Source organism: Nycticebus coucang, chromosome 10, assembly GCF_027406575.1.
Source record: "Nycticebus coucang isolate mNycCou1 chromosome 10, mNycCou1.pri, whole genome shotgun sequence".
NCBI classification, from domain to species: Eukaryota; Metazoa; Chordata; class Mammalia; order Primates; family Lorisidae; genus Nycticebus; species Nycticebus coucang.
Window position 1 is genome coordinate 93,111,756 of NC_069789.1, and position 72,089 is coordinate 93,183,844.

General features: G+C 43.0%; 2 protein-coding genes across 2 annotated transcripts in view; both read right to left on the bottom strand.

The window, feature by feature from the left end:
• Positions 1–7,531: 7,531 nt before the first annotated feature.
• TBX19 (T-box transcription factor 19) lies at positions 7,532–42,363 on the bottom strand. Its single transcript, XM_053605988.1, has 8 exons — positions 42,167–42,363; positions 26,685–26,949; positions 25,117–25,251; positions 22,376–22,437; positions 20,205–20,266; positions 15,431–15,619; positions 11,063–11,198; positions 7,532–9,071 (listed from the first exon to the last, which is right to left on the bottom strand). Exons 1-8 carry the CDS (start codon positions 42,361–42,363, stop codon positions 8,780–8,782), a joined length of 1,338 nt encoding a protein of 445 aa, XP_053461963.1. The 3' UTR covers positions 7,532–8,779.
• Positions 42,364–62,921: 20,558 nt separating this feature from the next.
• Positions 62,922–72,089, bottom strand: part of SFT2D2 (SFT2 domain containing 2) — a 16,935-nt gene continuing 7,767 nt past the window's right edge. The window contains exons 4-8 of the mRNA XM_053605986.1: positions 70,430–70,511; positions 68,347–68,382; positions 68,201–68,259; positions 65,800–65,829; positions 62,922–63,261 (exon numbers count right to left, since the gene is read on the bottom strand). Of these exons, the coding sequence (XP_053461961.1) occupies positions 63,222–63,261; positions 65,800–65,829; positions 68,201–68,259; positions 68,347–68,382; positions 70,430–70,511 (247 nt within the window). The 3' untranslated portion in view covers positions 62,922–63,221. The remainder of the gene's footprint in view (positions 63,262–65,799; positions 65,830–68,200; positions 68,260–68,346; positions 68,383–70,429; positions 70,512–72,089) is intronic.

Genomic DNA, 72,089 nt, shown 5'->3' on the forward strand with positions numbered 1-72,089 from the left:
GAGGTATTTCTCTGCCTGAGGTATTTTCTCTACTGGGGTAAGGGGGGAAGAAGGAGTATTACTTATGGTTTTAATTTCTGGCTAAATGAGAGTACTGGCAGTTGAGATTGAAAGAAGGAGGTAATAGGGTTGGATCAAAAAGTATGAAGTAGTATAGACCAGGTGTATTGGCTATTCAGATGTAGCAGGTAAAAGAGATTATCTTAAAACTTGCAGGGGGCGGCACCTGTGGCTCAAAGGAGTAGGGCACCGGCCCCATATGCCAGAGGTGGCAGGTTCAAACCCAGCCTCAGCCAACAAAAAAACTGCAAAAAAAAAAAAAACTTGCAAGTTTCTGGCTTTGGTACCTTGGTACATGGTGATGTCATTCATCTAAATGGGGAATGTAGAAAGAGAAGTGGTCATTAAGTTGAATTTTAGATGTGTTGACATTGTGGCATCCATAAAACACAGAGTGGAAATGTCCTGTAGGCAGAGTATAGTATATATGGGTTCAGAACCAAGATAAGAGGTCTATTCCAGAGACATGTAGAAAGTAGTGAACCTTAATTTTGAGAGGTGATGGATCCCACTGGAAATCTAATAAAAGTTATAGATGCTTTACCCTTTGTCTCTCCACCACCCCCAAATTACCCTATATATGCATAAAATTCGGTCCACAACAAAATCCTTGCTTATGGCATTGCTAATGCCCCAGGTTTCTGTGTAACTCAGAGGATATTCAAGAAAGTGTCCCCCAAGCCTTTATTCTATTTGCAGCATAACTGCTCAGGATTCATAGGTACTAACCCACATGCCAAGGGCTCAGGGCATTGGAAGAATGCTGTGCTTTCTCTACCTCCCTTCCTCTCCCTGTGTAAACCCATCAGTGGGTTTCCTACCTCTTAAATAAAAGTGTAATTATCCTGGACAATGTCACTACCATGATATCAGGGTCTCCTCTGGAAGACCTGGGGTCTGAACTGGAGAATAAACCCTATGCTTCAGAGTGCTATAAGCCTGCATGATTCACCAACTCTGATTCTTAATTTGCTATGTGAAATCTGAAGCAGCCATTACCATGGTAACTTATGAATGATATCTATAAAATAGCCAGTGAAGGTTAAGTTTCAGGGTTCAGAGGCATGGCCTATAACTACCATAGGCTTTATTTATTTATTTATTTATTTATTTATTTAAGACAGAGTCTCATTCTGTAGCCCTGGATAGAGTGCCAGGCAGCATAGCTCACAGCAACCTCAAACTCTTGGACTTAAGCAATCCTCTTGCTTCAGCCTTCCAATTCACTAGGACTGCAATGCACCCATTACCCATGGTTAGTTTTTCTATTTTTAGTAGAGACAGGGTCTCCCTCTTGCTCAGGCTGGTCTCAAACCCATGAGCTCAAGCAATCCACTTGCCTCAGCCTCCCAGAGTGCTAGGATTACCAATGTGGGCCTACCATAGCCTTTAGCTTTATTAAAAAAGGGGAAAACAAATAATAAAAAGTGACCAAAAGCAAGCAGGGCACACAAACATGATCAAATTAACCCCTCAGTTTCATTTTTGTCCTCAAGTATAACCAAAACAATCATTCACCCTGTGACAGCAAAATAAATCAATTCTCAAGGTTCTCAGTTCCAAAATCGTAGTGTAGAGACAAGCTGGCTTCTCTTCCTTTCCCCGGGGTGGTGGGGGGGAACATATAGCATTGAGATCTTCACCAGCAACCACCCAGAGCTCAGGTATGAGAAAGAGCTGGTTCCCAGGGACACAGAGAAATGGGAAAACCCTACACAGACAGTAGGAAGGAGATCCAGACTCCCATATCCATGACACCCTTCCCTTCAGGAAACTGCAGTCCAGTAAGGTGAGGCAACCTGCCCAATGCAGGGACACAGCCTGGAGTTCAGACTTCCTCCTCTGTTCTCCGTGCTCTCAATGTTCTCTCCTTAATAGTCTCAGGCTGACATTCCCCTGAAAGAAAATGTTATTTTTCTTCAAGATCCCCACTACAGAGTACACTTACTTACTATAGCATTAACTTAAAACTCTTCTGCACAAATACAAACACCTCCCTGTCAATGTCGAAGACCTCTCAAGCTTCAGCAACAAAGGTGGCCAACTCTGTTACCCCAACCCAATTTCAGACACTCAGTAGGTCCTTACCCAGTGACTTAAAAATTAGGAACTAACCCCCTGCCCATTTAACACTTGTGTCCTCACTCTTTATTCTCGTCTGCCACTACGCACTGTAGGTGGATGGGAAAACATGGGTGGTGAGAAAAAGTGAGCGCTATGAAATGTCTTCCAGGCCTGTGGATTTTCTCCTTCCTCTGCCTCACCACCTTCATTCTATGCGTTCTTCTTCTTTGTCAGCCGCCAAACGTCAGCCAGATTTTATGCAATCATCACCAATCTCCTCACCTCCCCCACAAACACATTCACTAGAAAAGAAACAATCATCATCATCTCCTCAGCTCACTGAAGCTTACCTGTCTGATGTCCTTCTCTTAGCAACTCACTTCATTGCTAGCCATATAAGCATGATAATTCGTATAGTCCGAAATATGATAGGCAATAATAAATTGACTAGATACTCTTCACAGATAATTACATAATAAAAGATTTTTTTTTGCCTTATCTCAAATGAAACACAAATTGGCAAAAATAAAAAATAGTTGGAGTAGGTCAAGGACCTGGAGATGGAGACGTGGGGGCTCCATCATCACCAGCTTTCAAATCCTATCACCTGGGCTGTGACCTACTCCTTCCATGGGTGATGTTAAATTGATGTTTTCTCATCAGTAAAAGGAGCAGACTTCAATAAATTCCTCCTGACATCTTTGTAAGAAAACAATTCTTCACCTACTACAAGCGCTCAGAGACTGCATTTATGATGCTGTCGCATGACAGGGAGACAGTGAGGACCTATGAGATCGTGGCAGCACTTCCTCTGGTGGTCACCCAGAGAGGACACGGTAAGCCTCAGAAGGGCAACTCACGCCTCAGTCTCTTGGATTATCAGGGAACTTAAGTATCTATTGAGGGTATCCTCACCTAATGGATGAAAAGATGATCTTCCTGCATTGCGGGGCAAGCTGGAAACCCAACAGGATGGCACAGATGTGATGATCAGACACAGAGTTCCCACTGTTTTATTCCACTTAAATGAAGGTCAAGAACAGGTTCAATTAATACATAGTGATAATGGTCAGAGTCCTGTTGATCTTCAGGCCAGGTATTTCCAGGAAAAGACTACAGAGGCACCTCCCAGGTGCTGGAAATGTTCTCCATCTTGACCTTGTTGGGATTTCACAGGTATGTATGTATGTGTAAACATTCACCCAGCTATACACTTAAAATTTGTGTTCTTACTGAATATCACATCTCAATTCAAATAAAAATATTTTAATTAGGATGTCAATAAATCGAAGATGATTAAACTATGTCTTGAAAATTAAGTTTTCTAGATATATGGACCCCTCTATGTTTAGTTTTCACTAGTAAGCTCTCACTAGAGAAAAGGCATCACAGCACCTCTATGGGACCATTGCAGTCCTCTGTTTGAACCTCAGAAATCAAGAAGCTGCAAAAGCTAGGTTCCCCTCTTCATAGAACATTCTCCCTCTGTTGACTACTGAGAACAATGTGGGTTTGACTTTGTTCAGGGTAACAGTGGTTTTCGTTACCATTAACGACTGGGTGTGGTGCTGTGATCCAAGATCCTGACCACAGTCTGGCAACCTAGTTGTCTGTAGCACTGCTGAACAGAGACGCTGAACGCGGAGACAATTTGAGCACACACACCCTGAGATCAAGCCACATGTAGAAATGTTCTCTACTGGTCAACCAGAAAGAGAGCAGGATTTGTCCAGCTAGCAGTGTGACTTGTGTTCAATACAGCATTTAGGTCTGCAGAAACCGTATGTTGGATCCCCCGAGGGGAAAACATTCATGTAAAGAGATTGTCACCATTCCTGTTCTGGACAAGACACGTAATGTAGGCAAACGAAGCATTCTACTTGCCACCAGTTTTAACCACTTGCCTTAATAGGTATTTTAAATTTCATTCCGTTTCAAATAAATCTCTAGTGCCAGCTCCATTTCCTCCATTTTTAGGTGCTTCTAGTGCATTTTTTTCAGACCTAAAATAGTAAAACTTGCAGTTAACGAGCCTGTGTGCCTTTGCCTTTGTAAGCTTTTGGATCTCCCCGAAAGTATTAGGATTCTTTGGTGCAAGTGGTAGGAGCTCCTGAATCAAACAACTCTGCTCAGAGGGGCAGGGTCAAGTACAGCCCCCAAAATAGACATGCAGATGGGTGAAGACGGAAGGCAGTTCCCCCTAGAGTTTGGGGTCCTATTCCCAGAGGATTGAGTGCTAAGCAGAAAAAAATCTTAGATGTCACCCCAGTAATGATGATGGAATTGTTTTGGTGTCTTCAGACAAACAGGCTCTCCTGTTGTTTTCTTTGGTACCACATGCCCTCCCTAACCTCTGTTCCAGCGTGCCCATGCTCTGTTTGCCAACCAAGCCAGGAGCCAACAAGTGGCTGAGTAAGGTGGGATTGGAGGGAGGAAATAAAAAGTAACTAGTTGAAAGAAGCGCCATTCGAATGCCCCAGTTCTCATTCCCAAATCCGACCGACCCACTGTTCCATAAAACAGAACTCATATTCTTCACAAATGTGATATTTTAACCTTCTGATATTCAAATTTATTCACTCAAATTTATTCTAGTCTTAGGGGAAACTGGCAAATACCTACCACGCTTGAAGTATCTTTTCCTGGATTTTTCTTAATAACTTAGGTGATGAAAATATCACCATCTTCATATGACCTCGTCCTGGCCCTTTTCTCCCAGTTCTGGGGGACAGAGACTCAAAAGTCCCCTGAAAGCATCTGGCTTCAGTATGGTGGGCAGAGAGATTTGTGATAGGCTGTGGATTCAGTATGGTGGGCAGAGGGATTTGTGATAGGCTGTGGATTCAGTATGGTGGGCAGAGGGATCTGTGATAGGCTGTGGATTCCCTATGGTGGGCAGAGAGATCTGTGATAGGCTGTGGATTCCGTATGGTGGGCAGAGAGATCTGTGATAGGCTGTGGATTCAGTATGGTGGGCAGAGGGATCTGCGATAGGCTGTGGATTCCGTATGGTGGGCAGAGAGATCTGCGATAGGCTGTGGATTCAGTATGGTGGGCAGAGGGATCTGTGATAGGCTGTGGATTCCGTATGGTGGGCAGAGGGATCTGCGATAGGCTGTGGATTCAGTATGGTGGGCAGAGGGATCTGCGATAGGCTGTGGATTCCGTATGGTGGGCAGAGAGATCTGCGATAGGCTGTGGATTCAGTATGGTGGGCAGAGGGATCTGTGATAGGCTGTGGATTCCGTATGGTGGGCAGAGGGATCTGCGATAGGCTGTGGATTCAGTATGGTGGGCAGAGGGATTTGTGATAGGCTGTGGATTCAGTATGGTGGGCAGAGAGATTTGTGATAGGCTGTGGATTCAGTATGGTGGGCAGAGGGATTTGCGATAGGCTGGCTCACCTGGGGGGAGAGAGAGCTGGTAAAGTCACACAGACCCACCCCGCCCAATGGGGGAGAGACATTTTCAAACAGACCAGGCTTTAGGGAGACATAGACTCTGTACCATGTGTCTAAAAGAATTGTTTAACTAATTCTATTCAAGTAGGATATCTGTTTCTCAAAATTTTATATGATAGGCCAGAAAACCTGAAGTAGCACCTTTTTTTTTTTTTTTGTCTTATGAATTAGGTAAAGAAGATGTATGAGCAAGGAAATGGTATATGAAACTACAAAGTTGTGTCTAACACATTACACAATCTGTCATTTCTTAAACTCACTTAAGTAATTAGTGTTGCCTCTTCCCATCAGAAATTAGCCCTAAGACTATTTGGAGAACAGATCAAAAAAGGAAATGTCTTTGGCTGGATAGCTAACAGCAAATAAAGATCATATATGCAGCAACAACACAACAAACAGAGATCACATTGTGTGTTTCAGGCTCATCGCAGATTCCAAGCTGAGCATCCTTCAAGATTAATGAAACATAATGGATCCAAAGTCAGCTAGTGCTCACATTATTGCTCTGCAGTAGACCAGATTCATCCCAACAGCATAAATGAAAAAAGAATGAAGGTCATTGGCTTTTCCCTGTTTTGTACCTCTAAGCCACGGTCTTAGCCTGCCCCAGGCTGGGGGTAGGGGACATGCAGGAAGGCTGACACTAAAGATGGGTTTCCATAGACCTAACTGCACTCACTAAGCACTTAGAGCCCAGGTAACTTCGGTAGTGAGTGGTGAAGAGGCCTTTAGACCTGCTAGGGCCATTGGAGGCCACAGTAGCCTCAAGTTCTAACAGAATATGAAATGGCGACTTTTTATAATTTACCAAAATACCATCTTGCAGAGATGCTAATATATTAATATCTTAATGGCCTCTAATGATACTGCAAATGGACGGGGGAACCAGGAACAATCCTGCCTTGGGGTCTGCTGGCCAGACAGCTTTTCAAATATATGGGGACATTGTGCCTTGGCCACTCACACACCAATTAGCAGCCCAGAGGTCTGTCCAAGCAACCCCTAGTGGGATAACATGGCTTCCCAGACAGCATGTAGCAGGAGTGGCATTATTTCCAGTTGTTGCCAGAAATCCAAAAAATGGAACAGAACAGAAATAGTGGGCAGTGATAACCGCAAACATGTTAAGAGGACATTTTGCCATAGAAAGAGCCAATGACTCAATAGCTCCATGTGTGGCCCGCTCAGACTAAGCTCTGTGGTTGGGTGGATTTGCATGGGCTGAGCTGATGGAACAGTGGGGGGGAGGGACAAGGGAGGGACAGCTGCATCACTGCGAGGCTCCAAGTAGAACTTTAGACTCCCTCAGGGCGGGCGCTGAGGGGGGCATCCCAGTCAGTGCAGTGTGGGGAACTGCCCATCACCCAGGTCTGTCCGCCTCACTCCTGTGGTTATTAGCTCCTCCAACAGTGGGTAGGAAAGAAAAAGGGAAACTAATGAAGTAGTGATTTTGCTCATAGTTTACAGTGATGACTTCGCCTGGGGCAGAGGTGGAAACTCACTTGAAATGAGGTTCCCAGGGCAGTTTCTCTATTCGAAGCAAATAATTTCCAAACCTTGCTGCTTGACCATCACTTGCCATACTTGTTTGAATGCAGATTCCTGGACTCCAGCCCCAAAGATTCTGATCCAACAGGTATGGGGGTATGCCCAGAAATCTGTATTTCTGTCAGGTGTTTTGGTGATCCCAGGGCAGGGGACCCAAGGACCCATGTGGGGGAATGACAGCTCTAGCACCTGGTCTCTGTGGGTCATCATCAATCACTGAGAATCGGTTGAGCCCCAGATGAGGAGCCAGGGCAACACCGGTGTGTTCCTGGCTCCCACCTGACACGCTCTATGTCCTGGGGACGTGTCTCTGAGTTCTGCCCCCTAGCCCCTCCAACCCATTCTTGTAGCACACACATACTGCACACCAGTTCAACTCAGTCAATGTTTATTAGACACTGATGACAGGCAAGGCACAGTACCAGGAGCTGTGGGGTACAGAGGAAAGAAGGCTAGGCTCCACCCTCAGGCAGCTTACAGTCTAGTGGGAGAGAGACACACTCACAGGTAATAAAAATACAAGGCAGAAGTGGGGCCCTGTGGTGGAGGTGAACACAGAGCCAGAGAGGGAGCAGGGAAAAGCCAGGTAGACCTCGGCCAACCAGATGCTTACTGCAGGCAACAGCATCTCAGCCTGGCCCCGGGAGGTGGGGAAGGTTCACACAGTGGAACTAGAGAGAGAAGGACACTTCAGGTGAGGTTAGGCTGGGGACGTGCAATGAGTGTTCAGAGAACAGAGGGGGCCGACTTGACCAAAACCTGGGATGCCAAAAGAGTAACAGAAAGAGCTAAAGCAGAGGAAGGGGGTTGAGGCCAGATGGTGGAGGAGATGTGACTTCATTCTATAGGCACTGGTGATCCATTGAAGGTTTCTGAGCAAGGGAGTGACCCGACCTTATTTCCTCAATTATGTGAGTTGATACATATTATAATATGTAATTACCTTGATCCTTTTGGTTAACCTTACCTTATGAACTCACATCCTCCCTTGATCTCAGAGCAGAAACCAACCTGGGCCCTGTGGCCACATACACAGTTGACCTTTGAACAACCCAGATTTGCACTGTGAGCGTCCACTTACATGTGGGTTTTTCTCAGCCAAACACAGATTGAAAACACAGTCTTTGTGGTACAGAAGCCATGTATATGGAAGGCTGACTTTTCATATGCCACATACAGGGCCAGCTGTGGGACTTGTGTAGCTGGTTTGGGTGCCTCCAGGAGTCTTTCCTGGAACCAAATCCCTGTGCATACCTTGGGACAACTTGACTTGGGAGCAGTGCCCTTAACTAGGAAAACTCTGAGCTCACCTAACAGCTTTCTACTCCCTCGGCAGAAAAGGAAGTGAGGCTTTCCAGAACTATTTGAGAGTAAGGGGCAGGGCAAAAGGAATGCACTCAGTGAGCTTCTGCATCTAAGCACGGCAAGGATAAGCTGCAAAAGGAAACGGTGGAGAGACGCAAGTGATGTGATTAGCATCATCCAAACTAAACCATCTCCAGTGGGACTTGGGGTACAACCCACCCTCCTCCCTCCAGCACCCTGGGAAGGAGGACCCTGCAGGCTGACCCACGGACATCAGGAGATGGGGTTTCTAAGTGCTACACAAAGAAGGGTCTCGGCTACGGAGGATACCAGGATTCCGCCTAACTGCCCAAGGAAGGAGAATGGCGCCCACCCCCACCTGGTCCACCCCAGCCCGAGAAGGGATGCGAGGCCACTGCTGTCCAGGTGGACACGGCGATGCTAGTCAGCGAGGGCTCCCCGAGAACCTCCACGCCAGCCGAAGTGGGGGTTTGGGAAGAGAGCACAGAGGGGGTCGAGGTCACAGCTGGGCTTCCAAGGAGGAACGCTCCCGGGGTACTGGCGTGCACCTCGGCACCTGGCCCGACCGGGCCCCCGCCACCGTTGCTGATGGTCACCAGGCACGGATAGGGGCTGCAGAGACAGAGAGAGAGGAGGGGAATGTTGGGTGGCACCTGACAAGCGCCTAGATGGTGCTGAGAAGGGCGCAGGTTGGACGAGGGTGCCTGGCCACTGCTTGATTTCTATCTCTGCACAAACCAGCTCCACTTCTGCAGAAGAGCCAACAGAAGCGGGGAGATACCTTGAAATGAGGATAAAAGTAGGTGTGCTGAGACGTGGATGCTGGTGCTGACCCCGCTGCTAGCAACGGACACAGTGGCATTTCTCCGGTGTCCCTTGTAGACAATGGGCAAGGCAGGGATTTGCACCTTGTGATCCGCTCATGCACTCCCTTGCTGGCTCAGGGAAACCATGTGGCACCATCAGCAGCCTCTCGTGCAGTCAGAAGACCTGGGTTTGAGTCCCAGCTCTACCACTTACTAGTTCTGTGACATTGGCCAAATTGTGTAATATCTCTGGGTGTCATTTTTCTCATTTCAAGATTTAGAGTGATAATTGCACGTATCTTACAGAGATTGTTATGAGGATTAAATGAGATGAGTAAACAGTGCCTAGCAGATAGCACTCCGTAAATGGTTATAACGAAGTCCTCTGTCCCTGGGCTCCTGTCAGCTCCAGTCCTTGGCAGAAAGCCTAGGGACTCGGACCACTTTCACTGCCCTCTCTATTCTACAGCACTGGTTCACAAACTTGGCTGCACACTGCAACCACTTAATGAATTTTAAAAACGAATACTGGTGCCTGGGTCCCACCCACAGAAATTCTGATTTAACTGGTCTGGTGTGCAGTCTGGGTTTCAGGATTTTTGAAAGCTTCCCAGGAGACCGTAATCTTTAGCAAAGCTTTTGTATTCATGCAGAACTCCATGCATAGGATTGCTGAGATTTTTATTCTTTGTTTCATACTAAGTCTTCAAAATTCTGTGTGTGCATTATATTCATAGCATGTCTCAGTTTGGACCAGCCGCATTTCCAGTGGCTCCTGCATTGGCTAGCTCAGCACTAGACCCTGGCAGGCCATGAGGACATCAGCAACACCTGGGAGCTTGTTAGAAACGCAGACTCGCAGGACCCACCCAGACCTACTAATCAGATTCTGCATTTTAACAACATCCCCGGGTGATTCCAACACATTAAAGTGTGAGATCCACTGCTGAAGACTAAAGGTCATCTCAATCTCCTCACTTCCTTTGGACCCACAAATCTCAAGTCATCTGAAATTTCCCCAACTCCCATATTTTAATTTCGAGTCCCTTTCGGACCTTCTCAAAATTCTGCTCATCCACACTGAATGGAATAGCTGCCATTTACAAAGCATGTTACTGCATTTTCTTATCTTAATGCTCTCTGTAACTCTATGGAGCAGCTCCTACTAGTTCCATGTTACAGACAGGAAATCTAAAACACAGTAAGGTGAAAAAAATTGCCCAAAGTCAGTACAGGAGGTAGAACTGACAGACTCAAAGCCATGTCTGTCAGACTGCAAGGTGCCTTCTCTTTCCCTCCCCTCCACCACAGAGATTTTCAGAAATCAGAACTAAATGCAGATATCTGGTGGGGAGATTATACCATCGGTCCTATGTGCTACACTTAGCTCTCTCCCCAGGCCTGTGGGCCAGGCTCCTGCTGTCCTCCTTATAGGACAGGAGACTTATGAGAACATGGAAAACCAAAGGTCTGAGTTCTCACCAAATATTTACACGTTTCCTCTTCGATTCCCCAATGGTCAGTATCCATTTGCTACCACCGCAGTTTAAAGTATTTTTTGATGTCTTTTCCCTCTAAAAATATAAAATGCCAAGCTACCAAAGAAAGAGTACATGACTGAACAGGCCGGTGCTCTGCCACCACCTCTGCCATTCTGTTGTCACCTTCACTTCCTAGGGGCTTGTAAGTTGGGACAAAGGATCAGACCAACTAACCCTAGGAAAAGGAATGAACTTCAGTTCCCAGTGCTGAAGTAACACCCAAGACCAATGAATAAGTTGCTGGTGTTGATCTTACCTAGGCCCTGGATTGACCGGTCCATTGGTATGGGGCACAGACAGGATGCTGCCATGGGGGGTGGAGGACAAGGAAGTCCAGCTGTCAGGTCCCGAGAAAACTTGCAGATTATTGCTTGAGCTTTCTATCAAATTCACTTAGGGGAAATAACAACAGTGGAGTTGATGGCACAGGTACATAAACATGGTGACTAATGACATCACCCTAGGGGGAAATACAACCATGGCTTGTACTACAGGGACCCATAGTTTATTAGTATTTTCTCAGGGAAACAAAAAAAGAGGAAAGCACTTAGGTTTATCGAATGGCAACCATATGTCAGATATCATGCATAGTTCAGTCTTCACAATTTCTCACCTTTATTTTATAGAGTAGGCTCAGAGAGACAGGATGATCTGCCCTTTGTGACATAGAGGCCACCTTCCCTCCCCTTTAAGAAAAGACCTTAGCAGCCTCCCCTCAAGATAAGCCTAAGGGAACCAGCGTGCCAGAGGAGATTTCTGAGGTCCAGGACCTTATTCTTCTCAGCAGTTCCAAGTAGATTTAAAGGGCCCAATAATAGTGTCGTCTCACAGAAAGAAAAAGACTGGATGGGCGGTGCCTGTGGCTCAAAGGAGTAGGGCACCAGCCCCATAAACTGGAAGTGACGGGTTCAAACCCAGCCCCGGCCAAAAAATAAATAAATAAATAAATAAATAATGTTTCTCCTAAAAAAAGACTGGATGATCTCACTTGTGTGTGGAATCTAAGAATGAAAGTTGAATACACAGAAGCTTACAGTGATAAAGAGGTGAGTGAAATGAGATATTAGTCAAAGCATACAAAGTTGCAATTACGTAGGCTGAGTAAGTCTGGAGTATGAATCCAGAGCATGAAGGCTATCGTCAATAATATTGTACAGGATACTAGAAATTTGCAAAGAGAGTTGATTTCAGGTGCTCTCACCATTTTAAAACATAAGGTAACTATGTGAGAAGATGGCCACGTTAATTTGCCTGGCTGTAGTGATCATTAGACTATGCATGTGTCATGTTGTATATCTTAAACATATAGACTTTTTCTGGGGGAGGGAGAATAATGTCTTCTATTTCTTTAAATCTTATTTGCATAAATAATATACACACACCACATTTTGCCATGTATTATGCACTCCCATGTATAATGCACTCCCACCTTTTCGGCCCAAACTTTCAGGAAAAAAAGTCTTTCATTTTAAGTTTTTAAAGGAGAGCAGAAGTGGCCGTGCAGTGGTGCCTCCTTCTCTCACAAGAGGCTCAAGGCATAGAGCTGGGCTGCTGCACAGAAGCCAGGAGTGAGCCTGGGTGGCAGGTCAGAGGGTGTCTGAACAACCTGAGCAGCCAGCCTCACCCAGCTGACCCCTCCTGGCCCACCCTGGTCCCCAAATCCTCTCATTTTCTATTCCTACCAGTGTCCATTGGTGGGAACATGGCCAAGGCCACTTCATTAAGAACCCCAGCGGGCTTATTTTCTGGGAACCTGGGAGTAGGCCAGAGTGGCCTCCAGTGAGCATGGAGATCAGGGAAGGGGACAGTGGTGGAATTGGGGAGCCCATGCAGAGAGGACCAGGAGCCCCCCGCAGGCCCCAGAGAACCTTCTGGCTGCCAATAGGCTGAGCATCCTCAGAAGCTCCTGCCCTGCTGGCCACATGTGTAGCTATCTTGGCCATAGCCCTCGATGTGGCAGGGACGAAAGGGCTCCTGGGAGAAAGGGAAGGGGCAGAATTCACAGAGTGAGCAGCTTCAGGAGGGTGGTGGGATCTGCTTATTTGCCAGGGGAGTGTTAGTCCTCCCCAGATGTCTCTCCCCCAGTGGAGAGCCAGCCACTTTCTTGAGGGGCATTTTCCTGAAAGTTTGGGCCAAAAATGTGGGCATGCATCATACACAGGAGCATTTCTACAGGGAAAAATATGGTAGATACAGGTTTAGTGCTACCCACATAAAATGCACAACCTTATTTTCCCCTAAAAATGTTGGGCACAAAAGTATACATTATACCCAGTAAAATGGGGAATATAAGAGAGGAAAAGAGAAAGAGAGAAAGGAAGAGGAGGAAGATTCCAATGTGTGTCCCTCTTCCAATAGTTCGAATGTGTCCCCCAAAGCTCATGTGTTTGAAACTTAGTCCCGAGTGTAACAATGTGGAGACACGGGACCTTCAGGAGATTATTAGGCCATGAGGTCTCTGCCGTCATAAGTAAATCAATGGCAGTATTGTGGGAGTGGGCTCCTTATAGAAGGTTCAGGCCTTCTCCCCCTCGTCTCTTGACCATGGGAGGCCTCCTGCCATATTGTGATGCAACAAGAAGCCCCTTCCCAGATGCTGGCACCCTGAGCTTACACCTGCCTCCAGAACGATAAGGAAATAAGTCTTTGTTGTTTATAAATTACGGAGTCTCAGATATTTTGTGATAGCAGCATGCTGAAGGCTACAGTGGAGCGAGACGCCCGGTCAGGCTGCTCCTTGTCATTATCTGGCACTTCAGCCTCTTCAGCCTTAGGCTTGCACTTCCTCCTACCCCCTCCCCCACACTCTGCTCCCAATCTGCTTCTGTACAACCGGCTCTCCTACCCTTCAGCGTCTACCCGCGCTCCCGGGACCACTGCCTATGTGGCATGGCATGTCCTCTGCCCGATCCCCTCTGTCCTTTGCTGTTACTCTGCAAGGCTCAGTTTAAATGTCAGCCCCTCTGGGCAGCTGCCCCAGCAGGCATCACAGCTGTTCTTTTTCCTTCATTCCCATGGCACCTTGGCTAGTATGTTCTATAAACTGCTTTTCAAACTTTACTGAGCATGTGAATCTCCTGGGCATCTTGTTAAAATCCAGACTCTGATTCAGGAGTACAGCCTGAGAGGCTCTGTTTCTAACAAGTTTCCAGGTGATGCCACAGGTCCATGGACCGCATTAGAGCTCACCACCTTGTATTGTGAATAATCATTTATGTATTTGGGTAGGTCTGTGCTCCTTCGGGGAAGAAGCTGTGCAGCACAAGTACTCAGACCACACGATCTGAGCGCTGATCACAGGAAAGAACCAGGAAAGCAAGGGAGACACTGCCCAGTTCTGATATAATGAGGCTACGTCTTCTCCCCTCCTGGCAGCAGCTGTTGAGGTTGCCGGGAGCAGCAGGCTAAGGAACACAGTGACAGTAGCTGGGGACCAGAAAAGCCCTCTACACATGCAGTGCTCAGGCTGTCCTTCAGGAAAGCAGGCAGGAACCTAACTACTCTTCACCATCTCCCATGCCATGAATTTACTTGTTTTAGTGTCAATCTCTTCATATGGATATAGATCTCTGTAAAGGTAGAGAATTTGTCCATTGTGTTTATCTGCCTGAAACAAAACATGGCATGCAGTTGATCCTCAATAAATATTTGTTGCAGGAAGTGCCTTTGGCTCAGTGAATAGGATGCCAACCTCATATATGGAGGGTGGCAGGTTTGAACCCGGCCCCGGCCAAACTGCAACAACAACAACAGCTGTTGTCCCAGCTACTTGGAAGGCTGAGGCAAGAAAATCGCTTAAGCCCAAGAGTTGGAGGTTGCTGTGAGCTGTGATGCTACAGCATTCTACCGAGGGCGACAAAGTAAGACTCTGTCTCTAAAATAAATAAATAAATATCTGTTGCATGGATAATTTAATGAAAAATTAACCTTTGTTTTCACTTCTCCTTTCTCCTAAGAAGACATAGCCTTATTATATCAGAACTGAGCAAGGTCTAGGATGCTTCCACAAGGCCAAGGTAGACAAGGCAGTAGTCAGTGAGAAAAAGGACACACAGATAATAGCACCAACTTAAAAAAAAAAAAAAATCAGATGGCAAAAATTTTTAAGGTTGGGTTTGCATGCCTCCAGCTCAGTCAAACTAAGGCCTAACCATACAATAATCAGCTTCCCAGAAACCTTTCTCATACTTCCCCAACACTGGGCCAAGTGTTCCCAGTACTGAGCTAGGAATGCAGTGGTAGAAAAGGCCCACAGAAGGCAATGGACTAAGTGATGTAGACCCTCTCAACTTGACTTGGTCTTTAGAGATCAGCCTGAAAGTGCTCAGTACATCAGCACCCAGCCTTTCACACCCATTGGAAACCAGAAGACTAAGTGTTTCATGACATAATTACAAAACACCATACAAAATCCTAAGACTGTTATAGCCAGATCATCAAATATCAATATACAAAATGATAATAAACATAAAAATAATAGTATACAATAATAGTATCTATGTATATTAAATGGAAGGGGTTCCATCTTCAGATACTTCTTTAACTAGCTGTTTATTCACTTCTCCTCCCTACCCTACCCCACCACAGCCCATACCCCAAGAGTTTAATTAGCAGAATCACACACCTGAGGGAGAATGGTTCCTGTGCATGTAAGCAGAAGGGTAGGGAGCCTGCCGGTGTCCTCGGAGGCCTGAGTAGTGCTCGCAGCTGTGGTGCGGGTGGGGAGCAGGCAGAGGCAGAGGGGCAGCATACTGGTAGTTGGCATTTCCTGCTGGACACACTCCATCTGGATTGGAAAAGATCCAGCCTCCCACTGGAACAGAAAAGAGGAAGACGCAAACTCAGTATGTGAACTTCACAGCAAAATTCAGGTGACCAGCTACTTTGCACACTACATTTTTTGCAAGCGACACTGATGCCTACCTGTGTGGGAGACCCTCAGCCCTGCTGCTGCTGCCCTCCCCATAATCAAATAACTCAGCTTTCTCTGGAGATGCATGACTGGTCCTATCAAAGGATCCTATCAAAGATTGGGAAGCCTTACGGAACACTGGAATACAGATATACTAAATACAATCTGAATGCAGAAGTTAACGCAATGCAAAGAAGTTGCTTCTGACTTAATCTGATTAAAATAAAAGTCAGTGTTGGAGGCATTAAATGTTTATGTAGCTCAATGATCTGTAGCTACTAGAGAATGTTCAATGTGGTTACACAGTGAGAATGAAGGCCTCTCTATTTCTGCCTAGTAGGAAGGTGTCTTCGATTCTTACTCCCAACAAGAAAGAACATGATGCCTCCCATCACTCCCCATGAATAGAATTCTGATAGCACACACAGAGAGAGAAGGAGCAGACCTAGCACACCCTGAGACCAAGCATTTTGCAGAATATTTCAGAAGTGTAGGCCAAACATGGTGGCTCATGCCTGTAATCCTAGCACTCTGGGAAACTGAGGCAGGTGGATCACTTGTGCTCAAGAGTTTGAGACCAGCCTGAGCCAGAGCAAGAGCCTGTCTCTAAAAACAAAAAATAGCCAGGCATTGTGGCAGGAGCCTATAGTCCCAGGTACTTGGGAGGCTAGGTAAGAGGATCACTTGAGCCCAAGAGTTTGAGGTTGCTGTGACCTCTGATGCCAAGGCACTCTACCCAAGGTGACAAAGTAAGACTCAGTCTCAAAAAAAAAAAGAAGTGTACAAAATATTTCATATAAATCAGTGATGTGGTATGTATGAACCTCCTACTGACCAGATCTTAGCTGAGAGAAGCACAGGTGGGGATTCAGACAGGACTAAAGCTGTTGCTGAAGCCAGAAAAGTGGCCTGATGAACACTTATGGAAAAAATAGAAAAGAACACTAAAAAATGGAAAAATAGTCTGTGCTCATGGATTGAAAAAAATCAATATTGTTAAAACGTCCATACTCTTCAAAGCAATCTACGAATTTAATGCAATTCCCATCAAAATACCAGTGACATTCTTACAGAAATAAAATATATAGAGAACTACAAAAGCCCCTGAATAGCCAAAGCCATCCTGAGCAAAAAGAAAAAAAAAAAACTAGAGGAATCACATTACCCAACTTTGAATTATACTACAGAGCTGCAGTAACCAAAATAGCACAGTACTGACATAAAAGCAGATACATGGACCAATGGAACAGAATAAAGAACCCAGAAATAAATTCACACACTTATTATTAATTTATCTTCAACAAAGGTGTCAAGAACATAACAGTGGGAAAAGGACAGTCTCGTCAATAAATGACACTGGAAAAAATGATATCCAGTAACAGAAGAACTAAATTAAACCCTTATCTCTCGCTCTATACAAAAATCAAATCAAAATGATTAAAAACTTAAATCTGAGACACAAAACTACTAAAAGAAAACATTAGGGAAATGCTTCAGGACATTGGTCTGGGCAAGGACTTCTTGAGTAATACCTGCAAAGCACAGGCAACCACAGCAAAATTGGACTCTCAGAACCACATCAAGCTGAAAAGCTTCCAGACAATAAAGGAAACAATCAACAAAGAGATGAAGCAGCCCACAGAGTAAGAGAAAATATTTGGAAATTAATCTGTGGATATGGGATTAATAACTAGAATATATAACAAGCTCCAGCATCTAAAGAGGAAAAAATCAAATACTCCAATTTAAAATGAGCAAAAGATTTGAATAGACATTTCTCAAAAAAAGACATACAAATAACCAATAAGAACTATAGTGAGATATTATTGTACTCCAGTTAAAATGGCTTTTATCATAAAGACAGGCAATAATGAATGCTGGTAAGGATGTGAAGAAAAGGAAACCCTAGTACACTCTTGGGTGGGAATGGAAATTTGTGAAATCGCTATGGAGAACAGTATGGAGGTGCCTCAAAAAACTAAAAATAGAACAACCATATGACTCAGTAATCCCACTACTCGGTATGTACCCAAAAGAAAAAAATTCCATATATTGAAAAGATATCTTTCTCAGAACTTATCCCTGTTCTTAAAAATAAAAAAGATATCCACATCCCATGTTTATTGCAACACTATTCACAATAGCCAAGATTTGGAATCAACCTAAGTGTTCATCAATGGATGAAGGAATAAAGAAATTGTGGGGCGGCGCCTGTGGCTCAGTGAGTAGGGCGCCGGCCCCATATACCGAGGGTGGTGGGTTCAAACCCGGCCCCGGCCAAACTGCAACCAAAAAAATAGCCGGGCGTTGTGGCGGGCGCCTGTAGTCCCAGCTACTTGGGAGGCTGAGGCAAGAGAATCGCTTAAGCCCAGGAGTTGGAGGTTGCTGTGAGCTGTGTGCTGCCACGGCACTCTACCGAGGGCCATAAAGTGAGACTCTGTCTCTACAAAAAAAAAAAAAAAAAAAAAAAAGAAATTGTGGTACGTATACACAATGGAACATTACACAGCCATGAAAAAGAATGCAATCCTGCCATTTGCAACAACATGGATGGAACTGGAGAACATTATGTTTATGTTAATTAAGTGAAATAAGCCAAGCACAGAAAGACAAATCTTGCAAGTTCTCATTCTTATATGGGAGCTAAATATTAAAAACAATTAATCTCATAGAGACAAAGAGTAGAATGATCATTACCAGAGGGAGGGAAGCACAGTGGAAAAGGGGAATAAAATGGGAATGGTTAAATGTAGTTAGATAATTAGATAAAATAAATATTTGATAGCACAAGAAAGTGACTACAATCAATAATAAATTAGGGTATGTTTTAAAATAACTAAAAGAGGCTGGAGCTACCACTGCCAATGACATGTTCAAGGTCATTCAGAGGTCTATGGGCCAACCAGCCTGAGCCTGCTCACTTTCAAAGTCTATGCAGCACAGAGAAAGAACTCACCTCCCCCAAATTCAGTGAAGATTAATGACCTTTCACTCTACTCAGTTCCTGAGGGTCAATCCAAATATATGGAGAACCCATAGACCCAACATGAGGAAAGCATCTCACAGCAGCAACATTGCTGCGACCCACATACAAGTCGGTGTCAGAAAACATATCCCCAAACCAAGCCCAAGACACAAAGTCTGGTTCAATGGGGGTTAGACAGCTATGAATATCTCCAAAATGTACCTCCTGCACTCTTTCCAAGACTTGGCGTTATCAGTTTTTCTGGCCTTGTTGGACTCCTTTTGGCTACAGGTTCAAAAGTAAAGAAGCTGGTGTATCCACCTGGTTTCATGGGATTAGCTGCCTCTATCCAGCTTCTACAAACCATTGCATTGGTCCAGGTCAGTGGAGAGAAATCATATGACTGGGGTTTAAGAGGATACATAGTCATAGAAGATTTGTGGAAGGGTAACTTTCAAAAGATATAGGTAAACGCTGGAAACTCCATAGAGTAAATCAGTATTTCTACAGAAAAATGAAAGAGAAGTCAGTATTGAATGTGTTAAACTGGCTTTCTTCATCAGGAAAAACTATACGAGGCCTCTGTTGTCTTGGATGATATCATCCTACAAGCAAACGAATCTGAAATCCTGTCACCTAGAGATGATGTTCAAGCCTTAGAATTCTTCATTCTCATGTTGGTATTTACATACATAATTAAAATCCAAGTTGAAAGATAAATAGATAAATAAAAATAACTAAAAGAGAGAATGAAAATCATCCTAACACAAAGAAATGACTGATTCCTGAGGTGGTGTCCCAACTGTCCTGACTTGATCAATTCACATTGCGTGCCTGTATCAAAACATCACATGTACCCGATAAAGATATACAACTTTCTGTATAATTATCCACAATACCTTTTTAAAATGAGAATCTAAGAAATTCATAATTCCCATTCTTATCTCCTGCCTCAAATTTGTGTAAGCCCCTTAAGCCTATGACCAGAATTCTGGGAATTCTGGAAGGGACCTAAAGTTGTCTTGAGCAGAAGAAATAACCTGCTAGGTCTTTTTTTTTTTTTTTTTTTTTTTGACAGAGTCTATGTTGCCCTGGGTAGAGTGCTGTAACATCACAGCTCACAGCAACCTCACAGCTTTACCTCAAGGGGTAAAGCATTAGAGATGAGCAGAGTCCTGTGCGCTGAATCTAACTTTCAACCTTTGAGGTTAGGCTTAAGTGGTTCTCTTGCCTCAAGCTCCCAAGTAACTGTAACTACAGGTGCCCACCACAATGCCCGGGCATTTTTTTGTTGTAGTTGTCATTGTTTGGCAGGCCCAGGCTAGATTTGAACCCACCAGCTCCAATGTATGTGGCTGGTACCCTAGCCGCTGAGCTATAGGCACTGAGCCAACCTGCTAGGTCTTAATCTGGAATAGTCTTACTCAGGTAAGAGGAGTGGAGGGAGAAGGGAGATGGTTGACTGTATGGCCCCAGACACCTCCTACCTCCCACCTCCCGCCTCCTGCTCACCCGACTCACAGTGAGAATAGGCCACATGCTGGCTCTCGGAGACAGCTTCCGGAACGTCTTTTAGGTAACTTCTGAAAGGGTAATGGAAGGGCACCATGGCCATCTAGCATATTACACAAGTGCAGCAGAAAGAACACCCAAAATTCACTTTGGAAAGCAATTAATTTCTTGGAATAAGGAAACCAAATGCCTTTTTTCTCAAAGCTTCAGTTCTTCCCCCATTCTCCTGCCTCCAGGGCATGGTCTCTACCTGTGTGACTGCTCTCTAAGCTGCAATTTTACGGTTTGCCCCTCTTTTCCATATTACAGCTGTCCCCATTTATTTAGATCTGACCAATCTGGGCTTCCTGCTGCCGCCTGACAAGATTCAAGCAAGTCCTCTAAAATGTACACAGGACTTCGGGGCACACATTCTGGCAGATGGATATGTGAGATCCACCAACAACCCTATGAGGGAAATATTACTATAATTTTATAATTTCAAAGACTAGAAAAGTGGATCTCAAAGAGGTAAACTGATTTATGTAAGAGCAAACACCCAGGAAACAACAGAGGGGGGACCTGGGACCTCTCACTCACAGTCCTAAATTCTTTTTATTATACCATGCTACTATTACTTTGAAATATGTTATCTCACATATCAGGCTGTTCTTTAGGCCTTTTGTTAACAGAAAAAGTTGTGAATGCATCTTATAGAGCATCAGAATTCATTTGAATGTTGAACAGGACAGGTGACACATCATTATAAACATCTATCCCATCATCCAGAACCCTATCAGAGCCTTCAGGGTGACATTGAAAAGATTTAAAATTCAGAAAACCATTGTTATACTCTAGGCTTTGTCTATAGAAAAGCAAATGATAAGCACTATTTTCTTTTATTTTGTCCTGGAATAGAAAAGAAAGATGCAGAGACTGGGCCGAAGTGACCCCACCCCTAGAAATCTCTGGCTACTTTTCTCCCCTGAGAAATGTGAACCCCCCAACCATTCCTCACCTTTCATAGGTTAAATGTAGTTTTCTTGGTTTGTGTTTGTTTTTTAGAGACAGAGTCTCACTTTGTCACCCTGGGTAGAGTGCTGTGGTGTCACAGCTCAGAGCAATCTCCAGCTCTTGAGCTTAGGCAATTCTCTTGCCTCAGCCTCCTGAGTAGCTGGGACTACAGGCGCCCGCCACAACACCTGGCTATTTTTTTGTTGCAGTTTGGCCAGGGCCGAGTTCGAACCCACCACCCTCGGTATATGGGGCTGGTGCCCTACTCACTGAGCCACAGGCGTCGCCCGGTTAAATGTAGTTTTAAGAAAAAGAAAGCTTATTAAAATGAAACAAGTGAGAGATTGGTATGACTTCAGAATTTCAACTGGTACAACAGCTGTTGTAAAATCATGAAAAACAATGTCACTGACAACAACAAACATATATATGGTGCTTGTATCTGCCAACATCCATGCTGTTCCTTTATAGAGGCGACCCCATTTGCTCCAAAACAAATTAAAAAAAAAAAAAAGCTTATTAAAACTACACTACTCGGAATTAATTAGAAGAGCAGAATCAATTATTATAAATCTAAGTCAGTTAATTATTTTTTAATTTAGATTGTGCTACTTTCAAGAATCTAGAGCAAAACAGGACTGACAAAACATTACTAATGAAAGGTTCTCCTGGACCCCTATTATAAGAAACAGATAAATATGATTTGGCTGAATCTTGTTGATTTTGTTGAAAACATTGCTAGTGAAAGGTTCTCCTGGACCCCTATTATAAGAAATAGATAATTATGATTTGCTTGAATCTTGTTGATGTTTTTGAATTAAATGGAGTTTTTAGAGGGCAATTATAGACTCACTTGCAGCTGTAAAAAATAACACAGATTCCTTGTACCCTTTTCCCAGTTCTCCCCAATAAGAACAACTTGCAAAACTATAGTATAATATCACAACCAGCATATGTACATGAATACAGCCAAGACACAGAGCATTTCCACCACCACAAGGGCCCTTTCATAGCTTCACCCACTTGTCTCCCGCTCCCTGCCCTCTTTTGTTGAATATTGTAATGAACACTGAAAGTAAAATCTTATCAAAGGGTAATATGCTACTAGTCTAGTTCCTTTCAAGATGATCATCAATTTCACATTTGCAAAAGCAGTTCATAAGACTTACAGGAATTTCTCGACTCACCTTTCCTTGGCGTCCAAGAAGGCTTTGGCAAAAGGGTTGTACTTGATTTTGAGAGCTGTTATCTTGCATTTACAAAGACAAAGAAGTGTTAGTGAAAGCAGGACACATGTGGGCAGACAGAACCCTTTGTCTTCACCTGTGAATTTCTATAAAATCAGGATAATTTCCCCTTTTGTTTCTTTCCTCTCCATGTTTCTTTACATCCTCCTACACTAAATCACTGCTGCACCGTCTCTGACAAAAAACATATTATTGTGGCATGTGGTGAAATACTAAGTACCATGTAAAGTGAGAAAAGAAGGGGCAAAGCTTTAGAGATGAGCAGAATCCTGTGCACTAAATCTAATTAAGGTGGCGCCCGTGGCTTCTGAGTGTTTACCAACTTGGCAGCCAAATGACAAGTTGGGCCACCAACTAAGAGAGCCAGCAGCAGGCCAGTGGGTAGGGGCCTTACCTGGAGGCCAAGAGGGGACTAGAACACATTCTGGTCTTTAGTCCTCTGCACCTCCTGAGTCACAAAGACCCTGCCCACCCCTCCTATCCCCAGATTCCAGCCCAGGGTGAAAGGCCAGGGAGGAGGCCTATCTGAGTGACAGCCTATCTATGTGATCCTAGAACGCCGGGCCACCAGCTGAGGGACATTGATCAGATAGCATTCTGTTCCCACTGGCATGTGGCAGGGGCTCTGTCAAGAGGTCAAATTACTTATAGAAAAGACATTCCATTTTCTGTGTACACCTGTGATGAGAGCTAACTCTGCCACTTAATTTCACCTGTAGGCACTAAAACAGTAGTTTCCAATCCTGGCTAAGTGCTAGACTCTCAGGAGACTTTTTTTTTTTTTTTTTTTTTTTTTTTGCAGAGACAGAGTCTGACTTTATCGCCCTTGGTAGAGTGTCATGGCATCACAGCTCACAGCAACCTCCAGCTCCTGGGCTTAGGTGATTCTCTTGCCTCAGCCTCTCCAGTAGCTGGGACTACAGGCGCCCGCCACAACACCTATTTTTTGTTGCAGTTTGGCCAGGGCCGGGTTTGAAACTACTACCCTCAGTATATGGGGTCGGAGCCCTACTCTCTCAGCCACAGGCACCACCCAGAATCTCAGGAGACTTCTAAAACAACAGACTCTCCAGGCGTCCTCAAACTGTTTAAACAGGGGCCAATTCACTGTCTCTCAGACCGTTGGAGGGCCGGACTATAGTTTAAAAAAAAAACACTATGAACAAATTCCTATGCATACTGCACATACCTTATTTTGAAGTAAAAAAACAAAACGGGAACAAACACTGCCTCATGTGGCCCACAGGCCGCAGTTTGAGAACCCCTGCTCTCGGCACTGTACTTGGAGAACCTGACTCATTTGGCTGAGTGGCAGCCCCAAATCTGTTTTCTTAAATCTTCTGAGTAAAGAAACACAGATTAAAGCCACAACAAGTTATCCTTCTTTTAATCTATGAGATTGTCACAGATGGAAAAGGCTGATAATAACCAGTAACAATGGTGTGAGAGATGCCCTTTAGAGGAAGGCAATTTGCCAGTGTCTATCAAAATTCTAAGCATACACTTCCCTTGATGATAGATGGCACCAGGAAACTCATTGCTGCATTATTTATAATAGAAAATAAAACAACTGGAAACAACCTAATCAGTGGTTCTCAACCTTCCTAATGCCACGATGTATTTTCATTGTTAAAAAGGGGTCACTACCCACAGGTTGACAACCACTGACCTAAATGGACACTGGTGGGTGGCTGAGTATGTGAAACTTGTATATCCATACAAGTGAATATTCTGCAGCATTACAGAAAAGGAAATATGCCTGGATCTATTTGCATAGAAAGATAGCCATCTTAAACTGTTAAATGAGAGAAAAATTAATTTGCAGATTAATAAAATTTATTAATATACACAACATGAGCCATTTATGTGAAGAAATCTACATTTGCATCTATATTTATTTATGCACCGAAAATGTGTGGAAAAAAACACACTCTGAGCTATTACTTGTAGTGTCTGTGCAAAGCGAGATTCCAAAGGCAAAACAAAAATAATATGTCAACCTTTTGATTTTCCTTTTTATTTCTGTAGTATTGGTTTACTATGTGTTTTTTAAATGAATACATATTACCTTTGAATTTGTTTTTTCAAGTTTAATCTAAAAGAATCCAGACATCTCCAGGTGCTTCTGATGAACAGCAGGCCAGGGCACCCCTGGAGCACACGGTGAACCCAGAGCAGTTCAGAGAGGCCGGACTCTCACCACATGGCTCTGATAGCCAGGGTGGCTCAAGTTACTGTACAGGAAAAGACCCACCTGTGCTCGGATAGTAAACATGCACATGCAGAACAGACAGCATAATAAAACCCCCAGACCCAAATGGGACTGCACATCTGAATCACTTCTACAGCAGGGGAGGACAGTCCCCAAAGCCTGCACCCCATCCTGCCTGTTCCAGAAGCCCAGCTCTGTGCAGGCCAATGGCATATCAGGGCCCCAAAAGAAAGACTTTTGAGTTTTCAGCCTAACTCGGCAGTTTTATAACAGCGCACTAGTGTGCCCTCTTGACACCCACAAAGAACATGCTTTTGGAAACAGTCAAGAGAAAGGAGGTGGAGAACAGCTACTCCATTGTTGAGCTTCATCTCTGCGAGAGCATCTGAGTCCTGGAAAATCTTTCATCAAGAGGACTCCCTCCCCATCCGGCCACACTCTCCAGGGTGACACAGGCACACACTCTTACCTCCTCATTCTGATAGGCAGTCACGGCTATGAACTGGGTTTCAGGGAAGGAGCAGTTCATGACCATTCGGTGGGCACCACCAACACGCACAATGTGAACCTGGGGTTCATATTTATGCAGAGAATTCAACATTATCTGTTGAGGTGGGAGAGGAAGAAAAAGGAGACAAGCAAAAGCCTGGTGTTTTGCAGGTGGTAGACAAGCTGGCAACTTTGGTCTCAAGCTCAGCACTCACTGGGCTAGAGACACACATTTCGAATCCTAGGTCACCTGCGATTCCACTGCACCTCTGAGAAATTAATGGCAGGCATGTGGGGGGGCGGGGGCCATAGTCAGACTCTCCCAGAAGGCACAGCACTGGAGCCTACACAGAGGCCAAGAGAAGGTGGGGAGGTTGCCAGAAAGAAATTGCTCTTAAGAGTGCTCGATTTCGTGCCAAAATCCTGGCTTCCTTTTTCCCTTCTCCCCTGTTCTCAGCACAATAATGTAAATTTCAATCCATTAAAAATACATTGGGGGTTTTCTCATATGAAGGTCCCAATGACTCGAAATACTAACAGTGACTATGTTTTTACATGTGACTAAAGAGTGATGAAATCTGACATCTGATGCTTCGAATCCAGTACACGCCACTCTTTATGATTCAAGTGACAGGTTTATGAAAAATCTCCTCATGAAATCCTGTAGGCAATGACAATTTACTTTTCAGTTTCTGGCTTCAATAAAGAACTAGAGCTGAGTGTGTGGTGGGGAGGTACAGGGATATTTCCTCCACCCCCTCAAACTTGAAGGCCTGCTCCCGCCCTGCCCACTGAGCACAGAGAGAGCAGACAGGGAGCACCAGGAGAGGGCCAGGAGGCTGGAAAGACCTCGCACATAGACTGGGGAGGAGAAACTCAGGCTGGCCCTCCCGCCCCGCTACATCTCTAATCCCCAGATACAGTCTGCATTTTATAAAGTAACTAACAACGTGATACAGCAGACTGGAATTCACAACCCTGCCATAGACAATGAGAGGAAAGCTCCCCACAAGTCTTGTTTACTTTAATTGTAGGCCTTAAATAAAACCTTCCTTATTTAAGGTTTGCATTATTTTTTTCCTGAAAAACCAAAGCTAACTCAATAGTCTATTGATAATTATCATAATGCCCAAGTGGAGGGAGTAATTATTTCATTTAGGAGCAGCTTTTTATTAAAGTATTTGTCTATTGCCAAAATGCCACTTACACCAAAAAAGGGGAGAGGGATAACAAAACCCCGGTACCCACAAACATCTCCCTCCCCGGCCTGGGTAAAAAGCCCTGCAGTAAGAAACTATGAAAAGGGCCCTGATGATTAAGGAAACTACTGCACTCTCTCAGTCTCTCATCATCAGGAAGTCCATTAAAAACTGAAAGCACCAATTAAGAGCTATTTATTCCTGTTTACATTTGGACTCCAGGGAATAATTGGCTTCTGTAGAAGAAGAGGCTGGTGAGGACACCTCTAATTGCCTAAATGCACCCTTGATATTTTTTGATTGGTATTGTGTGGAGGCCAGTGTGCGTGTCCGGGCAACCGGCTCCTACCTGCCCACCTCCGTTGAGCTTGTTGGTCAACTTCACTTTGCTGAAGGAGATGGGAGCCTTCATCCAGTGGGCCCCAAAGTTGGGCGAGTCGGGGTGGATGTAGACACAGCTGTGGCTGGAGACCTCTGGCTTGCCCGCGGGCACCCATTCACCATTGACATACTTCCAGCGGTGACTGTCAGTTGGGACAAAGTCCAGCAGGAGGGAGTACATGGCATTGGGGTCCAGCCCTGTGACACTAATCTTTAGGACAGGGAACATCCGTCTAAAAGAAAAGGCAGAAAGTTAGCTGGGGAAGGGAAGTGAGAGGACCTCCCACCCTGCCCACAGGTTTCCCACTGCTAAGGAGACCTTCCATGGGATGCCCTGTGAGGGAGGCCAGATAAACAGGCCCCCAAGTCCACCAGAACCTCTTTTTATAAACACATCTGATATTGGGGTTTTGTTACCGGACAAAGAGGGTCTGGCTGCCTGTCACTGCCAGCCAATATGCAGAGACAGGACTAGGGCCACCAAACTTTGTCAGAAGGCTGGGATTCTGGACAACAGTGAGAGTAGACTCTCCAAGACTGTTCTGTTCTTCTATCTCCAAAATAACAATTTTATACATAAAGGTTCAAACCAAAGACCACACCAACCCCTATTCTAAATAATAACCAGCATAACTTAGTGACCTATTACAACATTCCAATTCAAAAGTTAACCTCCTAAATCAATCCACCTAAACTACTCAAGGAAGGTATCTTAGGGTGGGAGATAAATTTACAAACAGTAAGAATGGGACTCTTGGGCGGTGGCTCAAAGGAGTAGGGCACTGGCCCCATATGCCAGAGGTGGTGGGTTCAAACCCAGCCCTGGTCAAAAACTACGAAAAAAAAAAAAAAGAAGGAAATCTTGGGCGGTGCCTATGACTCAGTGAGTAGGGCGCCAGCCCCATATACCAAGGGCCTGGCCAAACTGCAACAAAAAAATAGACAGGCGTTGTGGCAGGCGCCTGTAGTCCCAGCTACTCAGGAGTCTGAGGTAAGAGAATCACCTAAGCCCAAGAGCTGGAGGTTGCTGTGAGCTGTGATGCCATGGCACTTTACTGAGGGTGAGGTCAGGCAGTACCTAAACCAAGCAGACCAGCTGTGTCATGTCTGCCCTAGCTGGACAGACTCCATCTTATTCTCACTACATGTTTTACTTTTTTTTTTTTATTGTTGGGGATTCATTGAGGGTACAATAAGCCAGGTTACATCGATTGCAATTGTTAGGTAAAGTCCCTCTTGCAATCATGTCTTGCCCCCATAAAGTGTGACACACACCAAGGCCCCACCCCCCTCCCTCCGTCCCTCTTTCTGCTTTTCCTCCCCCCCCATAACCTTAATTGTCATTAATTGTCCTCATATCAAAATTGAGTACATAGGATTCATGCTTCTCCATTCTTGTGATGCTTTACTAAGAATAATGTCTTCCACTTCCATCCAGGTTAATACGAAGGATGTAAAGTCTCCATTTTTTTAATAGCTGAATAGTATTCCATGGTATACATATACCACAGTTTGTTAATCCATTCCTGGGTTGGTGGGCCTTTAGGCTGTTTCCACATTTTGGCGATTGTAAATTGAGCTGCAATAAACAGTCTAGTACAAGTGTCCTTATGATAAAAGGATTTTTTTCCTTCTGGGTAGATGCCCAGTAATGGGATTGCAGGATCAAATGGGAGGTCTAGCTTGAGTGCTTTGAGGTTTCTCCATATTTCCTTCCAGAAAGGAGCAGAGGAGGTCAAACTCTCCCTCTTTGCTGACGACATGATCCTATACTTAGAGAACCCCAAAGACTCAACCACAAGACTCCTAGAAGTCATCAAAAAATACAGTAATGTTTCAGGATATAAAATCAATGTCCACAAGTCAGTAGCCTTTGTATACACCAATAACAGTCAAGATGAGAAGCTAATTAAGGACACAACTCCCTTCACCATGGTTTCAAAGAAAATGAAATACCGAGGAATATACCTAACAAAGGAGGTGAAGGACCTCTATAAAGAAAATTATGAAATCCTCAGAAAGGAAATAGCAGAGGATATTAACAAATGGAAGAACATACCATGCTCATGGATGGGAAGAATCAACATTGTTAAAATGTCTATCCTCCCCAAAGCAATCTACCTATTCAATGCCATTCCTATCAAAATACCAACATCGTACTTTCAAGATTTGGAGAAAATGATTCTGCGTTTTGTATGGAACCGGAAAAAAACCCGTATAGCTAAGGCAGTTCTTAGTAATAAAAATAAAGTTGGGGGCATCAGCATACCAGATTTTAGTCTGTACTACAAAGCCATAGTGGTCAAGACAGCATGGTACTGGCACAAAAACAGAGACATAGACACTTGGAATTGAATTGAAAACATGTTTTACTTTAAAACGTGCTCCATTTTAAAGTCTGAAGACCACCAATGTAATCATGTGACAGAGGAGAAACCTAAAGCCTATTATAGTCAGTCAGATGCCACGTCCTTACAGAGAGTTTCTTCAAAGATATCCCCCGGCATTTAATGCTACTCACCAATCCTTCCCAGCCTCCCAAAGAATAATAGTAATAACATTTACAGCAAAAGAACAAGGTTATGTGAGAGAATAAGTGAGTGAACACTTGGCTATACAGTTAGGGTAGTTCTTTTCCTCTAGGACAGTGTTTTTCAAACTTTTTTTTTATCTCCCAGCACACTTGAACCTATAGTTGAACTTTCATGGCACACTTAAATTATGTCGATCCAAAAAAAGAATATATTGGCTCAGCACCTGTAGCTCAAGCGGCTAGGGCACCAGCCACATACACCGGAGCTAATGGGTTCGAATCGAGCCTGGGCCTGCCAAACAACAATGACAACTACAACCAAAAAATAGCCAGGTGTTGTGGCGGGCACCTGTAGTCCCAGCTCCTTGGAAGGCTGAGGCAAGAGAATCTAAGAGTTGGAGGAATCTTAAGCCTAAGAGTTGGAGGTTGCTATGAGTTGTGACGCCACAACACTCAACCCAGGGGGACAGCTTGAGACTCTCTCTCACAAAAAAAAAAAAAAAAAAAAAAAAACAGAATATATTTATTGTGCTTTGAACTTCTTTGGAAAATAATTTAATTCATGATCTTTAAAATTTTTCATGAGCTGGGAAAAAAAAAACAGAATATATTTACTGTGCTTTGAATTTCTTTGGAAAATAATTTAATTAATGATCTTTAACATTTTTCATGAGCTGGGCACTGTGGCTCACGCCTGTAATCCCAGCACTTGGGAGGCCAAGACGGCTAGATTGCCCTGAGTTCACTGGTTCTAGACCAGCCTGACCCAGAGTGAGACCTCGTCTCAAAAAAATAGCCAGGCGGACGGCGCCTGTGGCTCAGTCGGTAAGGCGCCGGCCCCATATACCGAGGGTGGCGGGTTCAGACCCGACCCCGGCTGAACTGCAACCAAAAAATAGCTGGGCGTTGTGGCGGGCCCCTGTAGTCCCAGCTACTCGGGAGGCTGAGGCAAGAGAATCGCTTAAGCCCAGGAGCTGGAGATTGCTGTGAGCTGTGTGAGGCCACGGCACTCTACCGAGGGCCATAAAGTGAGACTCTGTCCCTACAAAAAAAAAAAAAGAAAATCACTGTTCTAGGACTTCTCAGAACCTTCAGGAAGAAAGTGTGAAATTCTGCACACCCTAAATTTATATGACAGTGGAACTATCTTTTAACTGAGCATTTTTTGGGAATTTGTGTACAAGGGACAAAATTTGCGCATTTTGAGACATGTAGCTCTTTATTCATTAATCTTTCTTCCACCCTTTAGAACAATACCAATAAATATATGGAGAAGCTATCCAAATATTCTGCATCTGATTTGGCAATATTTTCATCATCCCCACACACCCCCAAACAACCCATAAGCATTAGTAGTCACTCACCATTCTGCCTAGATTTCTTATCTCTAGAAAGAGAAGTGGAGTGAAGTGGTTCCTGCCAGGCAGGCAGGAAAGAGGCAGAATTCTTGTCCCTTGTGCTTCCAACTTCCAAACTTACTGCCTAAGGTAAGATTCTAGAGGGGAAGGAAGCTGAGCTGGGCCAACTGAAGGGCTTGGATACAATGGCAAGATAGCCAAAACCTTGCCCGGTCAGGCACTGAAGCAAGCACTTCATGTGAATTAATTCATTGAGGTCTTGCAAAAATTTTATGAGGTTATCTTGAAGAGAAAATATATTTAAAGAGGAGTCTAGGACAAAAATATGAATTAAATAAAATTTCTAGGGGAAAAATCCAAGTCTTGGCTGAAAGTTGCACTGTCCACCTCATGGGTCCCCTTCCTTCATGGGATGACTGTATTTTTATGTAAGATAAAATGGTGAGCTGCCCTGGAGAGGCTGCCCATGTGATGTAAAATCTTTCTGCTTCTAGCTTTAGTAGAAGAATTTTTCTCTAATATTTTCTCTTGATATCAGATTAAACTATTCCCTTTTACAATATATTTTAGGGTTTTCAATTATTTTAATAGTACTGGCCAAGTCTAGAAAACAGAAAGCCTCTGAAAGTAGAAATGCCATTCACAGAAGATAAAAGTGGGCTTTAGAAATGATTACTGGGGTGGGTGCCTGTGGCTCAGTGAGTAGGGCACTGGCCCCATATACCGAGGGTGGTGGGTTCAAACCCAGCCCCAGCCAAACTGCAACAAAAAAATAGCCGGGCGTTGTGGCAGGTGCCTGTAGTCCCAGCTGCTCGGGAGGCTGAGGCAAGAGTTGGAGGTTGCTGTGAGCTGTGATGCCACAGGACTCTACTGAGGGTGATAAAGTGAGACTGTGTCTCTTTAAAAAAAAAAAAAAAATGACTCCTGGGATTACAGAGAGTCATTCCACAGCCGGGGATCTGGCTCAGGCAAAGAAATGGTCTCTGTGTGCTAGGCTTCTGCTTTTTCTGAAGTGCTGAAGTTTATTTTCCTTTTTCTTTTTTAATTTTAAAGAAAACACAAGAGTCATGTGTATAATTGTCATTTTGCACACTAATGTTTAAAAGTACCAAAAGTATTTTCCATGGGACTATGTAGTACATTTAAAAGTAAAAAAAAAGTTAAAAAATTAAAAAGCTCATAAAACGTATGTTCCCCGTGGACTAACCAACCTGCTGAAGTAATGACGCCATTGTTCAAGCATGACAGCAGAGTGTGAAATGCCGTTTCATGTAACTCTGCCTTTTAATTTAAGAGATGATTTAATGCAAGATAGTTTTTGTAATGATAATAGTTGTCATATATACACATTTCTCCATCGCCATAGGTTCTGCTTTGGTAGATTCAACCAAATGTAGATAAAAGATAAGAAAAGGCAGTGCCCATATCTCAGTGGGTAGGGCACTGGCCACATACAACAAGGCTGGAGGATTCAAGCCCAGCCCGGGCCTGCTAAACAACAATGACAACTGCAACTGAAAAATAGCCGAGCATTGTCACAGGCGCCTGTAGTCCCAGCCACTTGGGAGGCTGAGGCAGGAGAATCGCTTAAGACCAAGAGTTTGAGGTTGCTGTGAGCTATAACATCACGGCACTCTACAGAGGGCAATATAGTGAGACTCAAAAAATAAAAAATAAAAAGTACAATAAAAATACATATAAAACAATATAGCATAAATTTTTACATGGCATTTATATTGTATTAAGTATTATAAGTGATCTAGAGATGATTTAAAGTATATAGTGGATGCACATAGATTACATGCCATTTCATGGAAAGAACTTGAGCATCCATGAATTTTGGGATCATGGGGGTCCTGAACCAATCCCACAAGGACACCAAGGGAAGACTGTACTGGGCTTTACTCTGTACCTAGTACTTAACATACGTTATATCTCATTGAAGTCTTCCTTCACTCCCAAGGAGGTAAATGTTATTACATTCCTTTTATAGATGAGGAAACTGGGGCTCAGGAAGCAAACATTTCATTCCATTCACTACACCCTTTTTTTGTTGTTGTTGTTTTTTTATACTCACTTCTCCTTTTTCAGACTTCTAGAAAGTTAATATGAAAGAAAAAGACTTCAGTGAAAGGAAAGGCTCCTTAATGTTTTTCAAAATCTTAATACCTAATTATAGCTTTTTTTACTCATCTAACAATTTTTGAGTACCTGCTCTATGCCAGGAACTGTTCTAGGGGAGTATTCAATAACAAAATTTGCAGACCCATTTCTGCTGTGAAACTTACATTCTAGCACAGAATTCAGGCAACAAAAATGTAAATAAGTTGTTGTTGCTTTTTTAATGTACAAGATAATTTTAGATCGCAAGAGTGCCATAAAGGAACTAAAATGGATGATGTCGCAGGAGAATAAAGGGTAAGTGGCTATTTTAGCTGGAACTGAACAGACGTTAGCAGGTCAGGGAAGTGACATTTAAGCTAAGACCTAAATAATCACAAGAAATGAGTCATGCAAAATGCCAGTTACAAAAGAATACCAAGCACAATGGCCAAAAGATTCAAACAAGCCTGAAGAAGGCCAAAGTGGCTGAAGCAAAGTGAAGGAAAAATTCAAATATTTATCCTTGCTGCTAATAGGTTTAGAGTACCCTCCTCTCACTATCTCAGTCACATCCTGCTAGGTCTCATGAAGAATACATCATGACTTTTTATTTCAGAATAAAAGGCCATACATGTATAATGACTTTTTTCTTTCATGCTATATTCAGACCTGTACATGATGTTTTAAAGAAGCTATGGTCACAACAAAAGATGTTTAATGTGATTAGCCAACAGAGAAACTCAAAATGAGTTTCCACCACATCACACCCACCAGGATGGCTGTAATAGAAAAGGCAGACATTCAACATAGAGCTGGAAGTTCTAGCCAATACAAACAGGCAAGAGAAGGGAATAAAGGCAATCCAAAGGGTGCAGAGGAGGTCAAACTCGTGCACTTTACCAACAATATGATCTTAAAGAACCCCAAAGACTCAATCACAAGACTCTCGGAAGTGATCAAAAAATATTGCAATGCCTCAGGATATAAAATCAATGTCCACAAATCAATAGCCTTTGTAAATGCCAATAATAGCCAAGATGAGAAGCTAATCGAGGACACAATTCCCTTTTCAGTAGCTTCAAAAAAAAAAAAAAAAGAAATACCTAGGAATATGCATAACGAAAGAGGTGAAGGACCTCTATAAAGAAAATTGCAAAACCTTAAGAAAAGAAATAGCGGAAAATACTAACCAAAAAAAAGAACATAGCATGCTCATGGCTAAGAAGAATCAATATTGTCAAAATGTCTATACTATCCAAAGCAATCTACAGATTCAATGCAATCCCCATTAAAATACCATCATCATACTTCCAAGATTTGGAAAAACTAATTCTTCATTTTGTAAGTAACCAGAAGAAACTCTGTATAACCAAGGCAATTCTTAGTAATAAAAACAAAGCTGGGGTATCACCCTACCAGACTTTGGTTATACTACAAGGCCATAGTGATCAAAACACCATGGTATTGACACAAAAATAGAGACATTAATATTTGGAACCAAATAGAAAACCATGAGATGAAACTAACCTCTTACGGCCACCTGATCTTTGATAAACCAAACAAGGACAAGAATCCCTAATCAATAAATGGTGTTGGGAGAACTGGATAACCACACGTAAAAGACTGAAACTAGACTCGCACTTCTCACCACTTACAAAAATGGATTCAAGATGGCGAAAAGATTTAAATCAAAGACAAGAGACAATAAAAATCCTTCAAGAAAGTGTGAGGAAAACACTTGAAGATATCAGCCTAGGGAAAGATTTTATGAAGAAGACTTCCATGGCAATTCCAACAACAACAACAAAAAAATAAGCAAATGGGACTTAATTAAACTGAAACCCTTCTATACAGCTAAGGAAACAACAACCAAAGTAAACAGACAACCGTCAGAATGGGAAAAGATGTTTGCATATCATGAATTGGACAAAAGCTTGATAACTAGAATCTATAGAGAACTTAAGTTAATCAACAAAAAAGACCCAGCAATCCCATAGATCACTGGGCAAGAGACAGGAATAGATCCTGCTCTAAAGAAGACAGATGAATGGCTAACAAACATATGAAAAAATGCTCATCATCCCTAATCATCAGAGAAATGCAAATCAAAACCACCCCGAGACATCACCTAACCCCAGGGAGAATGGCCCACATCACAAATTCTCAAAGCTGCAGATGCTGGCATGGATGTGGAGAGAAGGAAAGACTTTTACACTGCTGGTAGGACTGCAAACTAATACAACCTTTTTTGCAAGGAAGTGTGGAGAATCCTCACAGAACTCAAATTAGACCTCACATTTGATCCTGCAATCCCATTACTGGGCTTCTACTCAGAAGAAAAAAATTCATTTATCATAAGGACATTTGCCTTATACTATTTATCACAGCCCAATTTACAATGACCAAAATGTGGAAACAACCAAAATGCCCACCAGCCCAAGAATGGATTAACAAGCCGTGGTATATGTATATCATGGAATACTATTCAGCCACTAAAAAAAATAGAGACTTTACATCTTTCGTATTAATCTGGATGGAGATGGAACACATTCTTCTTAGTAAAGCATCACAAGAATGGAGAACCAAGAATCCAATGTACTCTATTCTAATATGAAGGCAGTAGATGAGCTAATACAAGGGGGAGCTGTAGGGGAATGAGCAAGTGGGGAGAGGACGAGGGAAGGGGGTGGGGTGGTCACAATGTATGGCACATCTCTTGGGAGTAGGACACAATTATAAGAGGGACTTTATCTAACAAATGCAATCAGTGTAACCTAATTCTTTGTACCCTTAATGAATCCCAAACAAGAAAGACAGACAGAAAAGAGGGAAGGAAGGAAGGAGAGAGGGAGGGAGGGAGGGAGGGAAGGGAGGGAGGGAGGGAGAGAAAGAGAGAGAGAAAGGGCAGACAATAACGAGTTCCAACAATGACTTTGCTGGTGGGAATGCCCATAGCAGGGTGGAGCTACTTTGGAAAACAGTCTGGCAGCTCCTCATCTGGTTAGATATGGAGTTACTATGTAACCCAGCAATTCCAGTCCTTGGCATATATAAGTACACAAGAAAAATGTGAGCACAGTTCCACATAAAAAATGTGTACACAGATGTTCATAGTAGTATGATTCTTAATAGTCGATATGTAGACAACCCCAAATGTTCATCAACTGGATTAACAGATAAACACATGTGTTCTATCCATACAATGGAGTAGTGTTTGGTAATAAAAAACATAAAATAACATCAGTACATGCTACAACATGGATGAACCTTGAAAACATGCTGAGCGAAAGAAGCCATTCACAAAGGACCACATACTGTGGGATACCATAGATCTGAGACACCCAGAAGAGACAGAGCTATAGGGACAAAAAGTAGACGAAGGGTTGCCAGAAGCTGAGGAGGTGATGGCTAAAAGGTACAGGGTTTCTTTTTGAAGTAATAAAAATGTAAAATTAATTATGGTGATAGATGCATGACTCTGAATATACCAAAACCATCAAACTATACACTTTATTTATTTATTTATTTATTCATTATTTATTTATTTATTTTCACCTGACAAAGTCTCACTTTGTCACACTTGGTAGAGTGCTATGGCATCATAGCTCACAGCAACCTCAAACTCTTGGGCTCAAATGATGCTATGGCATCATAGCTCACAGCAACCTCAAACTCTTGGGCTCAAATGATGCTATGGCATCATAGCTCACAGCAACCTCAAACTCTTGGGCTCAAATGATGCTATGGCATCATAGCTCACAGCAACCTCAAACTCTTGGGCTCAAATGATCCTCTTGCCTCAGCCTCCCAAGTAGCTGGGACTACAGGTACCCACCACAATGCCCAGCTATTTTTTTTTTTAGAGATAGGGTCTCACTCTTGTTCAGGCCGGTCTTCAACTCCTGAGCTCAGGCAATCCACCCACCTGCCAAAGTTCTGAGATTACAGGTGTGAGCCACCACACCCGGCCTCCACTGCACACTTTAAATGGATACACTGTGTGCCGTGTGAATTATATCACAATAAAGCTGTTAATAAAAATAACTAAAGGACATGATTTCACTCTTTTTATGGCTGAACAGTATTCCATTGTGTATCCTCTTAAGTGAAACAAGCTAGACACAGAGAGAATATCACAGGTTCTCACTCCTGAGTGCTAAAAAATGTGTCCACGTGGACATAGAGTGTGCAATGATGAGGACTCAGGAGTGTGAGGGGGTCAAAGGGTGTGAATCATGAGAAATTAGTTAATAGGTACAGTGTACGTTATTTGACACCCTAAAAATCCTGACTAGAACACTACACAATCTATGCATGTAAAAAGAAAAAAATTGCACTTGTTCCCCATACATTTATATAAGTAATTTTTTACAAAAGACTTCCCACACTTATTACATTTATAGAGTCTCTCTTCACTGTGAATTTGCTGATGTTCTATAAGACTTGTCCCTTGAATGAGATCTTTTTCACATGAAAACAACAAGTAAAGACACCACCAAGTTCTGTCTCTTAGAAAGAGGATATATCTGAAAAGTGGTAGGATGAATAATTGCTTTATTTTCTTTAGTATTTCATTTGCCAAGATATTTAAAATTACTTTTGACCATAAATGTATCAATGTACAAAGTTATGATTTAATAAAAAATAATTTAAAAAAATAAAATAATAAAATTACTTTTGGTCTTTCTCACTACTTGAATGAACTAAGAAACACCATGTATTTTTTAATCTTTTTAAGGATCTAAGAAATATGGAAATCGGCCCATAACTCACAGCATGAGTTCACTTAATCCACCCTTGAAAGAAAGTCTCTTCAGAGAGAAAGAATGAGAAAGAAAGAGGGTGCCCATAGCTCAGCAGTTAGGGCACCGGCCACATACACCAAAACTGGTGGGTTCGAACCCAGCAAAACAACAAAAAGAAAGAGAGGGAGAGATAGAAGAAAATTCAACAACATAATTAAGTGCTTGCCAAAAAACCATGTTGGAGCACCACAGGTGGTTGGGTTTTGCCTCCATACTCTTTTGCCTCTTTCACTTTCTTTTTTTTTTTTTTTTTGAGATAGAGTCTCACTATGTGGTCCTCCGTAGAGTGCAGTGCTATCACAGCTCACAGCAACCTCCAACTCTTGGGCTTAAGCGATTCTCTTGCCCCAGCCTCCCAAGTAGTTGAGACTACAGGCGCCCACCACAACGCCCGGCTATTTTTTGGTTGTAGTTGTCATTGTTTAGCAGGCCCAGGCTGGGTTTGAACCCTCCAGCCTCAGTGTATGTGGCTGGCGCCCTAGTTGCTGAGCTACAGGTGCTGAGCCTACTCTTTCACTTTTGCTAGAGGCTAGCTTTCCAGTTTTTATTTCACTGACAGGAAATCTTTTGGGTTTGTTTTTTTTCTTGTTTGGTTTTTTGTTTTGTTTTGTTTTTTTGAGACAGTCTCACTCCATTGCTCCAGGCTAGAATGCCATGGCATCAGCCTAGCTCACAGCAACCTCACACTCCTGGGTTCAAGTGACCCCCCTGCCTCAACTTCTCAAGTAGCTGGAACTGCAAAGCACCTCCCACAATGTCCAGATAATTTTTTCTATTTTTAGTAGAGACAGGGGTCTCACTCTTGCTCAGGCTGATCTCAAACTCAAGCTCCAGAGATCCTCTGGCTTTGGCCTCTCAGAGTGCTAGGATTACAGGTGTGAGCCACTGTGCCTGGCTCTGACAGGGAATCTTGAAAGCCAGTTCTGCTGGAGGAGGCTATGAGAAGTAAGGTTTGCAGGAATAAAGGGGGCAGAAATGAGGCCGACTTTGTAGGTGGGAGAACAGCAGAGAAGGTTAAAAGCAAAATTCAAGAAGTTTCACTTGCAAACACCTTCCTTCATCTCCCCACTACACTCATCAAATACTCATCAGAGTATTCAGAGTTGCAGTGTGTGTCGTGTATTTGTGGCACTCACAGTGCATGGAAGGTGACATTTACATGAAAGGGAGTGGGCATGAGACTAGCAGGAGATGTCAATTATGTATACATAAATGAGGGGGAAAGCGAATAGGATCAGGGAAGTAAGGTGTTCTGTGCAGAGGCAGAAGACTGTAAAGTTTACAGGAAAAAAAATCCATGGCTGTAAGGACATGGACATGTGTACACCTGATGGACAACCTTAATTTTCTCCTCTCTTGCGCTGCCTTCACTGGACACTGCAAACATCAACTCAGTGTCACTGCAACAATACCCTCTGATCACGGGCAAATTCAAACTTAGTGATTCCCAACCCTTATTTTATGACAAATGGATGCACAGTTCTAGCAGAAAATGCTTTCCAATTTCTTAAAACCTGCTCAAGGCAAATTTAATCACAATTAAGTCAAAAATCATCTAACTGTGTGGAAATACACATGAAATAGCACAATTTCCCCGTAGATGAAGATGCGACAGGTAAAGAAAACAAGAGCAGATTTCACTGATTTACCTCTGAAGTCTGAAATGAATGTTTTCTGCAATATGAAGTACAAGTTGCTAGCTCAAAGTCTGGAGATGAAAGGAAACACAGGTGGATGCACTAGAGATGATCCAAATGGGCTCTAGGAGGTATCTTAACTGTTATTGTTATTCCTGAAGGACGACTGAACATAACTCATAGTTTTAAATAAAACAAAGGGGGATAGGAAGAAAAAAAAAAGAGGAAAGGGAAAGAAATAGTAAAATGTGGGGAGGGAGAAATGGAGGAAGGTAGACAGGAAAGAAGGAAGGGGGAGAGAGAGAAGGGAAGGAAGAAAGGGAGGGAGGGGGAAGGGAAAGAGGGAGAGGGAAGTGTAGAGGGGAGGAAGGGGGGAAGGGAGGGATGAAGGGATGGAGGGCGAGAGGGAGGAAGGGAGGGAGGCAGGCCTACTGCCCACCATCAGGATCCCAGTTTCTGGGGATAATTCTGTATTTTTCAGGGGAAAATCCTTTCTCTTTACTATTTCTGATCAATATCAGCAGCAAGCCTTCTATTTATATATAAGAAAGTAAGTCTCCATTTGACAATGAGTCTTAATTCTTTCATCAGCCCATCCTATCCCATTTCAAAACTTGCAATTACACAGAACAATGAGACCTCAATGAGAAGTTTTCTACTACCCAGATCAAAAAAATTTTTTTAAGTCAGGAAGTCAACAGCCTATCAATGCAAAGAGCTAGGGGCTGGGTATTACATGCCAGAAACATTGTTTCCACAGAAAAGGGCCAGAAATCTACCAGTGCCAGGCTCAGGAATTGGTGTGGAGCACAGGGATTTGGAGGCGACACAGAGGGTCCATAGACCCAGGAATAGGGATAAAAAGGAGACACAGAGGAATACAAGGTTGGGGGGAAGGAAGAAGGGAGTAAAGCAGAAGATGAAGCAAGAAAGATATGTCTGTATCAGGAAGGTAAAGTGCTACTAACAGTTTAATCTGAGAAACAGCTGGGATTGAGAGTAATTTCAGACCAAGCACAACATTATTAACCACAACAATTCGTTAGGGATTTGTCTTCCCTGCTTTACCCAAAATATAAATGGAATTTTTTATCTCCCAGCAAAATCTTGGCCTTGAGGGATTCAGAGACCTTAGGAGAATTTAAGAAAAGAATTCCATTTGCAGGAGGAAGACAGACAGGATCAGGACACCCCGTAGATCAGAATGACGACATTAACCACAGGAGGATTTTTCTGCAAAGACTATTTTTCACATAGTTGATATTAAATGATTTTAAACATGTGAAGAATGTTAAACATTAAGCATGGAGGAAATTTATATAAATGAAAAAAGGCAAGCGAAAACTCTTTTTAAATGGTAAAAGTACATTCCAATAGAATGTATCATTAGATTGGATTTTATAATAGTTCCAGAAACTTCTATTATTTATTCTTTATTAAAATAGGTGAAGAGCCATGTTTTATTTGGTGAGTATACTTATTTTTAATTTAATATGTGGCCATCTGGACAGCCAAATAATGTAACTGCTATCCAATAAGCAAAAAGAACAATAAACAGAAAGTTCTACCTATTACTAGACATAATAAAATTTTTACAATTGCATCATCACTCGCCTTTGAAAGGAAATAGACTTAACTCCAATTAAGAATTCAGAGTGATTCCTCATAATTAAAAACATGTTTTATATTTTTTTCTACCAAAGAGTCTAAGAATAATGTATAAATATAGGTCAAGAGAAGGAACAAGTATAATTATAATTACAAATATTCTAGTAATAAATCTTCTATATGAAATAAGTATGGAATCCATTTGGAGAGAAAAATAATAAATATCAAGTAAGCTTGATATTCCTGCTACTGGTATAATCACGATTTATTAAAATGCCCTTATTTGAGGCAGAGATTTACTTACAAAGCATTTTAGTGTCATGCAACAGCTCTTGAGTTCATAATTCTCTCAGACAGGCCAGAAATAGTTCACTGTCTATAGTGTGCTTTATTAAAAAATAGAAAATCAGAAGACCAGGAATGGAAGCATTTTGCACAGGGACAAAAGCCTGCTAGAAAGAAACGCAGCTGGCTTCACCTCTCTGTTGGCAGAATTTCTCTCAAGGGTGTCGCAGTTAGAATCCTGTTAAAACCAACTCTACTGAAAACGTCTTTCAGCATTTTGTATTTTTGCAACCATGTACCAAGATACGTGAGCATCAACTACTGAATGTTGGGAGCCAGTTTGCCCAAGCTGCACGTGGTGAGATTTTCTTTCAAAATATTTGCATTCTCCTCTATGAAGTGAAAGCTTCTAACATTACCTTGACAGCCCCTTAACAGATTAAGTTTAATAGAATCCAAGAAATGCCAGCAGAGATCATTTTCAGTTAATCCCGAATTTGTTGCAGTGAGGAAAAAGAAGGATCTTCTCCCCTCCAAGGCAGTAGAATAATACAGTTTCATTCACTATTACTGCAACAGCTTTCACACCCTCACAAACAACACAATCTCCAATGAACACTCCCCACAAGGAGCAGATGGAGTGACAGGCAATTAGATTAAATTTGCCCTTTTGCTCCCAATCTTCAACTAGTCAAAAATTGATGGTACATTTGCTATACTTAAGAGGAAACCATCCAGCTTCCAAATAAAGTTGACTTTCGCCTTATCTGGACAGAGTCAGCTCAGGTCTGCAGCAGGGTACGCAGTCAGAAGTTAATATTATTTTCTAACATGTGAGTGCATTGCCCCAACCCGTGGGGCATGCCCCTTTTTATAGTAATTTCCCAGAATTTTCCCATTTAAAATGCAGCTAAGACAGGTGGCTTCATCCTCCACTTCTCTGATTATCTCAGAGAAAGTAATTAAGTTGGCTGGGGGGAAAGCCATGTGAGGCAGCCCGTCTCATGAGCGTGTTTAATCAGCCCCCACTGCCCCTGAGAACAGTAGCCTCTTCCATATTCAAGGGGTCCCACCTGCCTTGCTAAGCCCGCCAGCCTAAGCCAGACTCCAGATAAACTCACCTGCCATTCTTGGTCACGATCATTTCATTAGTGACTTCCTTGAATCTCTGCCAGAGAGGGGCATCCTCCAGGGTGATCTGAAGTTGCTTCTCCGTGGGATCGCCTTTTTCCCTCCCTGCCTGAAGCTCACTTTCCACGACATTGAGCAGCCGAGAAATGGTGCCGTCGCTGGTCTTCTGAGCACCCAGCTCACTCATGGCCAAAGGCCCCCACTCAAACTTTACTGAGGGATGACACCTACCTGGCCTTGCCTGCTTCTGGCTCCCTCCTTCCCTCACTTGTCTGCTTTTCAAATCCAGCACGACAGTGTCTGGGAGGTGGGAGAAGATGCCCTGGCTCTTGCCTAAGCTCCTAGGATGACACCCCTGACAGTCTCCACATTATACCACCAACCTGTTAAGCTTTAGTTGGGGAGCGGGGTGGAGGGAGGGAAAAGATAGAGAAGAAAAAGCCCTCTCTTAATTACTCATTGCGTCAGGTGGGCAGGAGCCTGGCTTTCCCATTGGCTGCCGTGCCTAGAGTAGATGTTTAAGAAGGGTACTCCATCCAAATTATCAGGCTTTTATCTTGTTGTACCTGAAGAGGTCTAATCGGTGTATTGAGGACCATTTTCCCATTAATTAAAATTATTCCAGGCCCAGACTGCAACAATCAGGCAAATCATGTTTGTGTATAAATCAAGGCATGTGACACCTACAGGGAAAGAGGTCCTGGGAGAATGGACAAACTTGATGCCTGCCCAGGCTCCCAGATGCCATGGAGAGTCAGAGCCCTCAGCGGCTCCCCAGCACCTTAGACAGACCATGAGGCCCTGGAGAGCAGAGCAGCATACATGGAGGATGGAAGGCACCGGAGACTAGAGGAAGGTGCTCTGTGCTCTGCCAGCACTCACAGGCAGAGCTCAGGGGGAGAGAGCAAAGGCCTCTTTCTCCCGGGACACCCCTCCTGTCTTCTGTCTTCTTCCTGCAGGAGCAAACACACGCTTACACCCCACTCATCTTGAGGTCCCAGCTTGTCTCTGACAAGCAGAAGAGTTTTGAACCTTATCATTTCTCCCTAGAATCCAGACTGCCATTTTTCTTTTTTTTTTTTTTTAGATAGAATCTCACTTTGTCACCCTCAGTAGAGTGCTGTAGCATCCTAATTCACAACAACCTCAAACTCATGGGCTCAAGTGAGCCTCTTGCCTCAGCCTTCTGAGTAGCCAGGACTAGAGCTGCCTGCCACAATGTTCGGCAAGAGATGGTGATGGCTGAGCTCAGGGTGATGCAGTGGCCATGAAGTGATATGGAAAGATTCTAGACACATCTCAGAAGCTGACATGACAGAACCACATGGGGGGATGAGGAGGGGGTGAGTGAGAAACCCGGTGTCTAATGTGAATACGTGAAAGACAGTAGGGCTGTCTACAGAGACAGGGAAGGTGCAGAAAGCCGCGGGGAGGCAGAGAGACAGGAGATTCAAAATTTCCATTTTTTTTTTTACAGTTAATATTGAAAAGAATGTGTTAGGCTAAATAATGACCACCTCAGAAGATGTCCTAATGCCCCAGAACCTGTGACTGTATCACCTCACATGGTAAGAACGAACTTTGCAGATGTGATTAAGTTAAGATCTTGAGATGGGATTATCCTGGATTATCAGGTGGGCCCAATGTGGCCACAGAGCCTTCTTCTCCCACAGGTTGCCCACTTTAGTGTGAATCTTTATTTTAAAACTTCTTTTGTTTGTTTTGTTTGATTTGGTTTTTGAGACAGAGTCTCACTTTGTTGCCCTCAGTAAAGTACCATAGCATCATGGCTCACAGCAACCTCAAGCTCTTGGGCTGAAACGATTCTCTTGCCTTGGCCTCCCAAGTAGCTGGGACTATAGGCACCCACCACAGCGCCCAACTATTTTTAGAGACGAGGTCTCGCTCTGGCTCAGGCTGGCCTCAAAACTGTGACTCAGGCAATCCAGCCACCTTGACCTCCCAAGTGCTGGGATTACAGGCATGAACCACCACACCTGGCCTAAAATTTCATTACATGTATGTGACACCATATATCATTTTTAATTTTTTTATTTCAGATTAATATGAGAGTACATAAATTATGCTACATTGTTTGCATTTATAAGGTAAAGTTCAAGTTGTAGTTGCGTCCTTCACACAGGAAGTGTGCCATATACCCACATACTGTTTTCACTGGATAGAAACCCACCTAACTCCCTACCCGCTTTCCCCCTTCTTGAATTTAATTGAGATTTTCTCGTGAGCACATTTTTGTTAATCTACAAATTTCAAATTAGTTTTGAGTACATGTATTTTTTACATTCTTGGAATGTTCTCCAAATCCATCCAAGTTGTAACAAAGGATATAATGTCTCCTTCTTTTTATGGCTGAATAGTATTCCATGTTATGCATAGACCACAGTTTATTAATTCATTCATGTGTTTAAAAAACAATCACAGTGGGCTGCACCTGTAGCTCAGTGAGTAGGGCGCTGGTCCCATATACCGAGGGTGGTGGGTTCAAACCCGGCTCCAGCCAAACTGCAATAATAGCTGTGCTCCCAGCTACGTGGGAGGCTAGGCAAGAGAATCACCTAAGCCCAAGGGCTGGAGGTTGCTGTGAGCTGTGACGCCACGGCACACTACCGAGGGTGACAAAGTGAGACTCTGTCTCAACAAAAAAAAAAACAACAATCACAGAGTCTTTATAAGAGGAAGACAAGAGGATCAAACCCAAAAGGAGAAGATGTAGAGATAGGAGCAAAAGCCAAGAAGGGAAGGAGGAAGGGAGAAGCTGCCTCACTGCTGCTTTCAAAGATGGAGGAAGGGCCACCAGCCAAGGGATGCCAGGAGCCCCTAAAAGCTGGAAAAGGCTAAGAAATTGATTTTTCCTTAGGGCCTCCCGGGCAGCACCTGTGGCTCAAAGGAGTAGGGCACTGGCCCCATATACCAGAGGTGGTGGGTTCAAACTCCGCCCCAACAAAAAGCTGCAAAAAAAAAAAAAAAAAAAAAGTGGCTGCCCTAGGGCCTGGGGGAACATTGTCCTGTCAACACCTTGCTTTTAGCCCAGTGAAACTGATTTCAGACTTCTGAGCCCTAGAACTGTAAGATAATAAATTCATGTTGTTTTAAGCCACTAAGTTTATATCTTGCTGTAGACAATTTTGAAAGATATAAAGAGGAAAAAAAGATAAGAAAAAAATATTTATAATCTCAACCTCCAGAGATGACCTCTGCTAACAAATCTGACATATATATTTTTCATTATTTATAAATACAGAGGGTACCCAAAAAATATATGCACATTTTAAGAAAGGAACAAACTCTATTAAAATTGTATTACTCAATATATACCAATAGCATTTGTTACCTTGTATATTTTATCTTGTATGTCTTATAATTGCAGTTAACTCAAAGTCAACTGATTAGGGATCTAAACTACATCTGCACGTCCCTTTCACTGTGGTACATAATGAACAAAGCATGATCACAACAGTGATGTCCCATCACATTCAGAGGTCCTGCCCTACTTACCTGCAGGGGAGATACCGTGATCACAGAGGTCCTGCCACCACTCAGGAGAGAGGATTATACAGGTTATTTACACCAGAGGGCAGGAATCTTGGGAGCCATCTTAAAATTCTGACTACTAAAAACAAGCAAACAAGAAAATAAATGAAAACAAAACAGAAACAACTAAACTACAAGCGAAAAAACAAATCAAAAAAGAAAATGGAGCTACAGACCACTGTAGTTCACCTAGAAACACAGTTGTAAAAATGTAAATATTGGCTAGGTGGGCCTGTAGTCCCGGTACTTTAAGCGGTTGAAGCAGGAGGATCATTTAAGGCCAGAAGTTCAAAACTAGCCTGGGCATCACAGCACAACCTTGTCTCTACAAAAAATAAGAAAAATTACCCAGGTGTGATGGCACATGTCCATAGTCCTAGCTTACTCGGGAGGCTGAAGGAAGAGGATCACTGGAGCTTAGGAGTTCACAGCTGCAGGGAGCTATGATCCTCCCACGGGATGACAGAAAGAGACACTGTCTTTAAAAAAAAACAAAACAGAAAAGAGGCCTTTCCATGCTACCCAGAGAGGGATCCATATGGCATTGTTCTGGATTTACTTTGTAAGTTAAAGGGAAACTTTCACAATGTCACAATGTCCAGAGAGCTTCATGCCCTGCAAGTGAAGGAGAATGTCCTCAAATTCCTTGCAGAGGAGCTCACTTAGGGGGCACCAACCTCAACTTCCAAATGGACAAAAGGAGGAGCAATGGCATCTACCCCATAAATCTGAAGAGGGCCTGGGAGAAGCTTCTGTGGGCAGCTCATGCCATTGTTGCCTTTGAAAACCCTGCTGATGTCAGCATCACGTCCTGCAGGAATACTGGCCAGCGAGCTATGCCGAAGTTTGCTGCTGCCGCTGCAGCCACTCCTATTGCTGGAGACTTCAGTCCTGGAGCCTCCACTAGCCAGATCCAGGCAGCGTTCCTGGAACCACGTCTCCTTATGATTACTCACTCCAGGGCTACCCCCAGCCTCTCACTGAGGCGTCTCTCATTAACCTGCTTCCACTGCTCTGTATCACACAGATTCTCCTCTGCGTTAGATGGACATCACCATCCCAGGCACCATCAAGGAAGCTGATGTGGGTCTGAGGGGGTGGCGCAGGAAGTTCTGCACATACGTGGCACCATCTCCCTGAACACCGTGGAAGGTCATGGCTGATCTGTACTTCTACAGAGATCCTGGGGACAGTGAAAGAACCGGCAGGCTGCAGCTTACAAGGGTGTGACCGGGTCCGTGCCTGTAGCTCAGCAGTGCCTGTAGCTCAGCAGGTAGGGTGCCAGCCACATGCACCTGAGCTGGTGGGTTGGAATCCAGCCCAGGCCTGCCAAACAACAATGACAACTACAAGCAAAAAACGGCTGGGCGTTATGATGGGGGCCTGTAGTCCTAGCTACTTGGGAGGCTGAGGCAAGAGAATCTCTTAAGCCTAAGAGTTGGAGGTTGCTGTGAGCTGTGATGCCACAGCACTCTACCCAGGGTGATAGCTTGAGACTCTGTCTCAAATAAAAATAAAATAAAATAATATGACCAAGGAGGAAGTTCAGGGCGAATGGAGATAAACTCTAGCTCCTGAGTGCGCGGCTGCTCAGCCAAGGTTGCAGACTGGTCTGAAGGTGGCACGTGCCCTGGTGCCGCTCCCCAGCTCCCCACTGCAGCTCCCACCGCCCGGGTGCTGAGTGGTAGGAACCACCCCTGTGTGTTCTTTAGCTGTTCTTCCACAAGCTCATAAACAAGATGGAAATAAGGTTTACCAAAAATAAACATCAGGTTAAAAAAAAAAAAGGTAATTGATTTAGTAAAAAAAACATGAACTGAGGGTGATGCGAGAAGGGGAAATTGGTATTGCAGGGCAAAGGGATGCTAAGTTTTCATCTTCCATGGCAAGAAGGTAGGAAATAATGTCAAAAGTGGAAAAATAAAAAAATAGCAGCATAAACATGTTCAGAAATCTGGCAGTAAGTAACAGAAGTAACAGCAAAAAGAGAAGAAAGTGATTGCCTCTGGGAAGAGGGACAGATGAACGCTGTTTTTTTTTTTCCTTATAAAAAGTTTTTGAACTATATGATTAAATAAAATACTGCTAAGTTTTTATTTTTCCCATGTCATTAAATAATCTTCTACCTTCTTATTTTGATGTTTGCAAATTATCCCATCTTATGAATGAGTCATATTTCACTTAATCTTTATTTAATCTTCCATTTATATATTTATTGTTTCTGTGTTTTTATAATTTTGAACAATTAGATAAAAATTCTAGACAATGAATATTTTGGAACATCTATGATTATTTTCTTATGTTGAATTTTCAAAAGTAGCACTAATTGATAAGAATAAAATATGCTAAGCATATTTAATCTCATTTATAAAATCCTCTAAGGTAACTGGTACAATCATATCCATTCTACCAGTGAGAAAGTTGAAGCTCTCAGTGAGTAAGTAGCCTGCCTACAGCCAACTAGCCAATGTGTAATAAGACCAAGAAGTAGCTCATGCTGTTAACCATGATGTTATACTGAACACAGTTACTACGTATCAGGTACTAAATTACATGCTTTATATACATCAGCTTATAAAATATTCATAACTTTGTAAAGAACCATTGCTACTACCTTTTTTTAAATCAATAACAGGGAAGGCACTGAAGTTCTGAGGGACTGTGCATCTTGTCCAGGTCAAATGCCCAGTAAATGGTAAAACCTTTCCAAACTGGGTACCAGTTCTCCTTCCAAAGACTGGGTACCAACCTAGAATCCAAACAGCTGGGCGTTATGATGGGGGCCTGTAGTCCCAGCTACTTGGGAGGCTGAGGCAGGAGAATCTCTTAAGCCTAAGAGTTGGGCTTTATTTCAACTCTTCCATCTCCAGGTATTCATTCATTCAGTGTCGTAATGAGAAAATCAGTGGCCAGGAATGGTGGCTCACACTTGAAATCCCAGCACTCTGGGAGGCTGAGGAGGGTGGATTGCCTGAGCTCAGGAGTCTGAGATGGTCTTAGCAAGAACAAGACCCAGTCTCTCAAAATACCTAGGCATTGAGAGGGGTGCCTGTACTCCCAGCTATTCCGGAGGCTAAGGCAAGAGAATCAATTAAGCCCAAGAGTTTGAGGTTGCTGTGAGCTAGGATGATAAGGCACTCTACCAAGGGGGACAAAGTGAGACTGTCTCAAAAAAAAAAAAAAAGGAAAGAAAATCAGGAGATGCTGATTATGTTCATAATATACATTTAAAAACCAGGCAAGGAAAAAAAAAAAGACATATCCAATAAGCAATGACCCAGGAGAAGACTTAGAAAAGGAATGACCCTCCCAACACAAATTTATCTGGGCATGAACACAGAGTACCCAGGTGTACAAATCATGTCCTAGACACAAGCAATCCTCCTGCCTCAGCCTCCCGAGTAGCCAGGACTACAGGCACCCACCACGACACCGGCTAATTTTTCTATTTTTAGTAGAGACGGGGTCTCACTCTTACTCAGGCTTGTCTCAAATTTCTGAGCTTGAATGGTCCTCCCACCTCAACCGCCCACAGTGTGCTAGGATTATAGGCCTGAGCCACTGCACCCAGCCAGAAATTCCTTTTTATGTATTATATATTGGGCTATCATGGAAGATTTTATTAGAGAAAAGATAGTAGGAGAGTATGCTGTTTTTAAAATTAGATATAGGGCGGCGCCTATGGCTCAGTGGGTAGGATGCCGGCCCCATATACCAAGGATGGCAGGTTCAAACCCGGCCCTGGCCAAACTGCAACAAAAAATAGCCCGGCATTGTGACGGGCACCTGTAGTCCCAGCTACTCCAGAGGCTGAGGCAAGAGAATCACCTAAGCCCAGGAGTTGGAGGTTGCTGTGAGCTGTGACGCCACTGCACTCAATGAAGTGAGACTCTGTCTCCAAAAAAATAAATAAAATAAAATTAGATATAAAAATTTTTAAAATTAAGTTTCAAGATCCCTGAACTAAATGATGCCTACTCTTTCCCAACTCTACCAATCTCACGTTCCCCCTAGTAAGTATTGATGCTGCTGCTATGGCAAGGGATAGATTTTTTACTAACTAGCAAGGGATTGATTATTTTCCATATTTTATTAAAAAGCTCAAAACACTTCATGGAAGTCTCATTATCTTTAGATATGGTATTCGAGCTTTTTATTAAGTGGGTTACTGTTTTCTGAATTATTTTCTAAAAGCTTCCAATTTGAGACTCTGGAATATTCCACAAGTAGGAGTTCTGCTCAATCTTCTTAGAAAAGATAACACTTAACCTCTCTCTTTCAATGTCTTTGTAGCACAATGCTTCCATGAACACAGAGTTAAATCTTAGATAATACATGATACAATATTGTATTTTCAATATTTGAAGATGAAGATTCATATCTGCATCTTAGTGTTAAATTACTAAATTGTGTTGCCTCTCATATCATAAGCTCACGTTACTTTTAACTATAAAACCTAGTAGTTAGAACATAATAGGTCCTCTAGTTTTAGTATTGTTTGACTTTCAATATATGAAGATGTAATGAGGTAAAAACTGCTATTACTAAGAAAAGTAATCATGTGTACTTAACTACATACATTTAGAGGAATCATAATATTTATTGAGGAATTTTTAAGAGAAAACTAACATTTCTTTTTCTTTTAATTTCGGGTTAATGTGAGTGTACAAACAATCAGGTCACAATATTTGAATTGTGTGTCCACTTCTAATTGTGTCCCACTCCCAAAAGATGCCCCATACATCCCTAGAGAAAACAATATTTCATAAGGACTTTTTCAAGTACATTTTTGTTTTTAAACATTTTGCTATATTTGGGATAACCCAAAGGAATTTTGATGAAACATCTAAAACATAACTTTTCATTTGGAAATCTAAAAACCTTTACAAAGTAAAATGAATAATAGAACTATTATGTTTTAAGCTAAATGTTATAGGCATCTTTTCAGACTCTGGGAATACTACAATCTCAACAGTGCTGAGTCAAACTCACACTCACAGCCATACACACACGCAAGCGTGCAAAAGTCAATGCAATTTTTTATAAATATGATAATTCCCAGTTGATGAAGTTATGTCCTATGATTTAACATTAGGATGAAGATGGAAGAATTGAGATGTAATGCAAAACGCTGAACACCTTAAAAACTGTGGCTTACATGAAAAAATTCCAGGAAAAGAAAAGAATTAGTCCAGGCACAGTAGCTCATGTTAGGAGGCCAAGTTGGAAGGATCACTTGAACTCAAGAGTTCAAGACAAACCTGACTAAAGAGTGAGACCCTGTCTCTACTAAAAATAGAAAAATTAGCTGGGGGTGGTAGCATGTGCCTGTAGTTCCAGCTACTCTGGAGACTGAAGATCACTTGAGCCTAGGAGTTGGAGGTTACCATGAGCTAGGCTGATGCCATGGCACTGTAGCCTGGGCAACAAGTTCTTTTGTACAAGAAATTGTACAAAAAAAAAAAAAAAGACAGACTGTCAGAGTGGATGAGTATTAGAGGAAAGTCTCCACTTGGGAGGGTCCCAAGAGTTATCAACAGGAGTGAATTAAATTAGCTAGGCACAAGAAGGGCTACGACCACTTCTCACCATGCAAAAGCATGTCTCTTCTCACACTAAACAGCTCAGTTTCATTCATATAAAAGTCTAATTGCTCAGATGAGTATCTGAGTTGCTTACCTTACAGCTCCAGACAGTGAATGCACTTGAGATTTCCTCCTCAGCCCTATGCACTTGAGATTTCCTCCTCAGCTCCAGGCCTGCCTGTACCCAGCTGTATGGCCCAGGCAGGCCAACTCATCAGAAAAAATCAGCAATGTTGAAGTCCACTGGAAAGAGTAAAACCATCATGAATAACCCTGTGTCCACAGGCAGTTAACTTCACTGTGCCTTTTCTTCACGTGGAAGGAGAGATCTCTCAAACATCCTCTGATTTGATATCATGGGGCTCATGATGACAAGGACGGAGGCAAATGCCCTGAGATCACGTCATCTATTCATTCACCCAACATCTCGTTGCAGACTTTGTATGAGGCACCATGTCTGACCTCAGGGTGCTCACAGTGAGGAGGAGACCCACAAGTTACCTGCAGTGGAAGTTTGGAGGGAAGTTGTCTAAGCAGAGACAGAAAAGAGAAACCCTACCATTCCCTGAAGGAGCCAGAGACACCTCCACAGAATAGGATGTGACACGTAAGCTAAGTTTTGAAGTAGAAGTTTGCTTTGGGCCCAGGAAGGAACATTTACATGTTCCAGGAAGGAAAATATTCCATGAAAAGGTTAGATGGCATGAAAATATTGAGTATTCAAGAGCAAGTTCAACCAATGGCTATTGGACTAGAGAGGAAATGACAACGGAAACAATTTTAGGTGGAACGTGGATTAACACTTGTTATAAAAGTTAAACCAGAGGCCAAGTGCAGTGGCTCACACCTATAATCCCAGCACTCTGGGAGGACAAGGCATGTGGATTGCTTGAGCTCAGGAGTTCAAGACCAGCCTGAGCAAGAGTAAGACCCTGTCTCTACTAAAAATAGAAAAATGAGCTGAGCATTGTGGCAGGTGCCTATAGCCCCAGCCACTCGGGAGGCTGAGGCAAGAGGATTGCTCAAGCCCAAGAGTTTGAGGTTGCTGTGAGCTACAATGACACCATGGCACTCTACTCAGAGTGAGATTCAGTCCCTCCCCCCCCCAAAAAAAGTGTTATACCAGAGAAATGCAACTGGAATGTAGGGCCCAAGGCTTTAAAGGTAGTATCACTTAGCACAAGTAAAAGGTAAACTGAAGGGAGAGCACAGTTCAAATTAAAAATGCTAACAAAGCAATAGCGGGGGTAAAACTTGAACAATCACAACAGTTGGTAAGATGGCTGAAGTTTGGCAAACACTGCTGAGGCGACTAAGAACCACGGATAATTTAAGCACGTGGACAACCTGATCAGATTTGCATTTTCAGAAGGGCACTACAGTGGCTGTGTGGAAACTAGCAGCAGGGACACTGCTGCAGACACCCTCAAGACGGGGTGAGGAGGAGGGCAGGTGCAAGCAGGAGAGGCCACAGCAGAGGCGAGAGATATTTAGATGGCAGAATCTATAGGAATTAGTCGCCATTAAGGGAGAAGGCATCAGGATGATTGCTCAGATGTCCGGCTAGACATCAACTTGACTATTTGGAACTGGGAGCTGAGGAAAGGAGATGCTCAGTGCTGTGACCTCTGGCCTGGAACCTTGCTGGAGGGATTAGGAGCAGGAACTGTTCATTTGTTGACTTAAGTTCCATCTCACAGGCACAGCAGCCTCGCTGTTGGCAGGGAAGGGGTGGGCGTGATGAGCTATTAATTAAGGCGTGCAGTATAGCTGACACCTGATAGTACTGCTGTGTCCTCTGGCACACAGCACACAGCGATCCCTGTCTCCAACTTAAAGGACAGAAGTCAAAAGCCACGCAACCTGAGCTCACAAGCTTGAGCCCCCCTGAACTGTGCCTGGATCCCAAGGCGTACACCAGGCAGAACCCACGTCTGCACATTGAGTCCCTGCAGCCTGCAGAAACCTAACACCATCCTCTACCCACCGGAGGTGCCACCAGGAAATTAACACTCACCCCAGTACCTGGTCATAATTAAACTGAACAAAAAGACAGCTGTTCCTACTCTTATTTAATCACCAACCTGCAGCCTTGGGGATTACTACCTTTTGGATGGTTTAAGGAGGATTACTCTTTCATTAGTCTCAGGGGTCAGTTCCAATACGATGTCATAAGAGCCTTTTAAGGTACCCTCCATGCCAACAGCTCATCCCTTTCCACATCCAAAAGGTTAGGTTTTTGCAAGCTACTGGCAGACTACCATATTTTTCGGGTCCCCAAATATTTGTAACTTTTAATCAGACATATCACCCAAAAATGATTTCTTCACTTAGTTTCTAGGCGTCTATGGGAGTAATGGATAAGCTTTACCCTGAAAAAACAAACTCTGTGATCATGGTACATATATCTCCCCTACCAGGGAAGTATTTAGGCATCTATGAGAATGTTCTTTTAAATCCCCAATGCAGTTTCTGATAATGATAAAAAATAACAAATTTGAGATAGGAATGCAGCTGATCTTCCATGTTGGCCAAATCAAAAGATCCTTGACACTTCCCCATAATTACCCACTGTATGTCTACCACCCCTTCACATAGCTTAACCAGGGGACGGAAACATGCTGACAACACAAGTAAAGGCTGGGCATGGGCCGGGCGCTGTGGCTCACGCTTGTAATCCCAGCACTCTAGGAGGCTGAGGCGGGTGGATCACCTGAACTCACAGGTTCAAGACCAACCTGAGCTACAGCGAGACCTTATTTCTAAAAATAGCCACGTGCTATGGTAGGCACCTGTAGTCCCAGCTACTTGGGAGGCTGAGACAAGAGAATTGCTTGAGCCCAAGAGTTTGAGATTGCTGTGAGCTATGACGCCATAGTGCTCTACCAGAGGCAACAAAGTGAGACCCTGTCTCAAAAAAAAAAAAAAAAAGGCTGGGCATGACAGAACCAGGGTGGGGGAACAGGACAGGGTCATATCCATCTAAGGACATCAAAAGACAAGGAAGTTTAACTTTTGTATGGGGATAAACAAAAGATGTCTGTAGGATAAACTTTGCCCGTTCCCAACCTCTCCACCTATTTATACTTTCATTCATTCAGCAAATATTTCTTTTTTTCTTTTTTTTTTATTAGTATTGGATCATAGCTGTGTACATTAATGCGATCATGGGGCACCATGCACCGGTTTTACAAACAGTTCGACACATTTTCATCACACTGGTTAACATAGCCTTCCTGGCATTTTCTTAGTTATTGTGTTAAGACAATCATATTCTGCATTCACTAAGTTTCACATGTACCCTTGTAAGATGCACCGCAGGTGTAATCCCACAAATCACCCTCCCTCTGCCCCATCTTCCCCCTCCTTCCCCACCCTCTCCCCTTTGCCCATATTCTTAGGTTATAACTGGGTTATAGCTTTCATGTGAAAGCCATAAATTAGTTTCACAGTAGGGCTGAGTACACTGGATACTTTTTCTTGAGATACTTTACTAAGAAGAATATGTTCCAGCTCCATCCATGTAAACATGAAAGAGGTAAAGTCACCATCTTTCTTTAAGGCTGCATAATATTCCATGGTGTACATATACCACAATTTAATTATCCATTTGTGGATCGATGGGCACCTGGGCTTTTTCCATGACTTAGCAATTGTGAATTGGGCTGCAACAGCAAATATTTCTTAAGTGGCTGTTCTCCCTTAGGGTGTGTGCTAAGTGCTGAGAAGACAGTGGTTAGCAAATACAAAGCCTGCCCCTCCCCTCCTGGAACTTAAGAGTCTGCCGAGGACAATGCTAGTGAGTCCAGGAGGTCAGAGAAGGCCTCCCTGAAGACATGAGGGTTTCTCTGAAATTTGAACGGCCACAAACAGGAGAAATATGGGCAGATGAACAGCATGTGCAGAATTCCTATAGCAAGAGGCAACATGACAAGAGAGACTACCTGGGCAAAATGAAAATGGAAAGGTAGGTGGCAGCCAGACCATACAGCACCACACTCAGGCTTGTAGGCCAAAGCAGGAAAAATTGGAGACAACAGAAAAATGCATTTTGCAAAGATCATTTCACTCTCCTATAATAAAGAGGACATGTTAGGGTGTTAGAATAGATGTGGACAGACTAATCAATAGACAGCTTAAATACCCCAAGCAGGTGGAGGTGGTAAGGCAGACCACCCATATTACCTCTCAGAATCACAGATGTAGATTCTTTTTTTTTTTTTTGAGACAAATATAGTACATGTTAAGCTTATCACCTTAATCACCTTAAACATCAACGATCTAAAGAGTTCAAATTAAAAGACAGATGTTGACAGAATAGATCAAAGCCAGACGCAGTGACATGTGCTTGTAGTACTAGCTACTTGGGAGGCTCAGGCCATGGGGTGGGCCTAAAACCTCATGCTCTTGGATTATGATAAATCCAACTTTCTTGAAACACTTCTGTATCGTGTCTGGCTGAACTTTATTCCAAGCAGAACTAATCTGGAAGATCACTTCAGGGGTCCTCACACTTTTTAAACTGGGGGCCAGTTCACTGTTCCTCAGACTGTTGGAGGGCCGGACCATAGTTTAAAAAAAAAACAACTATGAACAAATTCCTATGCACACTGCACATATCTTATTTTGAAGTAAAAAAACAAAACGGGAACAAATATAATCACACCGCCGCATGGGGCCCACAGGGCGTAGTTTGAGGACCCCTGGAAATGCTACTAAAACAAGTGAAGTTGCTCCACAGGCAGACCACGGGTTTGTTTCAGTAACAACCCACTGTAGGAGGTAGGCTCAGAAGTGCATTCTAAATGTTTTAATGATGCCTTGGATCAAGAGGTTGGATTTCTGAGGTGGTGTTTGGAGGCAGAAATTTTAGTGTCATGTTTGTGAGATGATTCACCTGCGTGTGGCCAGGTCAGTTGTCTACTGTCAGTAGAATAGACTGTTTCTTCTTCATCTCCTGGCCCATTCCCCTTATCCACTACTCAAACAGGACACCAGTCATCCCTGAGCATTTGTTTAACCTCCAAATGTAGGGGCAGAAGTGTCTCGGGCTTCAGGTTCTTGAATGGCTTTTATGCAAATGACTTCCTTGCTCTTCTACCACTTATGAAAGCATCTGAGAACTTATGCCTTTTTTTAACTTCCTGTCACAATACAGTAGGTATTAGATATTGCTTTTCAGCCATTCAGGTATTTTCCTTTGTTAAATGTGTGTTCAAATCTTAACTGAATTATTTATCTTAGAAAAGATCTATTTGTTTATTTATTTAGAGACAGAGTCTCACTTTGTGGCCCTTGGTAGAGTGCTGTGGTGTTACAGCTCACAGCAACCTCCAGCTTTTGGGCTTAGGTGATTCTCTTGCCTCAGCCTCCCGAGTAGCTGGGACTACAGGTGCCCGTCACAACACCTGGCTATTTTTTTGCTGCAGTTTGGCCGGGGTCGGGTTTGAATCCGCCACCCTCAGTATATGGGGCCGGCACCCTGCTCACCAAGCCCAGAAAAGATCAATTTAAAAAACTGATAAACTGGGCAGCACCTATGCACAGTGGGTAGGGCACCAGCCACATACACCAAGGGTAGCAGGTTCAAACCCAGCCCGGGCCTGCTAAACAACAAGGATAACTGCAATAAAAAAATAGCCGGGCACTGTGGCAGGCGCCTGTAGTCCCTTGGGAGGCTGAGGCAAGAGAATCGCTTAAGCCCAAGAGTTAGAGGTTGCTGTGAGCTGTGACACCACAGCACTCTACCAAGGGCAACATAGTGACGCTGTCTCAAAAAAAAAAGAAAGGAAAAAAAAAAAGAAAAAAACTGATAAACTTCTAGCTACATTGATCAAGGCAAAAAAGAGACACCTCAAATTACCAATAGCACCAAAGGGACTTAAAGTCAAATCTTACAGATATTAAAAGAATAAAGAAACATTATGAACAGCTCTATATTAATCTGACAACCTACTATACACAAAATAACTAAACCTGCTTGGTGCGTAGGAATATTCCAAAATAAGCAATTAAGGAAACTTCTTACTTTTCAAAAACTTTCAAACCTGTTCTTAGACCCATGTGAAACCCTGAGTCATATGAAAGAGAGGACCACATATCCATTCAGCTCCTAAAAAACCTTTAAGTGCCTACAATGTGTCCTATACACTAAAAACTCAAAGAGTTGATCTTTTCTAACAGTTGTGCCATCTTCATTTGCCTTGGTGACTCCTAGGAAAACAGACGTAAGCAAGAGACAACACTAGATTTATTAAAGACCATAATGCTACCATTTATTGGAGAAGGAAAAAAAGCAAATAATAATAATGATTGTGATGGCGAAGGGTAACAGCTTAGCAACATTCTCTTTGAAATAAGTTAGTAAAAAGAAAACAAGATATATGAAATAGATTCTCAAGATAGGAAAAATAGTACTCAAGAATATTTCTTGGATATAAAAATTCAGTTATACAATCAGTAGCATTCAAAATTACTTACGAGTATGTATGCAATTACAAAAAAAAGAATTTGTGTTTTAACGAAGTCTTTTAAAAGCTTATCATATTGAAACAGGCACAGTGTTCTGAAGGCATATAAATTCACCACAGGCTTTTGAACATCTTCACTCCCAACTTCACGATCAGAATTACAGAAGCAGCAGATCAGGGTTCAGGGGGTGATTTTTTTCCTTTCCTTATTGAAGGTTGCAAAGTCAAGCAAACACATTGAAAAAGGCAAAATAAACACTTTTTACGCAGAGACCACAGAATCGAATGTAAACTATAGCTCTCCTTTAGATTATACAAATACAAGGTTCACTTATATTTAGAACAAGGCTCATTAACTCTTGAAGGACAGACAGCAACATTTACCGAGGTCCTACCCTCAACTTGACCTTGGATGCCTCACGGGGACTATACCATTTGCCCCCTTCTTGTTGTTTTTTATAACTGTTTATTAAATGTAGCGGCACTATTATGTTGTGAATATATGTATCACTATCGTTTTGTTATGATGCCGTGGTCTGACCTTTTATGTTAAATATCAAAATTTCTTCTGCCTTAGTGGACTCACTCTTCCCTGGTTTCAAACCATCCTACCTACAGAAAATTATTCTGCACATTTCTAAACCCATTATCAATTTATCATCTCCTACTAGAAAAGGATGTCATTTTTTTATCAATTTATATTAACAAAGGCTCTGATACTCGTCATTTGCCTCACTGCAACAAAAATCTGGTAAATCCAGGGTAAAGCTAAGCATCAGGGACCTCAGAGTACACTTAGTGTAGAACTGGAAACATCCAAAGTGGTATACCCTATTCTTGGGTGAGCTGAAATCAAACTTCACACTTTTTTTTCTTCACTCAACTAAAAACCCACAAGATCTCAGAATTTCATAAAAATTATTAGAAAGTACTTTAAAGTCAAACTATTTGACCTCCCAACCAACTTTTTAAATAAAAATCCCCCCAAAATCTAGACGCCTAGTACTGTATTCTTACCAAGAGTTAGAGACATAAATCTGTATTTAGTTTCAGCTGAAAATTATCTATTCATTTATTTTAAAATGCTATTTGCAAATAAACTACTGCACATTTTAAACTTCCAAAAATCTTGGATTTTTAAGCCAAAAACACTATGCAAAATATCTATAAAATGGCTTCAAAGAGCTTTAAACACTGAGGTTGGATTTTTTGTTTTTTGCTAAAAATGAGGTTTTATAATAGGTTGTGAATTTTACTTATTTTTTTGAGACAGAGTCTCACTTTGTTGCCCTTGGTAGTGTCATGGCATCACAGTTCACAGCAACCTCAAACTCTTGGGCTTAAGAGATTCTCTTACCCAGCCTCCCAAGTAGCTGGGACTATAGATGCCCACCACAACACCCGGCTATTTTTTTTTTTTTTTTTTTTTGGTTGTAGTAGTCATTGTTTTTTTAGCAGGCCCAGGCTGGGCTCCAACCCACCAGCCTTGGTATATGTGGCTGGTGCTCTACTCACCGAGCTATGGGCATGGAGCCAGGTTGTGAATTTTAAAGTATCTGATCATCCTGCAGCTGACTCTAGTCAGAAGGTATGTGAGTAAATAGAAGACAAGGAAAGCCTCATTTAGACAGTTCTACAGAAGAGAAATCCACAGCCCTAGGGCTGCACTATGATTTTCCAACTCATTCCTCTAAATCTCATCACTAGGCTGCAACATCTGTCACTTTCATCTGACAGGCAGGGGGCGGTAATCAAAAGCAGAAGCCAGGCAGGGGGCGGTAATCCCAGCACTCCTGTAATCCTAAGTACTCCTGCAGGCCAAGACGGGAAGATCAATTGAGGTCAGGAGTTGGACCAAGACGGGAAGATCACTTAGGTCAGGAGTTGAAGACCACCCTAAGCAAAAGCAACACCCAGTCTCTAATAAAAATAGAAAAATTAGCCTGGTGTGGTGGTGCACACCTGTTGTCCAGCTACTTAGGAGGCTGAGTCAGAAGGATCACTTGAGCCCAGGAGTTTGATCACTTGTGACCCATGATGACCCCACTGCACTCTAGCTGGGACAACATAGCAAGACTGTCACCAAAAAAAAAAGAAAAAAAAAGCAGTAGGCAAATCAGTATTCAGGTACCTTATTACCTACTCTACTAGGAATATCAAAAAGTAACTTTAATTAGAACACATTTCATGCTTTTATGTCTCTGAACATACAATGATTAGGGTAGAAAGGAGGGGACAGATGTTCCATGAAGTCACTATGCGAGGGTAAACAGATGCTCCAGCACTGAGATCATTGGCCCACTGAAAAATCTTAAAATGGAGATAAAGTTTCCCCTCCAGAGATAAAACAGCTCAAACTGGAGTCTTGACCTGAACACAGGCTGCGGAGGGGAAGAAAGTTTTTCACATAAGAAGACAGGAGGTGGAGTCAGAAAGCCATTACACAGCCTGCCCATATCCAATGACCAGGGCCTGGGAAAAGCGGGAGAGGGGAGGGGAAGCCACCTCTCCTGGTCTAGAGGGCAATGCTCTTCCTAGTAAAGCACTCAAAGAGCCGACTGGGCACAGGAGAGTGTACCCAGGGCAGGGCTCGGCACAGCTGGAGGCACATCATTCCCATATGCAAGGAGTCAGTGAACGGCTAGGGTGGAGCACAGGGTTGGGGAAACACAGACCATGACCAACCACAGTCTGACACCCTCATTCTCTACTCCTGTCTCACCCACTAGGTTGCTTTTAATCACTGCTGTTGCTTGGTAACAGAGTTCAGATTTGAAATGGATTTCTTCCTCCCACTGTCTAGATAAAAACAAGTAGGGAAACAACCAAAAGATAAGGCAACAGAAGGAAAGGGGCGTGGAAGATCCTAGAAGGCCGGAAAGCCAGATTATTTCCGTACTGGAGCTGTCTGAGCAAAGTGGCCACAAACGCCTGGCTCCCTGATGCCACCTACTGGTGAGATCTGGCACAGGCCCCTGACCCTCTCAGAGGCTGTCCTCTGAGGTGACGGAGACAATAACATTCGCCTGGCAATCACTTTGAAGGGCAAATAAAACATGGCAGCTTCTACAGTGCCAGACATAGACAAATATTTGTTAGATACATGAATGCTCAGAGACATTCCTTCTGTCACCAGTAACACCTACCCTTTGCTGAGACTTTATGCTGGGCCCATGCTAAGCCCATGACACATACCCACTGACATGCCACAATGATGTGTCAGCAATTACATCTCCACCAATTTTAAACAGATGGGCAAACTCAGGAACCAGAGGATAAGTAACTTGTTCAACATGACACAATTAGCATGTGATTGAGCCACAGCTCACACTTACATTCACTACCACTATGACATATAGCCCTGGTGGCATCTTAAAAGGTAACAGCCTCATGTCCCACAAATTCAAGTCCAGCCACGAAAAGGGGCAGAGAGCCAGCCCTCTAGGTGTACCGCTCCAGGAGATGGAGCTCTTGGTATCTAGCCAGGCCTGCCTCACATCAGCTGAAGCCACAGCCCTTCTGAGATCTCAGCTGTTTCCAAGAAGCACCTGGGAAGTGAAGAAACCCCACAAAAGCCAGAAGGTAGCACACAATTTCTCTCCCTGGCTGAATGTACTTAGGGACCTCAGCCTACGATAGGATGTTCAAAATAGCCTAGAAGGTGCCTGGGAAGACTGGCTCCTCCCTCTGCCCCCTGAGGCCTGTTTATACCTCCCCAGCTCCCAGAAGACCCAAGACCAGAGTTCTCAGCCACAGTAGGATAAAAATAAGTTCAGCAATCAGCCACAAACTAGGAGACAACGAGTGGGCCACTGCCTTTGGTTTGGAGGGGCCAGAGGAGCCGCCCGAGCGAACCAGTCAGTCTAGGATAAAGAGCAGAAAGGCAAATCCAAACAAACTCATTTACAGGGTGACTATGGAGGTCCTGGAGCGCCAGGCCTTATGGCTAACAAAGCAGGACATTCACGAGCAGGCATCAAAGAAGAGCTGAGAGAGAATATAAGGGAACAATGAACATCGTACAGACCCAGGAGGAACCTTCCAGAAAGGGAGAATGGCAGGGAGAGCCAGGCATGAGTGATACATGTGAATTGACATAAAAAGACATGAACTATTATAGAAAAGACACGGGCTTGGCTGGTGAGAAGTTATAGGTGGTACAGATAGCCAAAAAACACTGGGTCATAAAGGTGGCTGAAGCTAGGGCACCCAGGCTCCAGGTTTGGCTCTGTGACAACTGTGCTATGGTGGATCTGAAAACTAATCTGGGCTTCACTTTCTTTCATTGTGCAGTGGAGGACAAATCCCTGCTTCATCACGAGGCTCTCATGAAGACCAGATGAGACCACAGATATAAAAGCACTTTGTATGTGGTTAGGCATGAGGCTGCGATGTGACCACCTGCCATTTACGGGGTCCTCCCCAGTGCCTCCAGCACAGGCTGAAGTGCAAAGGAGGGGTGTATGCAAAGAAGGTCACTGGGCAGGCCTGGCTACTTCCTACTGGACCTATAGCAGAGATTGTCTTTCCATCCACTTTCCCCTGGCCCTGCACCAAAGGGGAAGGGACAATAAGATCAGTTTAAAGGCAAGCATTTATAAACAATGAAGAAAAAAATAGCTGAGAGCAGCAAGATTGTTCCCCTCTGATTGGCTCCTGTCCAAAAGGAAATAGCAGTGTTCTCTGCTGCTGCTTGGTTCTCTCTCCATCTGGTGCCAAGGGGTCACAAGTAAAGAAATGAATGGGAGCGGGAGATGGAAAGAAAACCCAAGAGAAAAAGAGTCTGCACCAAGAGTTCAAAAATACATCCCACAGTCAGGCGCAGAACCAGAACAGCAGGAGAAATGCCTGGGTTGAGATAAAAAAACATATTAATGTATCATCAAAAAGTATCCATTTTCTTCTTCTGTCCATGGCCTGTCTCTCTACAGGCTTATGTACGGCAGAATCTCTTGTTCTCAGACATGGAGCATATCTGACCGATGTGGGACATACTGGTGATGGTTTCCATGCTGAAAGATGGTTTCCAAGTGGCAAAGTACCTGTCGACCCCAAAATTCTGTCTCCTATTGTTGTACCCCCTTCAATCCCTGATGGGGCTGCCTGCTGCCTGGGAATTGTTGGCACTCAAGGCTTATCTGCTGCTGCTTTAATAGCTTTTTATTTATGAGAGATAACATCCAAAAAGATACTTGAGGAAGATTCCAATCCGTAAGATTCAGAACAGAACTTGCTTCTCTACTGTGCTTCAGACATTCAGGTTTGGGAACTCATCACTGCTTCCAAAAGCAACCCTCGAATGTTCAAATCACAAGCAACACACTGCTGCAAAATACAAGGCACATGTCTATAAGACAGAGGTTTAAAAGATATTTACAAAACTGTCCACCAGCTTCCATACACAGTGCTGCCCAAAGCTTTGCAAAATTGGCTGTGTATTATGCAAGACACGTGGCAAAACACTTCTTCACAGCATCCCTAGGAAAGAAAAAACACAAAGATGAATGAATATCATCACCTCAAAGGCCTTCCTTTAGAATTTCCTTGGAACCCACAATGGCAGCTGCAGAGTAGAAGACACGTGGACTGAGGAGGTCGGGCCCACTTAGCATCAAACCACAGCTTCAACATTTACTGGTAGCTTGATCCTGAGCAAGTTACTTGGTCAGTTTGAGTTTCAAATACCTTACCTGTAAAAGACAGTTATCCTGCTTACCCTACAGATTGGTCACAGGTATTCATGCACTGCACAGAATAGGTATTTGTTAAATGGTAGCTAATCAGTGAAAAAGATAAAGTATGGGCCGTCAGAAACCAAGAAATTAGTCAGGGCTGCTACATTTTAACATCAGACATAGTGACAGAAAGCATTAAGTCAAGTAGTCACAAAGACCTTTCTTCAATGTAAGCAGGCAGCAGAAACTTTTTTTAGTGACAGAGTCTCACTTTGTCACCTTCATAGAGTGCTGTGGTGTTACAGCTCATAGCAACCTCCACCTCCTGGGCTTAGGGGATTCTCTTGCCTCAGCCTCCCAAGTAGCTGGGACTACAGGCACCTACCACAATGCCCAGCTACTTTTTTGTTGCAGTTTGGCCGGGGCCGGGTGTGAACCCACCACCCTCGGAGTATGAGGCCAGCACCCTACTCACAGAGCCACAGGCGCAGAAACCTTTTAAGGGACATCTTTCAGGAGCTCCCTAACACAGAAAGCTCTCTATGAGAACGGAATACTTACCAACATGCTGTAGTAGCCCTACACAGGTATTTCCCCCGTGGACAAATTACGATTCTATTCAAGCAACATCTCCATTTCCAGCCCCACACCTCACTGTGCAGCATGACACCTGTTCCTTCTGTGCTATCAACTGTGCTTGCCCTAACCACAAGGGAATCACACAAGGGAGGAGGGAGTGGTGACTAACACATTTATATGAGCAAGATGATGCCAGGCAGGACCTCGTCATAGACACTCTGCACGACAGTCCAAAGAGATGCAAGAGAGAACAAGAAGGGTTCTATGGACACATGAGTCCCAATCATGGTTCCTCATGGAACACTGTGGGAAAAGCTATTCTAGGAGAAGTTACAAAGACTAGGGTAGAATCTAGCTTTGTGAAATTTCCTTACTATAGCAAATTTCCATCTGCTCAGCACGTGAAACTTAAATAGAATTACATCCCCGTCATTCACTTGCAGGTAAGTTTTACACATGCCAATCCAGATCAAACCTGCAGCCCTGAAGAATGACACCAGCAGCCTTCATAGATAGGACCAATGCAATTGTACTGGGCCCTGTACTTAAAGGGTCTGTATTGAGTTTAAGGCTTTGATGTCACCATCTTGAAATTCTTGTATCATTTCCTAGCAAGAGACCCACCTTTTCATTTTGCACTAGGTTCTACAAGTTATGTAGCTGGTTCAGGCACCTGTTATATTCAAATGTTGGTGGGCTGGTCAACATCTCATTGGACGCTCAGCTGTGATAGGCTCTAGCTTACTTCACATAAAAATCTAGCTTCCTAGGTCACTGCACATAACCTTTTTAGACAAGGCACCACTTCCCAACAAGGCCGGATCTGCTTTAAGTGTTTCCTAACTGTTCCACCCTCCTGGAACCTATCCACAAAGCCACCCAACCTTTGACGTGTTAGGCTTATTAGCTTCTCATCTAATCAACCCTCAGCACTTTCAGATCACACGTAGCAAAGAAGTTGGAATGCATGACCCCTGAGATCCCTCTTCCTCCTTCCCAGGTCAAGCGTAATTTTTCTCTTCCTCCATACAGTTAAGGAAAAGCTTGTTTTTAGTTAATAGGTAATAATAAAGAAGAATGGATGTTAAATAGCTGTAGCAGAACAGAGTCAGGAGACAAAGATCATGTGGCTAATTGGAGAGGAACATCATAGAAAGAGGTTCAGAGCTAGAGGAGGCCTCTGGGGATGATCTACTGCAACCCAGTCTAGTTACCAAGGCGAGAAGGGTCAAGAGAGTTGCCCAAGGTCACCCAGCTAATGAGGAAGCCCTGGTCCTCCAGACTCCTGGTCCTGCTTGCTTTCCCCCTTCAGAAACTCTTCTGAAACTCTCTCATCAGTGGGATACTTACTACAAGAAAATAAGCACAAATTGAGATCCCTCCATCGCTTGCTCAATGATATTCAAATGATATCACCTTTAAAAAAAAAACAAAACCCTAATCCAAGCTACAGGTTAAAAGATAATCTGCATATATACACTATGTGTCAGAGTAAAATGTTTACAACATGATGAACTGGTGGACCTGGGTCGATACCCATCATTAGTTGTGCAATTAGGGTGAGTGGAGGGGTGACCCTTAGCATGCTCATCTATGAAACAGATTTATAACATTTACCAGTTAGGCTCAAGAGATTTTAGTAAGGATAAATAAAATAGCATGTATTCTCTGAAAGCACACTGCAAATTAAAAGGCCTTATGCAAATATATCATTGTGCTCAAATGACAGAAATTATACTTCCCAATACATAGTCAGTCTTACCTTGCATATGGTATGAAGGAGAGGCTATACCTACAATGAAAAACAGAAGATCAAATCAAATGAAGGGAGTAGATTATTACACAGTGGAATGGGTTTCTAAGCTGTAAGAACACCTGCAATTACTCAGACCCTCTCCCCTGCTCAGCCTGGGGGAGGCACACAAAGACCCACACATCCACTGGGCCATGTGTGCAGCCAGCAAAGTTCACGTGCAGAGAAACCCTACAACTTCAGGCTGGCTGGGGTACAGCTTTAACCAAGTCAGTCAGTGCCAATTACCTAAAATAGGAAGATTCCAGATATCCAGATGGCATAGGAGCCCTATTCTGAAAATATACCAATTAAAATTTCAATCAGTTGAACTCTTAACATTTTTCAACTCCTCAACAGAATTTAACTTCTACTCGTTTGAGATAAATTTTCTGTTTTGCTCCTGTTAATTTTAAAAGAAGATAAAGAGAATACAAAAGGTAGGAGGGAGCACTACCAACCACACTATGCACAAAAATTCTACAAAGGTACGATTCTTTAAAGACCCTCAGGAGGCTGAGATAGGAGGATTCCTTGAATTCGAGATCTAACTGGGCCATACAGCAACCCGTCCTCCACTCTTCTACCCAGCACCTGAAGGTCACTCAATTCTCTAAAGCAGTGGTTCTCAACCTTCCTAATGCAGCAATGTATTTTCATTGTTACAAAGGGGTCACAACCCACGGTTGAGAACCGCTGCTCTATAGTTTATTGTTACACATTCAGCTGCATCTGATTTTTCACTATTATAAACAATGCTGAGATAACATAGTTGTATATACAGCAAAAAAAAAAAAGAACAAAAGAACCCATGCCAATAGTATCTTAATAAATCCCCGTTAACTCACTCAACCACCTAAAAGGGAACCATGCAGGGAAGAGGCTCCATAATGCTAAAGAGCCAGGCACTCTGTGTCAGGCAGGCTGTAAGTGGATGGCCCTAAGAAAAGCTAACACAGACTATCAGTATTGAAGGGAATTACTGCCATTCATCTAGGCCCATTTGAATGCTAAAACTTTGAAACAGACTTGAAAAATCGTTTTTTTTTTTTTAGACACAGAGTCCCACTTTGCTGCCCTCGGTAGAGTGCCATGGTGTCACAGCTCACAGCAACCTCCAGTTCTTGGGCTTAGACAGTTCTCTTGCCTCAGCCTCCTGAGTAGCTGGGACTACAGGCACTCGCCACAACGCCCAGCTATTTTGGAAAAACCGGTTCTTAAGCAAAGAAAGGCATGTGTACGTGGATACCAATTTCTGCCACCAGAAGAAAATCAAAATATAAACATAAGGCACCAAAATCAGGCCCTTTTAGAATCTATGACCAAAATGTGCACATTTTATTAAAACCACACCACTAGCCTTCTCCATATCTTATATTATCCTGTACAGAAGCTCGTTTACTTGTGAATACAGTCAATTCAAAAAGGCAATTTGAAAGTGTTTTTATTCAAAAGTCCAAACTTACTAAAGGAAGGGTTAGGGGTTAAGCTTATAGTCTCAAGATTCATTATCATGGACTTCACTGATCCTTGGGAGCTTTAAAACTTCCACAGTCTTCCTTTCTCTGCGTTACAGCAAACATTTCTTTCCCCAATAGATCAGCCACACATACATATACTGAACCTGTTCTAGCAGACACCATCCCTTAGACAAACTCTGAAAGTGTTACAGAAATGTCTCAGGAGCTGAAGATTCCACACCTGCCACCACCTCTCTGTCCAGCACCAAACCTTGATGCTGTACAAGTTTGAAAGCACCACCTGGCTTCAGAAAATAATGTCTCCTGTAGCTCTTTCCCCATGCTTGGCCCTTGAGTTATAATTTCTTAGTCCTCACTTGAATCACCAAAAGCCAACAGGCCTCCAGGGCGTACAGCCCACAGCCACATGATTTTCCTCTTTGTCACTGACTCTTCCTCATCGCCCACTGACAATTCATTCTTTGTCCTTCTGCTAAGTGATTCATTTCATCACAAATTTCACACTCATTTTTCTTACCACTTTTCTATTTCCTTAGCATCTATTTGACTCACAAATCCTTTTACCAGCCCTCAAAATGCTTTGTCTTTGCACTCAGACTTAATAACATTTGTAATGTCTCAAAATCAACCATAAGCCCAGCATAAACAGGATAGTAGGCAAACAAGCAGCCTCCAACGACCACTCAAGACCGCTAATGCCATCTATTTGCAGGGGGTCAAATCGATGGGCTTTTGCTCTGGAGCCTGACTGCACCTGCATCACTTGAGAATTCTTTTGAAGAGCTCCTGTGCTTCCCTAATCCTCCTACCCACAACAGGTGGGTTTGATCTCCTCCAGCTGCATCAGTCAGAGGGCTATGTGGGAGGGGACTGTTTAAAAGGTTACCTACCACGTCAGTGCCAAAGACTGCAAAATGCAGAAGATGAGCGCAAGTCCCTTGTTATGCCACTGCAAGAAAAATGATATGGTTATGGGAACGTGTGTGACAAGGGGCACAAGCCAAAAAGGTTACAGAACATTAAAATATACACTTACCCAAAAGGCAGAGCACAGGGTAAGTGCAAAACACAGCTACAGGAAGAAACGACACAGAATTTAATGAATACAGTGCCAACACAGCAAAAAAGAAAAGAGAAAAAAAAAAACCTGTAAGACTTAATTCTTGACAAACTCAACAATAATACTTGTTAGGCTGCAGACGCTGTGCTTGCCAAAGCAATCAACTACATCCTTCATTTTAAAGCATTTAACCCACCTGAGTGCCCATGTTTGGGAGAAGAGTTAAAATCCCCAGGAAATCAAATTGGCCAATAAATATTCATGTAGATTTTAAAAAGATGCTCTTCTAGTTTCAAGTGTTCTCAGCATCTCTGCCCAGCAAACAAAATCACATTTCTAGCCCACCCATCTATCCAGCCATCTTTTCATTCAAACACACTAAAGTAGGCTTAACACATATCTCTGTATTTTAACTTCTGCCAAGGCTAGTCTGTGGAATAGAAAGTGCAGACAAAGGTTAACATGAGATGTCAACCTCACAGTCATTAACCTGTTACTTGTTTACATGTCACCTAACACTTTCCCTAAGGCCCTTCTTAGAAAGTTCTTTCTACAGAGACTTGTCGGGGGGCGCCTGTGCCTCAAGGAGTAGGGCGCCAGTCCCATATGCAGGAGGTGGCAGGTTCAAACCTAGCCCAGGCCAAAAAAAAAAAAAAAAATACAGAGACTTGTCCAGGCCACTAACATCAGCGCTGGCCAAGAACAAATGGTGCCCGAGCCGGCAGTCACGCCTTTGCTCTCCATCCCTGTGTAACACCAACTACTCAATGAACATGTCCTAAGTACTTTCTCTATGCCCAGCATTGTGCCTGATGCTCTGAAACCACACAAAACAAACAGTGAATGTGATCATGGTCAATGTGATCATTAGAAAACTTAACCTATTTGAATAAATGAGACATACACAAATGAAACTAAAAATAAAAGGTCCAAAAGTTGCAATACTGATATTAATTATACAGTGACCTCCCTGTTATCTGGCACCCATGGGGATGGGTAGATTCTGGATAAATTTAGTTTCTGGTTTTGAGCATTACTATTGAAAACAGGCCTAATTCTATACTCCTTACTATACCATACCATAAACTATACTGACTTGATATTAATGTTGAAAAATACAAATTAAAATCAAATTAAGAAAAATAAAGACAAACCACTTATTGTAACAGTTTTACTATACTATAAAATAGCTTTGTAAACAGTGTACAATTTCAGTTAAATGGCAGTCAATACACTTTGCAACTTCACTATTTTTTTTAACTTCAAGTAACATACATTAGCACTTAAAACCATTTCAGAGAACACACAGGAACCGTGGGAGTGAAGCACAAAGCACGGCCTTACTGATATCATGGAGCACAAAGTATAAACTCTAATTTTTTTTTTTTTTTTGGCCAGGCCACACGCTGGTTGCTTGAGTTCTAGATAGCGGGGAGTTTACGTAAGAGAAGTCCAGAAAACGTGGTCTGGAATGATTTTAATGGCCACGTGGAAGAAAATGGGCTAAAAATGAGAGGCTTTCTGGGTTGACAAAACAGGAAGATATAACAAAACTGAAGGCACTGTTGTCAGAGCAGGGGACAAGAATGACAGACCATAAGGAAACCATTCCCACTTCAGGAAGACTGATGAAAACAAATAAATATGATCCAAAGTCAGATAATGAAAAAGAAAAGGGGGCCCATTCTAGAAGACTGGATATCCACTCCAGAGAAGGCATGTCCTGCGTTTCTGAGTTATTCCCGCCGAGCTCTGCCTGTGCATGGCTTCAACTGCCACCAAGGTGTCCCTTCCTACCACCACTGTCAGTTGGGCAATATGACAAGCAAGGCCCTCTAGAGGTGTCTCCTAGAATTGGTAGGACCTTGACACTAAATTGAAAGAAGATCCTGGTAATTATTAGATGAAGAATGCTTCTTTTGCCATGAGATTACAGGAATTGGGTAATAAATCAAGACGAAAGAAAAAGGAAAGAAGACCTCAGGTTTAAAAGGGAAAAAATTCTATATAACAGAAATGAAACTCTCATTTAAGAAGTCTACTAAGAAGCAGAACTTACCAGCACTAGGATCGTTGCAATCAAACGTGTAGGTTCAAACATTCGCTTCAGCTGTTTCATTGGTCCCATGAGGAACATGGTACTAAAAGGCAAACACACGTGGAAGCCATTCAGACCAGACTAGGCATGCTGGGTCTGCCCCCAAGACCTCCTGTGGTGATAAAAGCTGTAAAAATAGCTAGTATTTGAAAAGCTCTAACTCTGTGCCAGGCACTATGCTAAAAGGTCTTGCATGCATTATTCTCATTTAATCTATCAACAACCTATGGAATAGGAACCAGTACACTGAAGTATCTTACCAGGGGCAACCCAACTACAGGATTAAATGACACAGCAGGGCTGTAAATGCATGTGGGTCTGACTCTATAATCACATTCATACTACTAGGTTAGATGGTCCCAATCTCTGGAAGGTGCTACCTTGTCTCCTTGACAATGTACCCAAGAAAACAAAGCAAAAAGGCTGAGGTTATTTATTTATTTATTTTTTAGAGATAGAGTTTTACTTTGTCACCCTCGGTAGAGTGCTGTGCTGTCAGAGCTCACAGTAACCTCTAGCTCTTGGGCTTAGGCGATTCTCTTGCCTCAGCCTCCGGAGTAGCTGGGACTACAGGTGCCCACCACAACATTCTGCTATTTTTTTGTTGCAGTTTGGCTGGGACGGGATTCAAACCCGCCACCCTCCGTACCCTACTTACTGAGCCACAGGCACGGCCATTAATTTTTGAAACAGTTACATTTTGTTGCCTTCAGTAGAGTGTCATGGCATCATAGCTCACAGCAACCTCAAACTCTGGGGCTCAAGCAATCCTCTTGCTTCAGCCTCCCAAGTAGCTGGGACTGCTCGCCACAATGCCCAGCTATTTTTAGAGATAGGGTCTTGCTCTTGCTCAGGCTAGTCTCAAACTCCTGGGCTCAGGCCATCCACCTGCCTCCACCTGGGTTACAGGTGTGAGCCACTGTACCTAGCAGGCTCAGGTAATTTAAAAAAAGAAAAACCAAGCTTAGCTTATGTTATAAAGTAGAACATTTCCTTTTCTTTCATAATCTCCAAGGAATAATTCTAATGATAATAATGTTATCTGTTATTTGTTAAATGTTTGCTAAATGCCAGATATTACCTTGTTTCACCCCCATCAACACCTTTGTGAGTTACATACAGTATTTGAGAAAGTTTTAGAGGCAACATTAAACACCTCTGAGGGTCAGCATTTTACTGTTATTTATACTGATTATAAATTAAGCTTTAAAAAAGTAGCCAGAGTCACAGACTCAACCATCTGATGAGTACTTCCAGCCAGACAAAGCAAGGTTTGAGTACAACTAGGGACAAGTCAAGACACAGGCACAGCCCCCGTCAAGTGGCTCACAGACTTGGAACTAGTCAGTGTAAGAACATGCGACCTGTGCTGCCAAGCAAGTATAGACGGGATACAGAGAGCCCAAAGGGAGAGAGCAGCAGTTCTGGGAGGAGGAGAAAATTAGGAAAAGTGCCATGTAAGAGGGACTTCTGAGCTAGGTCTTGACAAAGGATCAAGGACCCACCAAACCACAGAAGGTATAGATAGGGCAGCACTCTTGGCAGAGAAAACAGCCTGAACAAAAGCATGAAGACATTTGGAGAATAGCAAGAAGTTCAGCCTGATTTGGGAGGTGCAGTG

What these genes read in the sequence shown, in the direction of transcription:
- TBX19 (XM_053605988.1), bottom strand. Translation starts at nt 42,363, where the DNA reads ATGAGTGAGCTGGGTGCTCAGAAGACCAGCGACGGCACCATTTCTCGG. An exon ending in AGCTCAACGGAGGTGGGCAG is followed by an intron (nt 25,252 to 26,684) that starts GTAGGAGCCGGT and finishes CCACCTCAACAG; the next exon opens with ATAATGTTGAATTCTCTGCA. An exon ending in TTCTTGGACGCCAAGGAAAG is followed by an intron (nt 20,267 to 22,375) that starts GTGAGTCGAGAA and finishes TTACCCTTTCAG; the next exon opens with AAGTTACCTAAAAGACGTTC.